At 43.6% G+C, this 72089-nt stretch overlaps 3 protein-coding genes across 13 annotated transcripts; 1 reads left to right on the top strand and 2 right to left on the bottom strand.

The window, feature by feature from the left end:
* Positions 1–17756: 17756 nt before the first annotated feature.
* On the bottom strand, positions 17757–49440 carry LOC110498094 (consortin). 11 transcript variants are annotated; one of them, XM_036955044.1, is made up of 14 exons: positions 49299–49440; positions 45033–45123; positions 41510–41782; positions 39267–39513; positions 37506–37630; positions 33676–33901; positions 33370–33400; positions 31777–31863; positions 31494–31596; positions 30087–30108; positions 29897–29949; positions 26474–27093; positions 20748–20898; positions 17757–20571 (listed from the first exon to the last, which is right to left on the bottom strand). In XM_036955044.1, the coding sequence occupies exons 12-14, from the start codon at positions 27074–27076 to the stop codon at positions 20363–20365; spliced, it is 963 nt and encodes a 320-aa protein (XP_036810939.1). In that variant the 5' UTR covers positions 27077–27093; positions 29897–29949; positions 30087–30108; positions 31494–31596; positions 31777–31863; positions 33370–33400; positions 33676–33901; positions 37506–37630; positions 39267–39513; positions 41510–41782; positions 45033–45123; positions 49299–49440; the 3' UTR covers positions 17757–20362. The 11 variants fall into 11 exon arrangements, with proteins under 11 accessions (XP_036810939.1, XP_036810943.1, XP_036810942.1 ...); XM_036955048.1 differs by having other exon boundaries at positions 33805–33901; XM_036955047.1 differs by having other exon boundaries at positions 31494–31863.
* Positions 49441–49736: 296 nt separating this feature from the next.
* tfb2m (transcription factor B2, mitochondrial) lies at positions 49737–60266 on the bottom strand. The gene is made up of 10 exons (XM_036955042.1): positions 60102–60266; positions 59082–59374; positions 57489–57678; positions 56517–56608; positions 56267–56420; positions 52266–52414; positions 52083–52172; positions 51823–51882; positions 51394–51542; positions 49737–51241 (listed from the first exon to the last, which is right to left on the bottom strand). The coding sequence occupies exons 2-10, from the start codon at positions 59334–59336 to the stop codon at positions 51052–51054; spliced, it is 1329 nt and encodes a 442-aa protein (XP_036810937.1). The 5' UTR covers positions 59337–59374; positions 60102–60266; the 3' UTR covers positions 49737–51051.
* A 116-nt stretch (positions 60267–60382) lies between these two features.
* On the top strand, positions 60383–68059 carry LOC110498093 (saccharopine dehydrogenase-like oxidoreductase). The gene is made up of 12 exons (XM_021574676.2): positions 60383–60871; positions 62517–62629; positions 63747–63827; positions 64090–64219; positions 64320–64369; positions 64510–64640; positions 64736–64853; positions 65863–65982; positions 66068–66124; positions 66297–66408; positions 66770–66851; positions 66960–68059. The coding sequence occupies exons 1-12, from the start codon at positions 60673–60675 to the stop codon at positions 67048–67050; spliced, it is 1284 nt and encodes a 427-aa protein (XP_021430351.2). The 5' UTR covers positions 60383–60672; the 3' UTR covers positions 67051–68059.
* Positions 68060–72089: the final 4030 nt, after the last annotated feature.

The raw sequence follows: 72089 nt of genomic DNA, 5'->3' as shown, positions 1-72089 counted from the left end.
GTATTTAGGTGCCTTTTGGCAAACTCCAAGTGGACTGTTATGTGCCTTGTACTGAGGTGTGGCTTCCATCTGGCCACTCTACCATAAATGCCTGATTGGTGGAGGGCTGCAGAGATGGTTGTCCTTCTGGAAGGTTCTCCCATCTCGACAGAGAAACTATGGAGCTCTGTCAGAGTGACCATCTGGTTCTTGGTCACCTCCCTGAACAAGGCCCTTCTCCCCCGATTGCTCAGTTTTGCTGGGCGGCCAGCTCTAGGAAGAGTCCATGGTTCCAAACTTCTTCCATTTAAGAATGATGGAGGCCTGTGTTCTTGGGGACCTTCAATGCTACATACAGTGGGGCAAAAAATAATTTAGTCAGCCACCAATTGTGCAATTTCTCCCACTTAAAAAGATGAGAGAGGCCTGTAATTTTCATCATAGATACACTTCAACTATGACAGACAAAATTAGAAGGAAAAAAATCCAGAAAATCACATTGTAGGATTTTTTATTAATTTATTTGCAAATTAGGGTGGAAAATAAGTATTTGGTCAATAACAAAAGTTTCTCAATACTTTGTTATATACCCTTTGTTGGCAATGACAGAGGTCAAACGTTTTCTGTAAGTCTTCACAAGGTTTTCACACACTGTGGCTGGTATTTTGACCCATTCCTCCATCTAAAGCAGTGATGTTTTGGGGCTGTTGCTGGGCAACACGGACATTCAACTCCCTCCAAAGATTTTCTATGGGGTTGAGATCTGGAGACTGGCTAGGCCACTCCAGGACCTTGAAATGCTTCTTACGAAGCCACTCCTTCGTTGCCCGGGCAGTGTGTTTGGGATCATTGTCATGCTGAAAGACCCAGCCACGTTTCATCTTCAATGCCCTTGCTGATGGAAGGAGGTTTTCACTCAAAATCTCACGATACATGGCCCCATTCATTCTTTCCTTTACACGGATCAGTCGTCCTGGTCCCTTTGCAGAAAAACAGCCCCAAAACATGATGTTTCCACCCCCATGCTTCACAGTAGGTATGGTGTTCTTTGAATGCAACTCAGTATTCTTTGTCCTCCAAACACAACGAGTTGAATTTTTACCAAAAAGTTATATTTTGGTTTGATCTGACCATATGACATTCTCCCAATCTTCTTCTGGATCATTCAAATGCTCTCTAGCAAACTTCAGGCGGGCCTGGACATGTACTGGCATAAGCAGGGGGACACGTCTGGCACTGCAGGATTTGAGTCCTTGGCAGCGTAGTGTGTTACTGATGGTCGGCTTTGTTACTTTGGTCCCAGCTCTCTGCAGGTCATTCACTAGGTCCCCCCGTGTGGTTCTGGGATTTTTGCTCACCGTTCTTGTGATTATTTTGACCCCACAGGGTGAGATCTTGCGTGGAGCCCCAGATCGAGGGAGATTATCAGTGGTCTTGTATGTCTTCCATTTCCTAATAATTGCTCCCACAGTTGATTTCTTCAAACCAAGCTGCTTACCTATTGCAGATTCAGTCTTCCCAGCCTGTTGCAGGCATACAATTTTGTTTCTGATGTCCTTTGGCAGCTCTTTGGTCTTGGCCATAGTGGAGTTTGGAGTGTGACTGTTTGAGGTTGTGGACAGGTGTCTTTTATTCTGATAACAAGTTCAAACAGGTGCCATTAATACAGGTAACGAGTGGAGGACAGAGGAGCCTCTTAAAGAAGAAGTTACAGGTCTGTGAGAGCCAGAAATGTTGCTTGTTTGTAGGTGACCAAATACTTATTTTCCACCATAATTTGCAAATAAATTCATTAAAAATCCTACAATGTGATTTTCTGGATTTTTTTTCTCTTATTTTGTCTGTCATAGTTGAAGTGTACCTATGATGAAAATTACAGGCCTCTCTCATCTTTTTAGGTGGAGAACTTGCACAATTGGTGGCTGACTAAATACTTTTTTGCCCCACTGTACATTTTTTAGTACCCTACCCCAAATTTGTGCCTCAACACAATCCTGTCTCGGAGCGCTACGAACAATTCCTTCAACCTCATGGCTTGGTTTTTGCTCTGACATGCACTGTCAACTGTGGGACCTTATATAGGCAGATGTGTGACTTTTCAAATCATGTCCAATCACTTGAATTTACCACAGGTGGACTCCAATCAAATTGTAGAAACATCTCAAAGATGATCAAATCAAATCCAATTGTATTGGTCACATTAACATGGTTAGCAGATGTTAATGCGAGTGTAGCGAAAGGCTTGTGCTTCTAGTTCTGACAGTGCTGTAATATCTAGCATGTAATATCTAACAATTTCACAACAACTACCTAATACACACAAATCTAAAGGGATGGAATAAGAATATATTACATTTAAATATATGGATGATCGACGACCGAGCGGCATAGGCTAAGATGCAGTAGATAGTATAGAATACAGTATTTACATATGAGATGAGTAATGCAAGATATTATTAAAGTGGCATTATTAAAGTGACTAGTGATCCATTTATTAAAGTGGCCAATGATTTCAAGTCTGTATGTAGACAGCAGCCTCTCCGTGTTGGTGATGGCTGTTAAACAGTCTGATGGCCTTGAGATAGAAGCTGTTGTTCAGTCTCTCAGTCCCAGCTTTGATGCACCTGTATGGAAAACAGGATGCATCTGAGCTCAATTTCAGGTTTCATGGCAAAGGGTCTGAATACTTATGCAAATAAGGTATTTCTATTTTAGTTTTTAATACATTTGCAAACATTTCTAAATACCAGTTTTGACTTTGTCATCATAGGGTATTGGGTGTAGCTTGATGAGGGAAAAAAATACTTTGATTTCAGAATACGGCTGAACGTAACAAAATGTGTTAAAAGGGAAGTGGTCTGACTGCTTTCCGAATGGGCTGTACATTCTCACTTTCTCCCTCTGCCACTCCCTCTCTCCAGGGTGATAACCAATCCTCGCTCTGCCACTCCCTCTCTCCAGGGTGAGAACCAATCCTCGCTCTGCAACTTTAATTAAACAAGTTGATACTCCTCTCTCCATCTCGCTCTCTCTTTCCCTCCATCAGAATGTAACAGGTCCCATCGGGTGATCTCTGTTTAAATCAGGATTTTCCTGTTTTTCACATCTCCACACACACACACACACACACACACACACAAACGCGTGCACACACACACACACACACACATAACCCAGTGCATAATGCACACACAGCACTTTTACGCTTCCATCCCATCCTAATTGGACATTCCTCCACACCAGTCGAGGATCATTTTGGCTTAATAACGAATAAATAAATACAATTACACATCCCACTCCTCCCTAAGGAGAGGCAAGTTATCCAAGGGACTAGCTGTGTGCACTGTGTATGTGTGTGTGCACGCGTTTGTGTGTGTGTGTGTGTGTGTGTGTGTGTGTGTGTGTGTGTGTGTGTGTGTGTGTGTGTGTGTGTGTGTGTGTGTGTGTGTGTGTGTGTGTATTAATGTTATGCCAGGGGCAGTGTGAATCCTGTCTGATATTAAACTAATCGTTTGGGGAAGAGACTTCACAAAGTGGAGAAACAGCCCACTCACTAATTTCTAACAGAGATTGATGACAGCTTTGCACAGTCTTGGCATTCTCTCAACCAGCTTCAAGAGGTAGTCACCTGGAATGCATTTCAATAAACAGGTGTACCTTGTTAAAAGTTTGTTTGCGTTTTAGCCAATCAGTTGTGTTGTGACAAGGTAGGGATGGTATACAGAAGCCATATTTGGAAAAAGACCACGCCCATTTTATGGCAAGAACAGCTCAAATAAGCAAAGAGAAATGACAATCCATCATTATTTTAAGACATGGTCAGTCAAATCGGGACGAAGTGGTACTCACTAAGCAAGCAACATGACGTCCTTTACAGTGGTACCGTGACACGGATGTACAGTTGCGCTCAGCTCAACGCTGGGGTCGCTGTTGAGTAGGTTTGAGGGTTGAATGTAGCACATGGGGATATGTGAAAAGTACACCTCAGTCTGAAGTATTCCCACTTGAGCCAGCAAACAGCTTGTTATTTGCGTTGCGCCCACTGGTAAGATACTTCAGGAGGACAATCACGTGTGCTTGCAAGGCAGAGGTCCTGAGTTAGGTGTGGGCTGAATCGGGAGGAAATGGTACTCACTAAGCAAGCAGCGCACTTTACACATGTACAGTACATGTATATGGCTTTTCTTTGCAACTCTGCCTAGAAGGCTAGCATCCCGGAGACGCCTCTTCACTGTTGACGTTGAGACTGGTATTTTGCGGGCACTATTTAATGAACCTGCCAGTTGGGACAGAGTTGGCAAGTGGCCACATAGGACTCTGATCCACAGTAGTACACTATAGGGAATAGGGCTCTGGTCCACAGTAGTACACTAAAGGGAATAGGGCTCTGATCCACAGTAGTACACTAAAGGGAATAGGGCTCTGATCCACAGTAGTACACTATAGGGAATAGGACTCTGGTCCACAGTAGTACACTATAGGGAATAGGGCTCTGATCCACAGTAGTACACTATAGGGAATAGGACTCTGGTCCACAGTAGTACACTATAGGGAATAGGGCTCTGATCCACAGTAGTACACTATAGGGAATAGGACTCTGGTCCACAGTAGTACACTAAAGGGAATAGGACTCTGGTCCACAGTAGTACACTAAAGGGAATAGGGCTCTGGTCCACAGTAGTACACTACAGGGAATAGGGCTCTGGTCCCCAGTAGTACACTAAAGGGAATAGGGCTCTGATCCACAGTAGTACACTACAGGGAATAGGGCTCTGGTCCACAGTAATACACTAAAGGGAATAGGGCTCTGGTCCACAGTAGTACACTACAGGGAATAGGGCTCTGGTCCACAGTAGTACACTACAGGGAATAGGGCTCTGGTCCACAGTAGTACACTAAAGGGAATAGGGCTCTGGTCCACAGTAGTACACTACAGGGAATAGGGCTCTGGTCAACAGTAGTACACTACAGGGAATAGGGCTCTGGTCCACAGTAGAACACTTAACGGAATAGGGCTCTGGTCCACAGTAGTACACTAAAGGGAATAGGGCTCTGATCCACAGTAGTACACTACAGGGAATAGGGCTCTGATCCACAGTAGTACACTAAAGGGAATAGGGCTCTGATCCACAGTAGTACACTATAGGGAATAGGGCTCTGTTCCACAGTAGTACACTACAGGGAATAGGGCTCTGTTCCACAGTAGTACACTACTGGGAATAGGGCTCTGTTCCACAGTAGTACACTAAAGGGAATAGGGTATCATTTGAGAGACAGGTTTTGCTTTTGAATCTGAAGAGGAACCACCGAAACCAGTCACTGTTGTACAGTATGCCCCCAAAACATAGGTTGATTGGCATGACTAACCACACTGTCATGAGCAGTGTAAAGGTACAATACACATTGTGTGTGTGTGTGTGTGTGTGTGTGTGTGTGTGTGTGTGTGTGTGTGTGTGTGTGTGTGTGTGTGTGTGTGTGTGTGTGTGTGTGTGTGTGTGTGTGTGTGTGTGTGTGTGTGTGTAGTGTAGTATTTTCTCTCTGTCAAATAATTCCAACAGCAGTATCCTGTATGAGAAGTCCTAATGCTTTTGTCACTGACTCACAGCCTGAACAGAGCTAGCATGAGAATGTGACATTGATGATGTCATCTCAGCTCACATTACTAGGTTGGATGGAACATAGGTACAGACCATACATACAAAATGCACACACACAGTGCTGGCAGTGGCCTGCTTCCTCTCAGCATGAAAGAGATTGAGTATTTCCTATCCATCCATTAGTCTGTGGTTAAAATACTTTCCAGTTGCTTTTGTCTCTCGTCCTCTGTGATCTTTGAGACATAGCCTCCACACTTACCTCCCTATTCTAACCTCCTAACACACACAGACACACAGACATAGACACAGACAGACACAGACACAGACACAGACACACACACACACACAATAAATCCCAGTGTTTGCCAGGTCCTTATACTGAGGAAGTCCAGTCCATGCTGGTTAGGGAAAAGCTCTGAGTGGTGTCATTACACAGAGTCTATATCCTGCCAAATATAAAGTTAAAAGCAGTACCAGTACAGAAAAAGTTGGGAAAAGCTTTCATGAGCAAACTCATAATAAGTCAGATTATTTGTATGATGTATCACCGATTCATTTTCCCAGTATACTGGAGAACTCTCTGGCTTATGTTTCAGCTCTTAGCTGAGCCAGTCAGAGAGAGATAGACATCTAGACTAACCATGGAGGTGCTGTCAAAACAAACACACAGTTATACACACACACAGACAGACACCCCAGTCAGTCAAACACAGACACACAGTCAGACAGACACACAGACAGACCCGTTATCTCAGTCCTGTCAGTACAGGGCCTGGTTACAGGGTGTGGAATAAACCAGAGCGCACACAGGGAATGCTGGGATTTAAATTTGAAACCATCAGATTAAGTGTGTCCATAATCCTGTCTGTTCTACTGACCTCATATGCCTTCACACACACAGACACACAGTCAGACACAAACACACAATCAAACACAGACACACAGACACTCCAGTCAGTCAAATACACAATCAAACACAGACACACAGACACACAGTCAGACACAAACACACAATCAAACACAGACACACAGTCAGTCAGTCAGACACACAGTCAGTCAAACACAGACACACAGACACAGACACACAGTCAGTCAAACACACATACAACTCTTATATTTACCCCCATCAGTCTTCAGATATTTAATGATTTTCTCTGTAAATATCAATATTACTGTACACAGGTTGACTACTGCTGTTATTGACCTGGCCGTGCCAATGTGTAGCTAGTTATTGAGTCTATGTGATCTCTGTTCTGCTCTCTCTCAGCAAATCAAGGTGAGGACACTACAAGAAGCATCCTTTCCTCATCATTTTAAGATTGTGCCTTTTATCTACTCTGGATTTCTCCATCTTCTGAGTCTTTACCCAGAATGTGCGTCTCCTCTCATCTAAATCACTCTTTTTCTTCCCCCCACGTCTCATGACTTTCATCTCTCTCGCTCAGCTGATTGATAGGGTGATGATATTTTTCTAGAGAGTCTGTATTCTGCCACAGTATCAATACATTCATGAATATATTGAATGGAGTTTAAATGTTTAAAATCAGTATAGAATTAAAGTAGCTGCTCTCTCTATTCCTCTCCCTCTCTGGATCTTTCATATGAATGTACATTTTCATTTTAGATGGAATACTGGTACTGTACGTGCTGAATGAAGATGGAAGTCTGCTTTGATGAAAGAGAGTGTGTGTGTGTGTGTGTGTGTGTGTACGCACGGTAATTCATTTCCCCAGTACGCTGTATAGTGGTGGTTCAATGTGAGGTAGAAATTGGTGGGTTCCTTTTCTCAGGGCAGCCCTGTCGTGGCTGACTGATTTTCTCATTTCCAGGCTTAGAGGCTAATACAGTTTAGTGGTGCTTTCTCCTGCCTCTGTACTCTGATCTGACAGGTCTGTCTGGCAGATTTAAGATGCTACACTCAGAAGAAAAGGTGCTATCTAGAACTTAAAAGGGTTATTTGGCTGTCCCCATAAGATAACCCTTTGAATTACCCTTTTGGGTTCCATAAAGGGTTCTACCTGGAACTAAAAATGGTTATCCTATGGGAGATAGCCAAAGAACCCTTTTGGAACTATTCTTTCTAATGAAGCAGTAAGACCCAAAGAGGTGTGGTATATGGCTACACCTAATGGCTGTTTTTATGTGCAGAGTGCTTGGATACAGCCCTTAGCGTGGTATATTTGACCATATACCACAAACCCCCGAGGTGCCTTATTGCTATTACAACCTAGTTACCAATGTAATTATACTGACCACAAATATAAACGCAACATGTAAAGTGTTGATTCCATGTTTCATAAGCTGAAATAAAAGATCCCAGAAATGTTCCATATGCACAAAAAGCTTATTTCTCTCAAATTTTGTGCACAAATGTGTTTACATCCCTGTGAGTGAGCATTTCTCCTTTGCCAACAAAAATCTATCCGCCTGACATATCAAGAAGCTGATTAAACAGCATGATCATCACAAGTTGAGGGAGAGTGCAATTGGCGTGCTGTTTACAGGTATGTCCACCAGGACTGTTGCCAGAGTATTGAATGTTCATTTCTCTACCATAAGCCTACCCCCACGTCATTTTAGAGAATTTGGCAGTACATCCAACCAGCCTCACAACCGCAGACCACGTGTAACCACGACAGCCAAGGACCTCCACATCTGGCTTCTTCATCTGTGGGATCGTCTGAGGCCAGCCACCTGGACAGCTGATGAAACTGAGGAGTATTTCTGTCTGTAATAAAGCCCTTTTGTGGAGAAAAACTCATTTGAATTGCCATGGCTGCGCCCCTGCCAGTCATGTGAAATCCATAGATTAGGACCTAATGAATATATTTACAAAAAATATAATCAAATGTTATTTGTCACATGCACCGAATATAACAGGTAGACCTTACAGTGAAATGCTTACTTACAATGACCTATTTGCATGCTTCATAAACGTTTACTACGGCATTGATCGCACAACACACACGCACAGGTGTGTCTTACTATACTTGTGAGGACTTTTTGGGGACCAACAATTGATTTCCATTCAAAATCTTATTTTCCTTAACCCCTAACCCTTACCTTAACCTTAAACCTAACCCGAATTCTAACCTTAAACCTAACCTAGCCTAAAATAGCATTTTACAAGTGAGGACCGGCAAAATGTCCTCACTTCCCTGCAGTTTGGTTTGTTGACTTTTCTTGTGAGAACTTCTGGTACTCACAAGAATAGTAAATGTGTACACACACTGTTCACAGAGCTGCACTCTGTTTGATCTCATCTGACCCACCAGATGCTTTAAAATCTAGATCATAAAAAATCCCCACCATTATAATGAATCAGCTGGCTATTGAGTCCATATATAGTTAAAACATCCTAAAACACACCCATTCACACGACACCATGAGCTTAGCACGATAGCATGTGTGTGTGTGTGACAGATGTTGCCGTTACGTGTGTATCCTCACATCCAGAGGTTTTGAGACCCCCTGACTGCAGTAGGAGAGAGGAGGATGGAGAAGAATGCTGACAAGGCGCTCAACAAACCCGTTCTCATCTCTGCTTTGCATTGGAGATTTTCTTTCCCCTTTTATCTAAAGTAGGCATTTGTATGCTTCATGACTGACTGCATACAGCCAGATCTTTTCATCCTATCATGGGGCTATTCAACTGTGAGTGAGTGAGTGAGTGAGTGAGTGAGTGAGTGAGTGGAGTCATTTGCTCTCTACAGGAGTAGTCTAGTAAACTTACTGTCTGTTGGCTGTGTGCAGGCTTTTGTTCTGGCCCAAACACACCTGATTAAAATGATCAACTAATCCCTCTCTTCATCCTGGACCATGATTGGCTGAATCAGGTGTGTTAGAACATGTTTACAACTAAATGTTAAATGTAACTATGATCAATATGACTCAATGTTAGAATTGAGTTCCAGAATAAACTATAAATCACAGGAACGCCTCCTGGCAGAGACGACGCCTGGCCTAACAACAACAACACACAGAAGAAGAAGAAGAAGGCGCCGACAGACATGGTAGCTATGCTTCTAGCTCCTAAACAACTTTGCAGTATTTCGGTTTTTGTGTGTGTTATTTCTTACATTATCAGCCCAGAATGTTTTTTCTGTTATTACATACAGCCGGGAATAACTTTTGGATATCAGAGCAGCTGTAACTCACCAGCATTACAACCAGAAATACGACTTTCCCGAATTGGATCCTTTGTTCGTACCTCCAAGGGAAATTGAACTTATCCCAGTGGCTGCTCCAAGACACCGCAGGCAGAGAAGAGGTATTCGGTTGGACTTCTAGTCTGACTTGGGAGGCGTGCACACCATCCACTGCTCCCAAGTATATTACTCGCTAATGTTCAGTCCCTGACAATAATGTAGACGAGCTCAGGGCGAGGATCTCCTTCCAGAGAGACATCAAGGACAGTATCATACTCTGTTTCACGGAATCATGGCTCTCCCCATCCATACAGCCAGTACATCGCGCAGACAAGAATAAAGAACTCTCCAGGAAGAAGAAATGTGGTGGGGTATGTTTCATGATTAACTACTACTATTAAAATACAGGAAATCAAGTCCTTTTGTTCACCTAACCTAGAATACCTAAAAAAATCAATTAATCAATTAATCAAGTATTACCTCCCAAGAGAATTCTCTTCTCTTCAAGTCACAGCCATCAATATTACCCCTCAAGCCGATACCGCGACGGCCCTCAAGGAACTGCACTGTACTTTGTGCAAACTGGAAACCACGTATCCTGCTGAAGCCACATTTATTGTAGCTGGGGATTTTAACAAAGCATATTTGAGGGAAACGCTATAGAAGTTCTATCACATTGACTATAGTACTCACGCATCAAAAACTCTTGACCACTGTTACTTCCCCTTCTGGGATCGATACAAGACTCAACCCCGCCCTTCCTTTCGCAAATCCGATCACAACTCCATCCTGCTCCTCCCTTCCTATAGCCAGAAACTCAATCAGGAAGTACCCGTGCTAAGGTCTTTTCAACACTGGTCTGACCAATCGGAATCCATGCTTCAAGGTTGTTTTGATCACGCGGACTGGGATATGTTCCAGGTTGCCTCTGAGAATAACACTGACGTATACATGGACACGGTGACTGAGTTCATCAGGAAGTGTATAGGGTATGTTGTTCCCACTGTGACTATAACAACCTAACCGTGGATAGATGGCAGCATATGCACAAAACTGAAAGTGCGTACGACCGCATTTAACCACGGCAAGGTGACTGGGAATATGGTTGAATATAAAGAATGTAGTTATTCCGTCCGTAAGGCAATCAAACTGGCAAAACATCAGTACAGAGACAAAGTGAAGTCGCAATTCAACGGCTCAGACACAAAACTTATGTGGCAGGGTCTACAGACAATCATGGATTACAAAGGAAAAAACAGCTTCTATCTCAAGGCCATTAGACTGTTAAAAAACCATCACTAGCTGGCTACCACCCGGTTACACAACCCTGCACCTTAGAGGCTGCTGCCCTGTGTACATAGACATGGAATCACTGATCACTTTAGTAATGAAACACTAGTCACTTTAATAATGTTTACATACTGCTTCACTCATTTCATATGTAAATACTGTATTCTAGTCAAAGTTTTTATTTCATTATTATACATTTAGATGTGTGTGTGTTGTTGTGAATTGTTAGATATTACTGCACTGTTGGAGCTTGGTACACAAGCATTTCGCTACACCCGAAATAACATCTGCTAAATATGTGTATGTGACCAATAAAATGTGATTTGATACACACATGTAACCACTGATAAGACACAGCTAAACACTCCCTTTGAACTGTCAGACATACCAATCCCTCTACGATCAAGGATAAAAATCCCTGTTTCCCACCACCTTACACAAACACTCTCTCTATCCTTCCCCCTCTTCTCTATGTGACTGGAAGAACTGCTAATGGTTTGTTGACCTGTGGCTAGCAAGCCCATGCTGGGCTGGGCTGGGCGTGTGTGTGTCCTCCACCCCCTAGCTCTCATTAAGAACAAACAGTGGAGAGATCACCTAGGCAGCATTTACTTCCTGCTTTAATGTGGCTTTAAGTCCTTTGATTTGCCCCTCTAGCTAGTTCATACCCTCACTCACCCCAGCGTGGGCTTGGTAGCCACAGGTCAACAAACAAACATCACTGGGGCCAAGTTTCCTAACATCCAGGACCAAAAGACTAGACGGTGTCAATTTACTTGTGTTCATTTTCGATTTTAATTATTTATTTTTTTACTTTAGTTTATTTAGTAAATATTTTCTTAACTCTATTCATGGAACGGCTCTGTTGGTTAAGGGCTTGTAAGTAAGCATTTCACTGTAAGGTCTACTACACCTGTTGTATTCAGCATTTCACTGTAAGGTCTACTACACCTGTTGTATTCAGCATTTCACTGTAAGGTCTACTACACCTGTTGTATTCAGCATTTCACTGTAAGGTCTACTACACCTGTTGTATTCAGCATTTCACTGTAAGGTCTACCTACACCTGTTGTATTCAGCATTTCACTGTAAGGTCTACTACACCTGTTGTATTCAGCATTTCACTGTAAGGTCTACTACACCTGTTGTATTCAGCATTTCACTGTAAGATCTACTACACCTGTTGTATTCAGCATTTCACTGTAAGGTCTACCTACACCTGTTGTATTTAGCATTTCACTGTAAGGTCTACTACACCTGTTGTATTCAGCATTTCACTGTAAGGTCTACCTACACCTGTTGTATTTAGCATTTCACTGTAAGGTCTACTACACCTGTTGTATTTGGCATTTCACTGTAAGGTCTACCTACACCTGTTGTATTCAGCATTTCACTGTAAGGTCTACCTACACCTGTTGTATTCAGCATTTCACTGTAAGGTCTACTACACCTGTTGTATTTGGCACATGTGACTAATAGCATTTGATTTTATGTAGGACAGAGGAGTGGTGGGGTCTGATGCAATGTGTAATGCACTGCAGATAGGCCTAACCTAGTCAACATAAATAATTGATAGAAAACAGCCTATGGGGAGGAAGAGAAAAGGGGGGAGAAAGAGTAGGGAGTCAAGCAGCACAGGTGCTTAATAGGCAACCCTAGGTACACGGTACATGTTGATCTCTCTGTGTAGAAGCTTAGACAGACAGGTAGTAAGTTGAGCTGTGTGCAAAGTGTGCTGTACGTTGCATTTAGAATGACATATTCAATCTGACACACAGCTGAAGTACATCTGCTGCCACACACACACACAGTCCCAAACAAACACACACACTGCCGCCTCACTACAAATAACAGCACCTATACCCAAAGCTTGCTACAAATCAGTCCACAAACATGTTCGCCCGCTTACCGATAGAAGATCGGAAGAACATATCTCAGAGTCAAGCTTTTGTTTCGTTCCCAAACACTTCCACCTGTTTTCTGCTGTGTGTGTGTTATTGTGAGCACAATAACCAATGTGTTCTCGGATCAGCGGGCTCATCATTCCAGACAAAAAAACACACACACACGCTCAATGGTTACAAGCAGATCTCAGAGTACACTGTGTGTGTGTAACTGAAAGCTGGGGTAAAGTCTCATACACCAGGCCCAAGACAAAAGCAGTAGCGTTGTTACATTGTGGGAGATAACAAGTCTGTCTAGGAAGACGAGGTAACGGCACCCTGTTCTAAAGAGACGAGTGTTCAGATGGATGCTGACGACATCACACATTCATAACACCACAAGCACATCAACAACAACACACACAGTCAGTCCATCTTCGCTCTCCCCTCAACCACTCTAAATCTCCCTTGGCTGGCTGTTCCTCTCTCTCTGTAGATTCAGAGTAGGCTGCCTAGAGCAAGGCGAAACAGAGGTGTTCTGTCGTCACCATTCTCCTCAGCTAACCTTGTCCTGGTGTGTCACAACACAATGCCACAGATGTCTCAGGAGCGTGCAATTGGCATGCTGACTGCAGGAATGTCCACCACAGCTATTGCTTAAAGAATTGAACGTCCATTTCTCTACCATAAACCACCTCCGTCGTTTTAGAGAATTTGGCGGTATGTGCAACCGTCCTCACAACCGCGGAAGTGTAACTATGCCAGCCCAGGACCTCAACATCCGGATTCTTCACCTGGGTGATCATCTGAGACCAGCCACCCAGACAGCTGATGAAACTGTGGGTTTGCATAATTGAAGAACTTCTGTACAAACTGTCAGAAACCATCTCAGGGAAGCTCATCTGTGTGCTCATCGTCCTCATCCTGCGTGCTCATCGTAAAGGGTCTTTACCTGACTGCAATTAGGCATTGTAGCCGACTTCAGTGGGAAAATGTTCACCTTCGATGGCTGGAGAAGTGTGCTCTTCATGGATGAATCCCGGTTTCAACTGTACTGGGCAGATGGCAGTTATGTGGGTGAATGTTTTGCTGATGTCAACATTGTGAACAGAGTGCCTCATTGTGGTGGTGGGGTTATGGTATGGGCAGGCATTAGCTATGGACAATGAACACAATTGCTTTTTATCGATGGCAATTTGAATGCACAGCGATACTGTGCCGAGATCCTGAGGCCCATTGTTGTGCCATTCATCCACCGCAATCAACTCATGTTTCAGCATGATAATACACGGCCCCATGTCGCAAGGATCTGTACACAAGTCCCAGTAGTTCCATGGCCTGCATACTCACCAGACATGTCACCATAGAGCATGTTTGGAATGATCTGGGCCAGTTCCTGCCAATATCCAGCAACTTCCCACAGCCATTGAAGAGGAGCGGAACAACATTCCACAGGCTACAATCAACATGCTGATCAACTCTATGTGAAGGTGATGTCGCGCTACATGAGGGAAATGGTGGTCACATCAGATACTGATTGGTTATCAATGACCAACAGATGCATATCTGTATTCCCAGTCATGTGAAATCCATAGATTAGAGCCTATTAATTTATTTAAATTGACTTTCCTTATATGAACTGTAACAGTACAATCTTAGAAATTGTTGCATGTTGCGTTTATATTTTTGTTCAGCGTTGAATACAGTCAGTTGCCCTTTGTGTCTGCTCCCATACCCTATAATTCAGAATGTCTTTGTGATTGTAATTTGTAAACAGGTAGACCAGAGAAGCCACGTCCCTGATTGGCAGATGAGTGGCAACCCTGATTTGAAGCACCTGCTGCTCATTGGTTGCTCACCTATGTTCCTTACAAATGCTGTTTTGGATGAAAAAGATTTGTACCTACACACTGAAGAAGGCTGCTAAGCCGAAACGTCTGTGATCCCTGAGGCAGTGAAAATAAAACATTGAAAAAACATAAAACATTGAAAAATGAAGAAAGAAAGCTTTATGCGAAAACTTTTCATTTATCTGAATTCGCGGGTTTTACACCAAAATTCTGGGATAGGTAGGCTTGCCCGACTTTCTAGCGCAGAAGAAAATGACAGCGCACCAACTCCATCTAGCGTTCAGTTTGAGTACAGTGGTTATGTGCCACAGTTTTTGTACTGTTGACTGTTGTCGATGATTCTCCACTCCGTTTCGGTGGGAAACAATAAATTGAGCAGGTACGGCTCTGTTGTAGTGATCTATTCAAGTAATTAGCTATCCATTGGCTAGCTATACAGCCTTATCTGATAACCTGATCAATTTGCAAGTTTAACTCCGAGGTTGCGCGTAGGCACAGGTCGGGGTTCAGTTTACCCTCTCCAAATCCTATTGTGCAAAACTGACTTTAGCTCAGTTTCTAGGTACAATTTAGGGGAAATTGTTATTGTAATTAATAGGTGTCTTTATGTGGATAGTTTAGTGAAAATGTAAACTGCCTTAATTTTGTTTCTGGAGAAAATTCTGAATAATTAAATTACTGGATGCAACATTTTAGTTTACTGTAGGCTAATTGGAATATGAAACAACTAAATGAGTTTGTTTCATATCTCCATCCCTGACCTAATTCCATCAAATTAGGTCTGATTACTAGGCTGCCATTCATTCAACATGTCGTGATGTCATTGGTGAACTGACTATCACATCATTATCAGCCTACATATCAAGAGGACAGATAAATAACTGATTAATTAACATAGGCCTTCTAATCTTTAACAGTTTAACAGAACTTTATGTGAAGGACAGAATTAGTGGAAAATGTCTCTGCCATGCCTGTTTCCATCTAAGCAGCGCCGCACACTAAACTACCGCACAAGTTTCCTTGCTCGTCAATGCGCTCCCGCATACTACTATTGCGGCGATCAAAGCATGTGCAGGCAAGGTGTTCTCGATTAGTTGGCTAAACGCTGTAGCTAATGCCACATTCAAAACAACTGGGAACTCAGAAAAGTACGAGGTCAAACAATGACCTCAGTAATCTTCTGGTCAGAACTCAAGAAAGAGGCCCGAGTTACCGAGTTGTTTTGAAAGCACTGAATACGGGAGATTTCCCGGGTACACAGTTCCGAGTTCCCAGCTGTTCTGAACGCAGCAAAAGTACCTTATTTGTAATGACACATTAGCTAAGGAGCTAACTACAAAATAATAGTGTAGGGACCTAGCAACTTGGTCAAAGGGTTCGAACCTCTTGGCAGAATGTTTAACGTGTTGGCTTGACAGTTGCTGGATCCAGGTTCAAGTCCTGGTCAGGGCTACCCGCTGAATTCGCTATATTGATGTCAGAAGTTGGGTGGAGGTGAGGGACTTGAAGCATGGGGACACGCTCTCCGGAAGGAAGGGGCCTGGTTAATAAGGGGTTCTGAGTTTTTTTTACGTCATTAAGTCCAGCTGTTTTTTTTATCGACAGAAGATAATTACATGGAACTGCGCCAGACAATGAAGCAGACAATTTGAACATTTATTTTCTATATGCAAACTTAAAATGTTTTAAAAAATATATAAAAAATGGACAAGTTTATAGAAACATAGCTAGACCATCTTTTTTGTTGCAAAAATAGCAAAAGTTGTAAATTAACATCGATTTCTTGCAGGAGTGTGATTCATCTACAATTATGTATTTCGTTGAAACACATGAAAGCCATTGGAGGGCATTACCAAAATGAAGAGTTTTCATCCAAAAATATATATTTTTAAATGGCTAAATAATTGAACAGTACACCAGGGGTACTTGCTACTATGGTTCCTGAAATGCAGAACCTGTTGGGAGTAATTTTCAAATACGAAGTTATACTTTTGTTACATTGTTTGCTAGCTCAGCTGATTAGCTAGCTAGCTTTCAGTATTGACCTCCCAACATTGCTAAAGCTAGTTAGCTAGCCAGTTAATATAACTTATTTCAAAATGTATATTAGATAGCTAAGTTAGCCATGTTATGAATACAATTCATCTGCTGTCGACATCAGGATACGATTTGGGAGAGCACTAGTTGGCTCCAAAAGTGGTTAGTAACTTTGTCTGCATGCTGACAGTGCATTCAGACACATCCAGTGGCTATCTACACTACAACCTTCATTTTACCAGGTTCCCCTGAAGAAATTGTAATGACAGTCCACCACACACACATGTTTTTTTAGGATAAAAAAAACAGGCAAAACCCTAGAGGAAAACTAGGTTCAGTCTGCTTTCCAACAGACATTGGGATACAAATTCACCGGGACAATTACCTACAACATCAGGCCAAATATAGGCTACACGGAAGTTGTTTACCAAGAGAACATGTTCCTGAGTGGTCCAGTTACAGTTTTGTCTTAAATGCACTTAATCTATGCAAGACTTGAAAATGGCTGTCTAGCAATGATCAACAACCAACTTGACAGAGCTTGAATATTTTTTTTAAATTATGGCCGAATATTCTACAATCATGGTGTGCAAAGCTCTTAAGAGACCCAGCTGTAATCACTGCCAAAGGTGATTCTAACATGCATTAACTCCGAGGGTTGAATACTTATCGAATCAAGATAAATTAGTGTTTATTTTCCATTAAAAATGTATAATAATCATGTATTTGAATTCCACTTTGTAAGAACAAAAAGTTAAGGGATGTGAATTCTTTCTGAAGGCACTGTGTGAGGGAGGCTCTCCAATGTGGTTCAAGGCTGCCCCATGCGACCTAAAAAGGTATCATTCAGAAGTGTTTCTTTAAAGAGTTTCTCTTTGCATTTGGTAACAGTCTTTATCAGACTATTGTGATGAACAACTGTCTAACAATTTACAAACTTAATAGCTGGAATAACAACAGAGTACAATTGTGTCAGATCAGTCCCCACAGTGAGGTTTATTAACCAATCAACAGAGAGAAACAGGTGTTTAAAAAGGTACTCACCACAGTCATCCCTCTAAATGGTGATTTGTTTTGCAAAGCCCGGTGCACTGGGTAGGTAGAGATTTCACTTAAGGACCAATGGAATGGTTTAAATGAACAAACTCCACCCATCCGGGGTACCAGGCCATGCAAAACAAACTTGCCCATTGTTTTCTTCACAGACTGCAAATAAAGATTTGATGCTGTGTTCATCACTAAGTGGGAAGGTGGTATTCAAATCAAATCCAATTTTATTGGTCACATACACATATTTAGCAGATGTTATTGCGGGTGTAGAAAAATGCTTACCATATACGACCGGGCCCTCCAACTTGTAATTACTAGTGAGAAACTATCATCCCTGAGCGCCGACTTCTCCCACATGCTGAACTCCGACGTCACCTACTAAGGAAATTATCATCTTGATAACAGCATTTGGTAGTTAAATGCAACAAAACATTATTTGTAAAAAGCAATCTATTAATATGATTTTTGAACTATAATTTGTTTACAAGCATGATAGCTATACTTTTAGTTTGTTTGACCCAGCTTGTTTGCCTTAAGCCAATCAGCGTTTCTCAACAAGTTCAAAGCAAGTGAATGCATCAAACTCACAATTACAAATTGGTAATTTCCACCTTCCCACTTGGTTCTGAACGAAGCATTGGCCACAATGACACACATTAGCTAATCGTCTTCACATGTCATCATACTCAGAGATTAAAAGTTGAAAATGGAGACTGTCCCGCTTCTGTTCTGACTTTTCCAACTGGCATTCTTTAACTGGTGAGCCTTGGAAAGAGACTCCTCTTTTTCAAAACATAGTCTTCAAGAACAAAACAAGGGAAAATAACAACCAACGATAACCACATCAAGCCAAAACAAGAAAAACAACAGAAGGTCGTTTTTTTTCTCTCCCCACGTGCAGATATGATATAAATACTTCAGATCCAAACAGCAAGACAGTCATCTGGACCAGCCAGACACGTGCAAATCATTTTAGAACCAAGGCTGCATCTCAATACTCTACTGTGGCATCCTCCCCTCGTCTCTTTTCCTTCATCCTCCCCCCTCTGAAAGAACCTTGAAAGACGAAAGCAAATTGCATATCTATATTGTCCATTTGAAAACAGTTCTGAATATTTGCAGTTTGTTTCACCTGTCTTGTGTTTTCAGATAAGAGGAGATGAAAGAGAGGAGACAAGAAGAGGAAAACACTTTAGACTGTTGGGATGCAGCCTAAGAGTCACTGCCCAGCCTACTACATCATCATTACATTATCATAGGAGCCACTGTGACACGTCTACTGAACGCCAGACGAAACTAAAACATACCGCCGACTGACACAAACAGTAAAACAGATTAAATAGACTAATAAAAAGCCTGAAATAAAAGAAATAACAATGAGCACAAAAATTATAATAAGTAAAAATCCATTGATCCATTGGATCCAAATCCATTGATCCAAATCCAAAGTCCATTGATCGCAGGAGGTAATGCACTCGGTGTAATACTGATCATGCCCATAATTATTTCACAATAAAGATAAATATACACATGCCTGAGCAAAGACGATTCTCAGCTAAACAGATATTCCTCTTCTAGTACCGACCTGACCCTTGGGGCGCTAAACATTCTTGAACACGATTACAGACGTATTGCTTTCTTGTCCATGTTGCATATATGGTCATTGAGGACCAACGCTACAATCTGTACCCCAAAACAACCCAAGACACCCTCAAACAGAAGTTGTAGAAGTTGGCCCTTACTACTGATACAGAGTCAGACATTTCCTCCCCCTTCTGGTTGAGGATGAGGTTAAGATTTGATCTCAGATCTGTGGTTAGGAGGAACTATCTTCAGCCCAAAGAAACACCCTGACACACTCCGTAAGAATCTTCAACAGTGAGGAACATAAAGAAAAGTCTAATCTGTTTCATTAAAACTAAACGTTCATTAATATAATATTTTTTAAAGACATTATTTCATGTTTCTGACCAGAGCACAATTGTTCACATTCAAAGTGCAGTTGAGATACAAAATGGAGTCCATAAACAAAGAGCCGAGGTGGTTTCTTAAAAAGGCTGACCGGCCGCTTCTTGTTTGCACATGTGAGCGGTGTTGTCCATGCCTGAAGGATCCAGATGTCTCCATATGGTAGTGAGCGGATGGTAATGAGTCTAGCCCAGTCTATCCCTTCCTCTGGGCTGACACAGAGTCACTCTATGTCCAGAAGTGTATAGTTAAAATCTATAGGTAGTCCAGTATTTTATAGGTCTTATGTCAGTCCTACTAGTTCTACTAGGCAGCGCTGCAGATGTCTTAGGCTGCTGTTAGTGTGGTTGCAGGCTACTAGTACCACATACACCTTCCATCACTCGCTCTCCCATCACACACATTAACTGGCCAGCCAGTGAAGAGAGAGAGAGAGGAAAACCGGAGGACACGGAGAGAAATCCTGTCCAAGTTGGAGAACGGAGAGTATCCACCTTGCAAAACAAGGGATTCTCCTTCCTCTCCTTCATCTCCTAACTTCTCTCCTCCTTGGGGGTCAGCTAAAACCCAGGGGTCAGCCAGTGTCGGAGCTGATCCATTCCACGATGCAGCTGTGCGAGGTAGAAGTCCGCGTTCCGAGAAAAGTCGATGCAGACGGTGGAGTGGGTGTTGCCCAGAGCACAGTAGAGGGCAGTGCCTCCCAGGCTGATCACCACGGTGACCAGGCAGAGCAGGAAGAGGAGCAGGCACGAGTCTCCGCCCACCTGGTCTGGAGGAGGGAAGAGCAACACGTTTAGATGTCTATTAACTGAGCTTTATTGAACCGTTTCTTGTCTGGAGAAGGGAGAAGACGGGGAGAGGGTGACATAGTAAGAATGCAGACACACATACACTTGATTATAGCCATTGTTGGGCATATGTACACTGACTCAAACACACCCTCACCCTGGTCAAAGCCGTCATCAGGTACTTTGAAGCGGACCCTGCGCTTAGCAGGATGTTTGTGCGGGACCGAGGAGGGAGCAACACACACATTCTCCACACACACACTCCTCCTCCTCTTCAGGATGGACACCAGGCTAGGGGCAGGGGTCATCTGGAGGTCAGAGGGTCAGTGTTAGGTCAACTGGTTAGCATACACATACGCCATAAATATTCTGTACACAATAAACACATACAGCTGACATATATGGATACACACATAAAACACAATAAGTTTTGTAGTGATTCATATGTTGATGTTTAGAATATTTGCTGGTCTGTGGTGTGTAATGAGGAGCAACCAGACGCTGCACTTGAAGCATTTATGAAACTACTTATTCCAGTTACTAATAAGCACGCATTCATTAATACAATTACTGTAAATCCCCTTGGATTGATGAGGAATTGAAAAATGGTACAGTTGAGAGGGATGAGACAAAAGGTGGCAATTAAGTCTGGCAGCCCAACTGATTGGCAAACGTACTGCAAATTAAGAAATCATGTGACCAAACTACATAAAAATAAACTACACTATGAAACAAAGATAAATTATATAAAGAATGATAGTAAAATGCATTGGGGCACCTTAAATTACATTTTGGGGAAAAAAAGCCAACTCGGCTACTTCATTTATTGAATCAGATGGCTCATTCACCACATAGCCCACTGATATTGCAAACTACTTTAATTACTTTTCCATTGGCAAGATAGGAAACTTAGGGATGACATGCCAGCAACAAACGCTGACACTACACATCCAAGTACATCTGACCAGATTATGACAGACAAGAATTGTACTTTTTAATTCCGTAAAGTCCGTGTGGAAGAGGTGAAAAAATGATTGTTGTCTATCAACAATCACAAGCCACCGGGGTCTGACAATCTGGATGGAAAATTACTGAGGATAATAGCAGATGATATTGCCACTCCTATTTGCCACATCTTCAATTTAAGCCTAAAAGTCATTCCACTACCTAAAGCCCGCTTTACTGGCTCAAATAACCGACCAATCAGACTGTTACCAACCAGTAAACTTCTGGGAAAAATTGTGTTTGACAAGATACAATGCTATTTTACAGTAAACCAATTGACAACAAACTTTCAACATGCTTATAGGGAAGGACACTCAACAAGCACAGCACTTACACAAATGACTGATGATTGGCTGAGAGAAAATGATGATAAAATGATTGTGGAGGCTGTTTTTACTAACGACATGCCACTGACTGAGTAAAGCCAGAGTTTCTATGTATGCGGATGACTCAACACTATACACGCCAGCTACTACAGCGACTGAAATGACTGCAACCCTTAAAGAGCTGCAGTTAGTTTCAGAGTGGGCGGCAAGGAATAAGTTAGCCCTAATTATTTCTAAAACTAAAACACTCACTAAACCTTAAACAACTAAATCTTGTAATAAATAATCTGGAAGTTGAGCAAGTTGAGGTGACTAAACTGCTTGGCGTAACCCTGGACTGTAAACTGTCATGGTCAAAACATATTGATACAACAGTAGCTAAGATGGGGAGAAGTCTGTCCATGATAAGGCGCTGCTCTACCTTGTTGACAGCACTATCAACAAGGCAGGTCCTACAGGCCCTAGTTTCTACCTTCTTGACAACACTGTCAACAAGGCAGGTCCTACAGGCCCTAGTTTCTACCTTCTTGACAACACTGTCAACAAGGCAGGTCCTACAGGCCCTAGTTTCTACCTTCTTGACAACACTGTCAACAAGGCAGGTCCTACAGGCCCTAGTTTCTACCTTCTTGACAACACTGTCAACAAGGCAGGTCCTACAGGCCCTAGTTTCTACCTTCTTGACAACACTGTCAACAAGGCAGGTCCTACAGGCCCTAGTTTCAACCTTCTTGACAGCACTGTCAACATGGCAGGTCCTACGGGCCCTAGTTTTGTTGCACCTAGACTACTGTTCAGTCGTGTGGTCAGGTGCCACAAAAAAAAGGACTTAGGAAAATTGTAATTGGCTCATTACAGGGCAGCGTGGCTGGCTCTTGGATGTACACAGAGAGCTAATATTAATAATATGAATGTCAATCTCTCCTGGCTGAAAGTGGAGGAGAGATTGACTTCATCACTACTTGTGAGAGGTATTGACATGTTGGAGTACTTCTCTGTAGTTTTGACACCGCCAGATCAACAGTCAGGGCAATAGCACACATATAGCACACATAATACTATCATCCACACTGAACAAAAATATAAACGCAACATGTAAAGTGTTGACCCCACGATAAAATATCCCAGAAGTTCCCCAAACACTCAAAAAGCAAACTCTACAAGGTGTCCAAAGCGTTCCACAGGGATGCTGGCCCATGTTAGTCAGTATGTGTTACACCTGTGCTGGTTGCCGTCTCGTTAGTCAGTATGTGTTACACCTGTGCTGGTTGCCGTCTCGTTAGTCAGTATGTGTTACACCTGTGCTGGTTGCCGTCTCGTTAGTCAGTATGTGTTACACCTGTGCTGGTTGCCGTCTCGTTAGTCAGTATGTGTTACACCTGTGCTGGTTGCCGTCTCGTTAGTCAGTATGTGTTACACCTGTGCTGTCTCGTTAGTCAGTATGTGTTACACCTGTGTTGTCTCGTTAGTCAGTATGTGTTACACCTGTGCTGGTTGCCGTCTCGTTAGTCAGTATGTGTTACACCTGTGTTGTCTCGTTAGTCAGTATGTGTTACACCTGTGCTGTCTCGTTAGTCAGTATGTGTTACACCTGTGTTGTCTCGTTAGTCAGTATGTGTTACACCTGTGCTGGTTGCCGTCTCGTTAGTCAGTATGTGTTACACCTGTGCTGGTTGCCGTCTCGTTAGTCAGTATGTGTTACACCTGTGTTGTCTCGTTAGTCAGTATGTGTTACACCTGTGCTGGTTGCCGTCTCGTTAGTCTGTATGTGTTACACCTGTGCTGTCTCGTTAGTCAGTATGTGTTACACCTGTGTTGTCTCGTTAGTCAGTATGTGTTACACCTGTGCTGGTTGCCGTCTCGTTAGTCAGTATGTGTTACACCTGTGCTGGTTGCCGTCTCGTTAGTCAGTATGTGTTACACCTGTGCTGGTTGCCGTCTCGTTAGTCAGTATGTGTTACACCTGTGCTGGTTGCCGTCTCGTTAGTCAGTATGTGTTACACCTGTGCTGGTTGCCGTCTCGTTAGTCAGTATGTGTTACACCTGTGCTGGTTGCCGTCTCGTTAGTCAGTATGTGTTACACCTGTGTTGTCTCGTTAGTCAGTATGTGTTACACCTGTGCTGGTTGCCGTCTCGTTAGTCAGTATGTGTTACACTTGTGCTGGTTGCCGTCTCGTTAGTCAGTATGTGTTACACCTGTGCTGGTTGCCGTCTCGTTAGTCAGTATGTGTTACACCTGTGTTGTCTCGTTAGTCAGTATGTGTTACACCTGTGCTGGTTGCCGTCTCGTTAGTCAGTATGTGTTACACCTGTGCTGGTTGCCGTCTCGTTAGTCAGTATGTGTTACACCTGTGCTGGTTGCCGTCTCGTTAGTCAGTATGTGTTACACCTGTGCTGGTTGCCGTCTCGTTAGTCAGTATGTGTTACACCTGTGCTGGTTGCCGTCTCGTTAGTCAGTATGTGTTACACCTGTGCTGGTTGCCGTCTCGTTAGTCAGTATGTGTTACACCTGTGCTGGTTGCCGTCTCGTTAGTCAGTATGTGTTACACCTGTGCTGGTTGCCGTCTCGTTAGTCAGTATGTGTTACACCTGTGCTGGTTGCCGTCTCGTTAGTCAGTATGTGTTACACCTGTGCTGGTTGCCGTCTCGTTAGTCAGTATGTGTTACACCTGTGCTGGTTGCCGTCTCGTTAGTCAGTATGTGTTACACCTGTGCTGGTTGCCGTCTCGTTAGTCAGTATGTGTTACACCTGTGCTGGTTGCCGTCTCGTTAGTCAGTATGTGTTACACCTGTGCTGGTTGCCGTCTCGTTAGTCAGTATGTGTTACACCTGTGTTGTCTCGTTAGTCAGTATGTGTTACACCTGTGCTGGTTGCCGTCTCGTTAGTCAGTATGTGTTACACCTGTGCTGGTTGCCGTCTCGTTAGTCAGTATGTGTTACACCTGTGCTGGTTGCCGTCTCGTTAGTCAGTATGTGTTACACCTGTGCTGGCCCAGTGCTCCAGTTGTCTTGATAGATGCGGAGGGTTAACACCTTTAGTTGGCGTCTTAGTTTGAGTTTTAGACAAATAATCCTTTATCTGATTTTCCTGATTTCACTTAGCGACATTTTTTTTTGTTTGCTGTCATTAAGTTTCTATTTTTTTTTATCTTGGGCAAATGTAGTTGGTGCTCCTGGTAGGTGTGTTAAGTTCCAGTTGTTGTTGTTGCTAGTCAACTTTCTGGGGACACCCCCATGAGTGTCTTTCAGAACCCCTCCTAAAACCACACTGGCTTTGGTTGTCAGTGACTGTTAGTTCTCCTTCTGTTTAAGCAACATTACTTGTTTTTTTGCTGGGCTACTTTACTCTTTTTACAAACAAGTGGAATCATGAACAATGGATTGTTCGTTATGTTTGTCTCCTGGATTTTCCTTCTGAGCAGCACATTCAAACGCTTCACTCTCTCAACACAGGCTGGTGGCGACACCGTCCTGCGACTCCCGCTGTGTCTAGACATTGGTGACATTGGTGAGGCAGGGGAAAACCAGAGGGAGGAAGCAAGCAGAGAGAATTTAAGTGGTTCCATGACAAAATCCGTACTAATCTTATCAAACAAGTTAGGAACTGTTTCAATATGATCATCTTCCCTGTACGCCTACATTAAAATGTCATACGTTTTCATCAATACTACGTGTCAGTGTGAATAACTGATCATATTTCCCCCCCCATTTCAGGGGTACAACATTACAATGGGGCGGCAGTGGTTAGAGTGGTTAGAGCCTAGTGGTTAGAGTGTTGGACTAGTAGCCGAAAGGTTGCAAGATCGAATCCCCCAGCTGACAAGGTACAAATCTGACGTTCTGCCCCTGAACAAGGCAGTTAACCCACTGTTCCTAGGCCGTCATTATAAATAAGAATTAGATTTTTAACTGACTTGCCTAGTTAAATAAAGATACAAATAAAATGGTATAGCTAATAGGATGTTTGAATGAACCTACAGCAGCCACGGTGATAATGGCTGGGGTCATCTTTATTGTTCTCCAAAACTGTTTTTAATTGTATAGAAAGGCAGTAAATGAGCGTCACTCGGAGAACCTAAAACTGTCTGCGTGCTAATTACTGACTCTTACCCTCTGTCTCCTCACACAGGAAGACACCTCATCCATAACACTCTTCACTCTGATATACTACCTCACAACAGGATGGGAGAGAGAGAGAGGGGGGGGGGGTTTGGGTAGCCAGATGGTCAGAAAACTCACATCTGTGTGTAAAAGTTTCTCTTAGTGTAACAGCCAGACTGGTTTATGGACCACTCCTCTGAGTAGCCATATTTCACTCCAACACACTGCCTAGGGAAACACTAATTTCCAACAAAATGGCTATATAATTCCATTAGGCTCTAGCTGCGTAGAGAAGTGATGAGTTGGCATTAAGACAGGTCACGTCAGACTTCTCAAACACACAATCATGCACAGAACAATAAAATCCCTTTGTTCAGATAATCAGCAACAGTGTGTGTCACTGGACAACAGTCCCAGGGAGGGTTACCCAGACAGTTTCTCTCCCACTCACCTCCACTGTGATGAGTTTGGCCAGGCCATCGAGAGACGCAGCTCCATCTCTGATAATCTCCACAACAAACATGTCTTCTTCCTGAACATACTCCTCGCACAGCTCCTCAATCTGGTCCTCCTCCTGCTGCACCTCCTCCAGTGTGAGCTGCTCCTTCACTGCCAAGACTGAGATCTCCTCTAGAGCTTTAAAACACACGTCACTATCCTTCTCCTCCTCTGCCACCTCCTCCTGTTCTTCCTCTCCTCTCAGCCGCTCCTCAGGCTTGGATCGGCTCATTTCCCCATCCGTAGGAGGGTCAGGCCCCGCGTATCCCTCCTGAGTGGTGTGTTCCATCTCTCTCTCCATCTGCTGTCGTGTTCCTTCGCTCCGAGAGTCTGTGAACTCAGCCCTGCCCTCCCTCTCCTCCCCTTTGGCGAGGGAGCTGTCAATAAGACGGTCTCTATGGAAACCCTCAATTCTCTGGGAGTCTCTGCTGTTCTGTGCCACGTCCAGAGCTGCAAAGTCATTAAAGCAAAGGCTGTTCATCAGGGCAGCAGCTGGTTTGATTGGGTAGATGCTCTGGGAGAGGGTGGAGTCTGTTACTCTATGGTCCTCCTCCATCACTGATGCACACCCAACTAACCGACCAATGATAGAGAGCAACATGGGAAAAGTGTTACAAGCCCCCCACCCCAACCTCTCCCTTTACAGTCCCCTAAACATCCACACCCTCTGCAGATTCATCTAGTCTCCAGAAGAGCCACTGTGTAACCTATATCAGTAACTGAGAGGGAATCACTGGTCCTCAGCATCAATACACCTCCTAAACATCTTCTTCACAACCCCTTCCTCTTTTAGCTGCTGTTTTATAGGGTACTTGATGTCATCGGAACACATCTCATTTCCTGTCTACTCCCTCCATCTCATGTCCACTATAGAGACACACACATACAGAGACACACTTACTCGTCCACTTCACTCAAATGGAAACAGAGCTAGGACAAGTTGTCCCTCAGATCCAAATATTTATTCAATGTGAAATTTTTTATCAGATCCGTAAAAAAGAGGGAGCCAGAGATATACTCTCCTCACTAATCCAGCCTCCGGAATAATGACATTGAGCGTTCTAACTTAAGTGTGTGTGTTTGTTTGTAGTCACGCTTGGGTTGTGGAAGTGAAACCAGGCCATGATAGAACAGGCAGGTAACACACCTGGGACTACATGTCTGTGTGTATAGGCAGGTAACACACCTGGGACTACATGTCTGTGTGTATAGGCAGGTAACACACCTGGGACTACATGTCTGTGTGTATAGGCAGGTAACACACCTGGGACTACATGTCTGTGTGTATAGGCAGGTAACACACCTGGGACTACATGTCTGTGTGTATAGGCAGGTAACACACCTGGGACTACATGTCTGTGTGTATAGACAGGTAACACACTTGGGACTACATGTCTGTGTGTATAGGCAGGTAACACACCTGGGACTACATGTCTGTGTGTATAGACAGGTAACACACCTGGGACTACATGTCTGTCTGTGTGTATAGACAGGTAACATACCTGGGACTACATGTCTGTGTGTATAGGCAGGTAACACACCTGGGACTACATGTCTGTGTGTATAGACAGGTAACACACCTGGGACTACATGTCTGTGTCTGTGTGTATAGACAGGTAACATACCTGGGACTACATGTCTGTGTGTATAGACAGGTAACACACCTGGGACTACATGTCTGTGTCTGTGTGTATAGACAGGTAACACACCTGGGACTACATGTCTGTGTGTACAGGCAGGTAACACACCTGGGACTACATGTCTGTGTCTGTGTGTAAAGGCAGGTAACACACCTGGGACTACATGTCTGTGTGTATAGACAGGTAACACACCTGGGACTACATGTCTGTGTGTATAGACAGGTAACACACCTGGGACTACATGTCTGTGTCTGTGTGTATAGACAGGTAACACACCTGGGACTACATGTCTGTGTGTATAGGCAGGTAACACACCTGGGACTACATGTCTGTGTGTATAGACAGGTAACACACCTGGGACTACATGTCTGTGTGTACAGGCAGGTAACACACCTGGGACTACATGCCTGTGTGTACAGGCAGGTAACACACCTGGGACTATATGTCTGTGTGTATAGACAGGTAACACACCTGGGACTACATGTCTGTGTCTGTGTGTAGAGGCAGGTAACACACCTGGGACTACATGTCTGTGTGTATAGACAGGTAACACACCTGGGACTACATGTCTGTGTCTGTGTGTATAGACAGGTAACACACCTGGGACTACATGTCTGTGTGTATAGGCAGGTAACACACCTGGGACTACATGTCTGTGTGTATAGACAGGTAACACACCTGGGACTACATGTCTGTGTCTGTGTGTATAGACAGGTAACACACCTGGGACTACATGTCTGTGTGTATAGGCAGGTAACACACCTGGGACTACATGTCTGTGTGTATAGGCAGGTAACACACCTGGGACTACATGTCTGTGTGTATAGGCAGGTAACACACCTGGGACTACATAGAGAGAGGGAGAGAAAGAGAAAGAGAGACAGAGAGAGGGAGAGAAAGAGAAAGAGAGAGGGAGAGAAAGAGAAAGAGAGACAGAGAGAAAGAAAGAGAGACAGAGAGAGGGAGAGAAAGAGAAAGAGAGACAGAGAGAGGGAGAGAAAGAGAGACAGCGAGAGGGAGAGAAACAGAAAGAGAGACCGAGAGAGGGAGAGAAACAGAAAGAGACACCGAGAGAGGGAGAGAAACAGAAAGAGACAGAGAGAGGGAGAGAAACAGAAAGAGAGACAGAGAGCGACAGAGAGAGGGAGAGAAACAGAAAGAGAGACAGAGAGAGACAGAGAGAGGGAGAGAAACAGAAAGAGAGACAGAGAGAGGGAGAGAAACAGAAAGAGAGACAGAGAGAGGGAGAGAAACATAAAGAGAGACAGAGAGAGAGAGACAGAGAGAGAGAGAGAGGGAGAGAAAGAGAGACAGAGAGAGGCAGAGAAACAGAAAGAGAGACAGAGAGATGGAGAGAAAGAGACAGAGAGGCAGAGAGAGGGAGAGAAAGAGACAGAGAGGCAGAGAGAGGCAGAAAGAGACAGAGGCAGAGAGAGGCAGAGAGAGGGAGAGAAACAGAAAGAGAGACAGACAGACAGAGGGAGAGAAAGAGACAGCGAGGCAGAGAGAGGAAGAGAGAGGGAGAGAAACAGAAAGAGAGACAGAGGTAGAGAAACAGAAAGAGAGACAGAGAGAGGCAGAGAGAGTTGAGGAAAAGGGTATAGTTGTAAATGTCCTGTTTAATAATTGACAGGTCAGCTGCCTCTTAAGAACCTCTCCAGCTTCCTCCACCAAACTTCAACGGTTCACTGACACCCAACTGGCTGATTGGACAGGTCAAACACACACACACTTACCTGAGCTGCGTGAAGGACATCTATCTTCAACATGCACAGAGACAGAGTCCACACTACACACACACAGAGAGAGAGACAGAAGGGAAAGCAGAGTGAACCTCCATGCATACATTCACATTGCACAATGAGGAGCCATATGAACAACCATTCAAATCAATACTGTGTCACTGCTAGACAGACGACTTCTTACCTTCTCTGTTCTAGGACTGGGTCTGTGAGAGAGAGATGGGGGAGAGAGAGAGAGATGGGGGAGAGAGAGAGAGATGGGGAGAGAGAGAGAGATGGGGAGAGAGAGAGATGGGGAGAGGGAGAGAGATGGGGGGAGAGAGAGATGGGGAGAGAGAGAGAGATGGGGAGAGAGAGAGAGAGATGGGGAGAGAGAGAGAGATGGGGGAGAGAGAGAGAGAGATGGGGAGAGAGAGAGATGGGTGGAGAGAGAGAGAGATGGGTGGAGAGAGAGAGAGATGGGTGGAGAGAGAGAGAGATGGGGAGAGAGAGAGAGAGATGGGTGGAGAGAGAGAGAGATGGGTGGAGAGAGAGATGGGGAGAGAGAGAGAGATGGGGAGAGAGAGAGAGATGGGGAGAGAGAGAGAGATGGGGAGAGAGAGAGATGGGGAGAGAGAGAGATGGAGAGAGACAGAGATGGGGAGAGAGAGAGAGAGATAGAGAGAGAGAGAGATGGGGAGAGAGAGAGAGAGATGGGGAGAGAGAGAGAGAGATGGGGAGAGAGAGAGATGGAGAGAGAGAGAGAGATGGGGAGAGAGAGAGATGGGGAGAGAGGGAGAGATGGGGAGAGAGGGAGAGATGGGGGAGAGAGAAAGATGGGGGGAGAGAGAAAGATGGGGAGAGAGAGAGAGAGATGGGGAGAGAGAGATGGATGGGGGAGAGAGAGAGATGGGGAGAGAGAGAGAGATGGGGAGAGAGAGAGAGATGGGGAGAGAGAGAGAGATGGGGAGAGAGAGAGATGGGGAGAGAGATGGGGAGAGAGAGAGAGATGGGGAGAGAGATAGGGAGAGAGATAGGGAGAGAGATGGGGAGAGAGATGGGGATAGAGAGAGAGATGGGGAGAGAGAGAGAGATGGGGAGAGAGAGAGATGGGGGGAGAGAGAGAGAGATGGGGAGAGAGAGAGAGAGATGGGGAGAGAGAGAGAGATGGGGAGAGAGATGGGGAGAGAGAGAGAGATGGGGAGAGAGATAGGGAGAGAGATGGGGAGAGAGATGGGGAGAGAGATGGGGAGAGAGAGAGAGATGGGGAGAGAGAGAGATGGGGGGAGAGAGAGAGATAAAGTCAGTTAGTACTGTGACTTTCCTCCTCTATGATTGAAGAAAGGTCTGAGTAGCCAAGGCCACCAGGGAATGCTCATTTCCCTATGTTTTTCAGTGTGTGTCAAACTCTAGCAGTGCTGCAACTCAAATGACTGAAAGTGCAGCAACACCAAAGAGCCATATGTTAAACCCATCACCACTGTAACTACCTGGGAGAGCACAGGTGTGTCGATGTACATCCCTTTACCTGCCTCTCAAGGTCTTCCTTGTTATAGGACATTTACCTGTACTGAGCTGTAAAGGACCACATCTAAAGACCCCCTTTACAAACCGTTGGTGTGTTTGGCAGATGTATGCGAGTCTGTCCAGTTGCTGTGCAGCCAGGTTGGTGTTATTGTTCCTCACTCCCTGACCGTCTGACCTACACCTCCTCTCTGGAAGAACAAAGGTCAGAGGTTAGAGGGAGGAAATAATCATGACACAGCATAAACACACCAAGAAAGTAAGGGGAGGGAGAGAAGGTGAGGTAATTATACATAATGAGACTTCAATTGGCTCTGTGAGTGAGTGAGTGAGTGAGTGAGTGAGTGAGTGAGTGAGTGAGTGAGAGATACCCCACTGTTCCTGCAGTGTTGTCAGGTTGTGTAGTCATCTCTGGTGGTAGAGTCTCTCCAGCTGAACACAGCACACTGCTCGCTCATCTGGTCAACACAGGGTTAAGGAAACACACACACACACACACACACACAATATGACTAATCTGCCTACATAATTCAGTCATTGTTTTGTAATACAAATGAGATGATGAGTGAATGAAGAGTAGGTGTATCTTGTGTGAGGGTGGAGGGGACCTACAAAATAACAATGAGACAAACAAACCACTTGAGTCAACCACACAAACCAGACAAGGCTTTTAAACGCTAGACAGGGGACCTCTACAAGGCTTTTAAATCCACGAAGGGGAGGGAACGAGTGCACACTTAGAATTAAGGGGAGGAAAAAGAGTTTGCCGAGCTAAAGAGATGGAAAGATAGAGGCAGGGTGGGGTTTTCAGGAGAGAGAGAGAGAGAGAGAGAGAGAGAGAGGGAGAGAGAGAGAGTAGATAGAGAATGTCCCCACAGAATATAAAGAGATTAGCAGCAACAAACACACAGCACTCACCAAGCACTAAGAGATATCAAGATAGGAGGCTAACAACAATGAATCACCTTAAAATGGTAGATATACTGAGTGTACAAAACATTAGGAACACAGGGATGCTGGCCCATTTGACTCCAATGCTTTCCACAGTTGTGTCAAGTTGGCTGGATGTCCTTTGGGTGGTGGACCATTCTTGATAGACGTGGGAAACTGTTGAACATGAAAAACCCAGCAGCGTTGCAGTTCTTGACACAAACTGGTGCTCCTGGCACCAACTACCATACCCCGTTCAAAGACACTTAAATATTTTGTCCTGCTGGTTCACCCTTTGAATGGCACACACACACAATACCTGTCTCAAGGCTTAAACATCTTTCTTTAACCTGTCTCCTCCCCTTCATCTACACTGACATCAATAAGGGATCATAGCTGTGTGTGAGCTTGAATGAGTGCGTTCCCCAGTTGCCCTACACTCCATGGGCTGCGTGTCGAGGAAGGGTACGGATTCCAAACTTGTAAACATATTTTCTTTCTCTCCTTCTGAACCAATAGCTTTGTATGGGTGATAGGAACATAACTATGTATGTCTACTGGGCTTTTCCCTGTGGTCCATCATGTCTCCAGTTGGTTCTGAATCTGTCCTACATAGAGCAGTGTACTGAGAGCTCCATATATTACACAGGAATGGTCTCTCTCTCTCTCTCTCTGTCTTTCTCTCTCTCTCTCTGTCTCTCTCTCTCTAGGCACTGAGGCGCTCTGTATAAGCCCACAGCTTTGCTGTAGAAAGCCCCTGCACAGAAAACATCTAGTGTTCCTGTCTGACCAAAAGAAAGAGCACAACGATAAGATGCTTGAACCCTGTGGTAGGTTTAAACTGGAACACAGCACAGCCTGAGAGTTGGAATGAACCAGAGAACCCTGTCATTTACTAGAGAGACAGAGATATGAGCTGACTGATAAGGATACACTCTTCATCGTCCTAGAGGGCATAACACACGTCATACACACACACACACATACGCTCTCACACACGGTCAAACAAGCACACACACAAGTGATAAGGATACAATCTTCCTGGAGGACAAAGGCCTCAGCTATCTGCAGAGAGGGAGACAGAGAGGGTTAAAGGTTAACAAGTATATTCATTTAGACACTGCTTTTACATTCTAGTCACCCAGAACAACTAACAAGTGTATTCCACCCAGGAATAGACAAATACATACTGTTTTACCATCAACTGTACTATCAAGAAGTTAAACAATGCATATAGCCTAATACGGAATAATGATTCAATTACATTTAGTATGACTTTAACCCTGAGACAAAAACACGTAAACAACCTCCCTAAGAGGCATTAAAGAAGGTAAACGCACACAAACACCGTCGGGTAAGCAAGAGAAACACTGCTAATCTCCATGGACACAGTGGAAAATGCAGGAAAGTCTTTAAAATCCTTCTTGATCACAGTTGCATTTGTAGTTTCTAAAGTTCCCCCTATCCACCTGTAGCTAGGAGATGAGGCGAGCTCCACAGCCTGATAAAGCAGCAGCGTTGTGTCAGACTCTACCTCTCTAGTGACTGTTATTGTTCTCCTGCTGACTGAAGTGGAGAGAGTGAGAGAGAGAGAGAGAGAGAGAGAGAGAGAGAGAGAGAGAGAGAGAGAGAGAGAGAGAGAGAGAGAGAGAGAAAGAGGGCATGAGCGCTCGCATTTCTAATCAAGTGAGAGGCGGTAACAACCCACTGACCTCTCTCACACTCACTCTTTCTCCCTCTTCTTTGTTGCAAGTAACAAAACATTTATATAAATATGAATTGCTCATTTTGCTTGCTTGTGGTGCGTAGGCCTACATTTGCGTGAGAGAGAGAGAAAGGGAGAGAGTGAGAGAGAGCTCAGGGGAGAGAGAGAATGAGGGAGCAGTGAGAGAGAAATAAGAGGCTTTGACAAAAAAAACAAGAGAAAAGACTTCCTCCTAATGTACTACATGTTTTTATAGGAAGTATAAAAGTATCAAATGTAATCTCCTTCGTAGAAAGCTCCATTAAAACTCAGGGAGACATAACACAAACAATCATTCTGCCCTTACAAGGGCTGGTCAGAACTCCCTGGGTTGCTAAAAGCTGTCTGGATCTCGACCAATCAGATTGGAGACAGGGGAAGAAGGTCAGAGGTGAACAGATGTGAGTTGGTTAGAATAGGGCTGTGTTCAGAGCATTGCAGAAAGAAAATGAATAAAGCTGACGTGATTCCCTGTTCTATCCAACAGATGTCATGTCCCAATCCCAAATTGACCCCTTGACCCTACAGGGCTTCCCAAACCTTTTTGACCCAATTTTGATATCTGAAAATTCTTGCAACCCCAACCATGTGAAAATTATGTAATTAACAGCCAATGTTTACTTTCTTTACTTTTTACTTTTTTTTTATTAGAAACTATGACAGTCAATTGCAAAACATTCTAACAGTATTTCTGGTTGTCTTGAACGCACTGAAGTCAGAGATTTCCGAGTTTGATTTCACTAACCGGAATGTCAACTGAGCTAGGATCACAGTCAAATGGATTGGAAAGTAGGTCCCAAAGTGCTCTTCCAAGCGTTGGATGTGAGCAGTCATCACTCGTGTGGGACACTTCCTGATGCTGTTTTCTGTTACAAACATGCTTTCCTCTGGATCGGTCACTGATCTGGAGAATGTTTTTGTATTTCCCCTGCATGCCCCTGTATTTCCCCTGCATTTCCCCTGCATTTCCCCTGCATTTCCCTGTATTCCCCTGCATTCCCCTGCATTCCCCTGTATTTCCCTGTATTCCCCTGCATTTCCCCTGCATTCCCCCTGCATTTCCCCTGCATTCCCCTGTATTTCCCTGTATTCCCCTGCATTTCCCCTGCATGCCACTGTATTCCCCTGCATTTCCCCTGTATTTCCCCTGTATTCCCCTTGTATTTCCCCTGCATGCTTGCATTCAGTTTGTTCAGTTTCTAAAATGTGTCTGATAAATAGGCAAGGAGACTCGTTTTCTTTTCATTACACAGAAAGTCAACCAAGTTTTTTTTTTAACCTCCATTGTGAACTACAAGAGTTCCTCTCTTAATGAAAAACATCTTTCCACCACTCCCCATCGATAACCACCAAGCTTCGCTGTGAAATACAACATTGTCATGTTCTGATCCCATATCTCCACAAGGTTTTGTGAACAGGCGTGCGCAGTGGATGTGGTTTGATGTAGTCAGAGTTCTCTGCTCAGCTCGTTTGGCGCCAGTTGCTCTCGTTGTGCCATACAATGCTTCCATATGGCAGTTTGAGTCATTAAGAGTTTCCTGTTGATTGCTAGCAATAGCATGAATTCTTCATTAAAACACTGTTATTTGACAAATGTATTGATGTGAGTTTCTGTGCCTCTTCCCTCCCCACACATTGCTTTCACTATATAAATTGCGGCTGGTAATATCAAAGTCTCTGCAATATTGTGTGGTTTCATAGTGTAGCGGGTCCAACCGATTCACCGGTACAGTGTAGCCTCTTTCCATGATCTGGTTGAATATTACCCTTTAGATTTTAATCATTTTCATTTAGATTTTTAAGGTTAACCACATGATTTTGAGATACAAAGACGATATTATAATATACAGTAACATGATTTTAAGATACAAAGACGATATTATAATATACAGTAACATGATTTTGAGATACAAAGACGATATTATAATATACAGTAACATGATTTTAAGATACAAAGACGATATTATAATATACAGTAACATGATTTTGAGATACAAAGACGATATTATAATATACAGTAACATGATTTTGAGATACAAAGACGATATTATAATATACAGTAACATGATTTTGAGATACAAAGACGATATTATAATATACAGTAACATGATTTTGAGATACAAAGACGATATTATAATATACAGAAACATGATTTTAAGATACAAAGACGATATTATAATATACAGTAACATGATTTTGAGATACAAAGACGATATTATAATATACAGTAACATGATTTTGAGATACAAAGACGATATTATAATATACAGTAACATGATTTTGAGATACAAAGACGATATTATAATATACAGTAACATGATTTTGAGATACAAAGACGATATTATAATATACAGTAACATGATTTTGAGATACAAAGACGATATTATAATATACAGTAACATGATTTTGAGATACAAAGACGATATTATAATATACAGTAACATGATTTTGAGATACAAAGACGATATTATAATATACAGTAACATGATTTTGAGATACAAAGACGATATTATAATATACAGTAACATGATTTTGAGATACAAAGACAATATTATAATATACAGTAACATGATTTTGAGATACAAAGACGATATTATAATATACAGTAACATGATTTTGAGATACAAAGACGATATTATAATATACAGTAACATGATTTTGAGATACAAAGACGATATTATAATATACAGTAACATGATTTTGAGATACAAAGACGATATTATAATATACAGTAACATGATTTTGAGATACAAAGACGATATTATAATATACAGTAACATGATTTTGAGATACAAAGACGATATTATAATATACAGTAACATGATTTTGAGATACAAAGACGATATTATAATATACAGTAACATGATTTTGAGATACAAAGACGATATTATAATTTACAGTAACATGATTGAGATACAAAGACGATATTATAATTTACAGTAACATGATTTTGAGATACAAAGACGATATTATAATATACAGTAACATGATTGAGATACAAAGACGATATTATAATTTACAGTAACATGATTGAGATACAAAGACGATATTATAATTTACAGTAACATGATTTTGAGATACAAAGACGATATTATAATATACAGTAAATCATTTGTTTTGTATTTTCTTTTTGTCAGGATTTTTGAAATTCTCCCGTGACACCATTTTCATATTAGGCACATGGGGTTGCGACCCCTAGTTTAGGAACCGCTGCTCTATGCGAATGTGAAGATCTGAGAGGATTTGATTGCCATAATAAATATGGTGAAACTTTCACCTAACCTATCAGAGGGCAAGGTGGAGCGATTACCATATTGACTGCACCGGTCAAATCCTCCCAGTCTGTGCTAGGGTCCAGGGTTCCATTTGGGCCATGTCTGTTCTCAACAATACATTTATATCTGAACACTCTAACGCTGAACCCACCTGAACGCGCCCCCAGGAGACAGTTGAAAGTGTTGGGAGGAGGGAGGGAGTAGACCAATGATGTATTTACATCATTGGAGTAGACAGATGCAGAGAGGTGCTGATCAGAAATGACAGCAGTGCCCCTAATGGTGGAGGAGGGAATAGACAACACATTTTCACTTCACCCAGAGCTCTTTGTATCATAATGACAGGGATTATACCACACTCACACACACTGTAGTGGCTGTCTGTGTGTGTGTGTGTGTGTGTGTGTGTGTGTTCAGTCAGTCTGGTAAATACACTACATGACCAAAAGTATGTGGACACCTGCTTGTCAAACATCTCATTCCAACATCATGGGCATTAATATGGAGTTGGTCCCTCCTTTGCTGCTATAACAGCCTCCACTCTTTTGAGAAGGTTTTCCATTAGATGTTGGAACATTGCTGCAGGGTCTTCCATTCAGTCACAAGAGCATTAGTGAGGTCGGGGCTCTGATGTTGGGTGATGTTGGCTAATTAATATTGCCTGCTAACATGAATTTCTTTTAACTAGGTAAATAAATTGTGTCACTTCTCTTGCATTCTGTGCAACAGAGTCAGGGTATATGCAGCAGTTTGGGCCGCCTGGCTCATGGCGAACTGTGAAGACTATTTCTTCCTAACAAAGACAGTCTACTTCGCCAAACGGGGGATTTTCAAAAGCGCATAATCGTTGCACAAATGTACCTAACCATAAACATCAATGCCTTTCTTAAAATCAATACACAAGTATATATTTTTAAACCTGCATATTTAGTTAAAAGAAATTCATGTTAGCGGGCAATATTAAACTTTGCTCGCTGCAAACTAATTTGCCAGAATTTTACATAATTATTACAAAACATTGAAGGATGTACAATGTAACAGGAATATTTAGACTTATGGATGCCACCCGTTAGATAAAATACAGAACGGTTCCGTATTTCACTGAAAGAATAAACGTTTTATTTTCGAAATTATAGTTTCCGGATTTGACCACATTAATGACCTAAGGCTCGTGTTTCTGTGTGTTATTATGTTATAATTAAGTCTATGATTTGATAGAGCAGTCTGACTGAGCGATGGTAGGCAGCAGCAAGCTCGTAAGCATTCATTCAAACAGCACTTTCGTGCGTTTGCCAGCAGCTCTTCGCAATGCTTCAAACATTGCGCTGTTTATGACTTGAAGTCTATCAGCTCCCGAGATTAGGCTGGTGTAACCGATGTGAAATGGCTAGCTAGTTAGCGGGGTGCGCGCTAATAGAGTTTCAAACGTCACTCGCTCTGAGACCTGGAGTAGTTGTTCCCCTTGCTCTGCAAGGGCCGCGGCTTTTGTGGAGCGATGGGTAATGAATCTTCGAGGATGGCTGTTGTCGATGTGTTCCTGGTTCGAGCCCAGGTAGGGGTGAGGAGAGGGACGGAAGCTATACTGTTACACTGGCAATACTAAAGTGCCTATAAGAACATCCAATAGTCAAAGGTTAATGAAATACAAATGGTATAGAGGTAAATAGTCCATAATAACTACAACCTAAAACTTATTTCCTGGGAATATTGAAGACTCATGTTAAAAGGAACCACCAGCTTTCATATGTTCTCATGTTCTGGGGTGTCCACATACTTTTGCTTAATAGTGAGGAATTACAGCTAATCACAGAGGGAATCACACCTACACCAGGCTGTCAGATAAATGTTGACTTGAGAACAGCGCAGGCAGGTAGAAATACAATATATAGAATGGAGAGGGACGGGCACACACCTGATGGAGGGACTGAGGAAGGTGGGAGTGATCTTTACGTTCCCCTAGCTCCTCTAGGGAGGCTAGGAGGGCAGTGCTAGGGTCTGTGGTGGAGGTGGTAGGTTCTGTGGTGGAGGTAGGTCCTGTAGGCTTTGTGGTGGAACCCCTTCAGGGTTACTGTAGGAGGGTTCGTCTGGACAACCTGCTACGGGGCTGATGGGACATGTAGTCTCTGGAGACACAGAAGGGTGGAGCTCTACCAAACTGCCTAAAGAGAGAATGTGAGAGGGAGAGAATTGAGGATGGGGACAAGACAAAAAGGAGAGAGTGCATCAAACATCAAAGCAACCCTGTTATAAAAGTCAGACAGTGAGAGCCAGTGAAAACTGAGCAGAATCTCTACCTACTGAGTGATTACACACACTCTCGCTATGTACTTTTCTCTTTGTGATTCTGTTCTGTGGAAACCATACAGCCCGTTTGAACAATCCCAAGACCTAACAAGTCAATAAAGCCTTTTTATCACATGGTGGGAAATGAATTTGGTTGGTAGCGACATAACATTCATAGTATAATGCACCATTGAGCACTTAAACCGACATGCACACACACACAACAGTGAGCCTTGTTGTTAGCCAGACTAAAGGCTAAAACAAGGGATGGACAAAGGCTAGCACAATGACACACAGAGCTCACATCACAGGCTAGCACATTTGGCTACAATGACATCACAATGGAAAAACAACACAATAGGCAACACCCAGTGGCAACTGGTAGTTACTCACGTCTTGCCCAGACATTGTGTGTTATGGGACAGGCACCACAGATCCTCAGGCTCCTCTCAATCACTTTACCTCTCCACTGACTCCCTACGTCTTCCCTTCTTCTCCCTGACTTCTATTAAAATCTCTCCCTATCGATCTACCTCCTCTTCTCCTTATGTCCTGCTCCTTGCTGTACCACTCTCCTTTACCTCTCCATCTCTCTGACTGTAGCTGATGTGATTGCTCTGACATCACTGTGTGACCCGGGCTGTATGCCACAAATCTGATCTGCTGACCGATTAACAGGGTTAGTGTACAGTGGCTTGCGAAAGTATTCACCCCCCTTGGCATTTCTCCTATTTTGTTGCCATGCAACCTGGAATTACAATTTTTTTTTTGGGGGGGGGGGGGGGGGGGGGGGGGTTGTATCATTTGATTTACACAACATGCCTACCACTTTGAAGATGCAAAATATTTTTTATTGTGAAACAAACAAGAAATAAGACAAAAAACAGAAAACTTGAGCGTGCATAACTATTTAACCCCCCCAAAGTCAAAACTAAGTTTGATGGTTCCGCTGGTGTACAGCAATCTTTAAGTCATACCACAGATTCTCAAATTGGATTGAGGTTTGGGCTTTGACTAGGCCATTCCAACACATTTAAATGTTTTCCCTTAAACCACTTGAGTGTTGCTTTAGCAGTATGCTTAGGGTCGTCCTGCTGGAAGGTGAACCTCCGTCCCAGTCTCAAATCTCTGGAAGACAAACAGGTGTACCTCAAGAATTCCCCTGTATTTAGCGCCATCCATCATTCCTTCAATTCTGTCTAGTGTCTCAGTCCCTGAAAAACATCCCACATTTTTTCTGGCCACTCTTCTGTAAAGCCCAGCTCTGTGGAGTGTACGGCTTAAAGTGGTCCTATGGACAGATACTCCAATCTCCGCTGTGGAGCTTTGCAGCTCCTTCAGGGTTATCTTTGGTCTCTTTGTTGCCTCTCTGATTAATGCCCTCCTTGCCTGGTCTGTGAGTTTTGGTGGGAGGCCTTCTCTTGGCAGGTTTGTTGTGGTGCCATACTCTTTCCATTTTTTAATAATGGAATTAATGGTGCTCCGTTTGAAACACGTTATGTTTTTAATTTCACTTCGCCAATTTGGACTATTTTGTGTATGTCCATTACATGAAATCCCCCAAAAAATACATTTAAATTACACGTTGAAATTAAACAAAATTGGAAAAACGCCAGGGGGATGAATACTTTTGCAAGGCCCTGTAAGTGCACACATACAAAGACACATACGCACACACAGACATACACAGACACACACGCACACTCGTAAGCCCAGACGATTGAGTAACCCAGACCTTCAACCATGGCCACAAACACACAGTTTACTCAATAGAATTGACTAGTCTCCGCCTCCTCCTGATCAATGGTACCCAATAAAACTGATCCAAGGTGATAGATTTCCTGTGTGTGTGTGTGTGTGTGTGTGCGTTACCTGTGTCTGAGAAGGAGGAGTCATCATCATCATCGCCCTTCAACTTTCTATCACCATCTTCCTCCTCCTCTTCATCCCTATTAGCATTTAAAGAGTCTTGTTCGATGGAGTCACATCCAACCCTCTGACCATCATCGAGTTGAGTTTGTGTCAAGTTCTGGTTTTGGTGGGCGGAGACCTGAATTGGTTCCGAGGGGTCCGATTGGTTGTAGTGGAGGTCCACTACGCCCTCCTGACCCTCTGACACCACTGGTCCCGCCCTCTCGCACTGACCTGGAAGCAGAAAAAGAGACAGGTTCTGTTGTTGTCATAACACACAGAAGGAGATTCCAATCGACTCTGGAGGCACTCATGTAGATCTAATACAGGGTCTTCCACCTTTTCTTGCCCAGGGACCCCCGTCCAGGCAAATTAGCAACCCAGAAACCCCCTCCCAGGCAAATCAGAGACCCAGGGACCCCCGCCCAGGCAAATTAGCAACCCAGAAACCCCCTCCCAGGCAAATCAGAGACCCAGGGACCCCCGCCCAGGCAAATTAGCAACCCAGAAACCCCCTCCAAACACATTTTCCAAAAGCAGCTGTTTAGCTGGTTAAACAAAAGGTCATCCACGTGTCAGCAAAAATGCATGTCCAGGTCAAGAAGGCTTTCCAACACTTTCTGCGACTGGTATTCACCGGGTGCCTTTTCAAAGACTATGTCAGATACTCCAGTCAGTGTAATTAGCTACAATGAATGTAATTAGCTACAATGAATGTAATTAGCTACAATGAATGTAATTAGCTCCAATGAATGTAATTAGCTCCAATGAAGTAATTAGCTACAATGAATGTAATTAGTTACAATGAATGTAATTAGCTCCATTCAGTGTCATTATCTCAATATTAGGAGTTGAGATACAGTGCCTATAAAAACAAAATCTACACCTCCATTGATTTCTTAATTTTATTGTGTTACAAAAAGTGGGATTCAAAGGAATTTCATGTATTTTTTGTCAACAATCTACACAAAATACTCTTGTCAAAAAAAAAAACTTAAATTAAGATTCATTAAAAAGAAAACACCAATAATAATTATTCACCCCCAGAGTCAATTCATGTTAGAAACGCCTTATTGAGAGCCTCCTTGGGTAAGACTCTAAGAGCTTTGGGTAAGACTAAGAGCTTTGGGTAAGACTCTAAGAGCTTTGGGTAAGACTAAGAGCTTTGGGTAAGACTCTAAGAGCTTTGGGTAAGACTCTAAGAGCTTTGGGTAAGACTCTAAGAGCTTTGGGTAAGACTCTAAGAGCTTTGGGTAGGACTCTAAGAGCTTTGGGTAAGACTCTAAGAGCTTTGGGTAAGACTCTAAGAGCTTTGGGTAAGACTCTAAGAGCTTTGGGTAAGACTCTAAGAGCTTTGGGTAAGACTAAGAGCTTTGGGTAAGACTAAGAGCATATATATATATATATATATATATATATATATATATATATATATATATATATATACAGTTGAAGTCATAAGTTTACATACACAGTCATTAAAACAAATTTCTCAACCACTCCACAAATGTCTTGATAACACAGTTTTGTGTTGTGTTGGCCCCAAATATAAGGTTTACTTTGCTGTGTTTTTTGTAGCATTAGTTTAAGTGCCTTCTGTATATTTGTATTCTTCTTTTCACTCATTTTGTCCATTTTAAAGTCACTACTGGCCTGATCCCTGACCAGTTCCATTCCTATTCTGCAGCTCAGTTCAGAAGGATGACTGCATCTTTGACATCATCCACAGAATAATTACTAACTTGTTTTTATTTTCTATAACTAGGTAAGTCAGTTAAGAACAAATTCTTATTTACAATGGCGGCCTAGGAACAGTGGGTTAACTGCCTTGTTCAGGGGCAGAACGACAGATTTTTACCTTGTCAGCTCGGGGATTTGATCTAGCAACCTTTCGGTTACTGGCCCAACGCTCTAACCACCTGCCACCCCTGTCTGATTTGCTTTTGTTACCCATCTACCAATCACTGCCCTTCTTTATGAGGCTTTCGTAAAGCTCCCTGGTCTTTGTAGCTGAATTTGTGCTTTAAATTCAATACATGACTGAGGGATCTTACAGATGTATGTATGGGGGACAGAGGAAGGGGAAGTCATTCAAAAATCATGTTAACCTCTATGTGATTTATTAAGCCACATTTTACTTCTCAACTAATGTAGGCTTGTCTAAACAAAGGAGGTGAAAACTAACAACTATATTTTAGTTATTCATTTGTAAAAAGTTGTAGCATTTTCTTTTCACTTGGATATTATGGCGATCAATGACAAAAAGAGTACAATTCAATCTATTTCAATCCCACTTGGTAAAGCAACACATTCTGAATGAAATGGACCTTCTATATGTAATCCCAAAATGTTTATTCTGTTGTTGCTAGTGATATTTGCACACTTTCTCAAATGCATTTTACACCGGTGGAAACTCCCTCCAGCCAATGTTCACACTAACTCAATGTTCACACTAACCCAATGCTCACACTAACCCAATGTTCACACTAACCCAATGCTCACACTAACCCAATGCTCACACTAACCCAATGTTCACACTAACCCAATGTTCACCCAATGTTCACACTAACCCAATGTTCACACTAACCCAATGTTCACACTAACCCAATGTTCACACTAACCCAATGCTCACACTAACCCAATGCTCACACTAACCCAATGCTTTTAAATCAATGACCAGGAGAAAAGGGTGAAGAATCGGGACATAAGACAACATTTCAGCTCTCTCTCTCTCTCTGCCTCTCCTCTCCTAGATCTTATGCAGAGCTCCTCTCTCTCCCTCTCCTCTCCTAGACCTTATCCAGAGAGCTCCTCTCTCCTTCTGCCTCTCCTCTCCTCTCCTAGACCTTATGCAGAGAGCTCCTCTCTCTCTGCCTCTCCTCTCCTGGACCTTATCCAGAGAGCTCCCCTCTCTCTGCCTCTCCTCTCCTAGACCTTATCCAGAGAGCTCCTATCTCCTTCTGCCTCTCCTCTCCAAGACCTTATCCAGAGAGCTCCTCTCCTCTCCTAGACCTTATCCAGAGAGCTCCTCTCTCTCCCTCTCCTCTCCTAGACCTTATGCAGAGAGCTCCTCTCTCCTTCTGCCTCTCCTCTCCTAGACATTATTCAGAGAGCTCCTCTCTCTCCCTCTCCTCTCCTAGACCTTATCCAGAGAGCTCCTCTCTCTCCCCCTGCCTCCCGCACTCACCCATGGGCTCGGCAGGTGGCCTAGTGGTTAGATCGTTGGGCCAGTAACCGAAAGGTTGCTGGATTTAATCCCCGAGCTGACAAGGTAAAAAATCTGTTGTTCAGCCCCTGAGCAAGGCAGTTAACCCACTGTTCCCTATGTGCCGATGACATGGATGTCAATTAAGGGAGCCCCTCCGCACCTCTCTGATTCAGAGGTGTTGGGTTAAATGCGGAAGACTCATTTCAATTGAAGGCATTCAGTTGTACAACTGACTAGGTTCCCCCCTTCCTCTCCCTGTCACCTTCTCATCCTTACCCTCATCCATGGGGCTCCTCCTCCGTGACCTCTCAGCATGAAGGTCGGCCACTCCCCTTGCCACGCCTACAATAAACAGCCCTCCTACTGACTAGAGAGAGAGAGAGAGAGTTTATTTCCCTTTTGTTTGTCTATTCCACTTGCTTTGGCAATGTAAACATGTGTTTCCAATTCCCTTTGAGAGAGGGGGGAAGAGAGAAAGAACGAGGGATTAGTGAGAGAAAGAATAGAGGCTTTCACTGTTCCACTGCCTTGCCTGTCCTGAGATACTGGGCTGTTTATAAGCCTTCCTCTAATCAGTTCAATTCTGTTTAAAGTTTCACCACATTACAGCAGTAAAACAAGCTAAAATCCTAAAATCTGATCTTTTGACCCCTAAAACAAGAGAAAAGACTTCCTCCTAATGTACTACATGTTTTTATAGGAAGTATAAAAGTATCAAATGTAATCTCCTTCGTAGAAAGCTCCATTAAAACTCAGGGAGACATAACACAAACAATCATTCTGCCCTTACAAGGGCTGGTCAGAACTCCCTGGGTTGCTAAAAGCTGTCTGGATCTCGACCAATCAGATTGGAGACAGGGGAAGAAGGTCAGAGGTGAACAGATGTGAGTTGGTTAGAATAGGGGTGTGTTCAGAGCATTGCAGAAAGAAAATGAATAAAGCTGACATGATTCCCTGTTCTATCCAACAGATAGTCATGTCCCAATCCCAAATGGACCCCTACGCACATATGACAATCTGAGAGGATTCGATTGGCATAATCAATATGGTGTAACTTTCACTTAGCCTATCAGAAGGCAAGGCGTTATTACCAGTGTAAGTAAGGGAATAGAAAAGAGAAAACATGTCTAACGCAATTCCTGAGTAAACAAACACATTCTTCCAGATCTCAAAACACTGAATTAGAGGTCGACAGATTAGGATTTTTCAGCGGTGATACCGATTAATCTGACATTTTTATTTATTTATGTTTATATATAAAATAATGACAATTACAACAATACTGAATGAACAACGAACACTTTTATTTTAACTTAATATAATACATAAATTAAATCAATTTAGTCTGAAATAATGAAACATGTTCTGTTTGATTTAAATAATTAAAAAACAAAGTGTTAGAGAAGTTAAAGTGCAATATGTGCCATGTAAAAAAGCTAACATTTGAATTCCTAGCTCAGAACATGAGAACATATGAAAGCTGGTGGTTCCTTTTAACACAAGTCTTCAATATTCCCAGGTAAGAAGTTTTAGGTTGAGGTTATTATAGGAATTATAGGACTGTTTTCTCTATACCTTTTGTATTTCATAGACCTTTAACTATTGGATGTTCTTATAGACACTATAGTATTGCCCGCCTCATCTCGGGAGTTGATAGGCTTGAAGTCATAAACAGCGCTGTGCTTGCGAAGAGCTGCTGGCAAAACGCACGAAAGTGCTGTTTGAATGAATGCTTACGAGCCTGCTGCTGCCTACCATCGCTCAGTCAGACTGCTCTATCAAATCATAGACTTAATTATAACATAACAACACACAGAAACACGAGCCTTTGGTCATTAATATGGTCGAATCCGGAAACTATCATTTCGAAAACAAAACGTTTATTCTTTCAGTGAAATATGGAACCGTTATATATTTTATCGAACAGATGGCATCCATAAGTCTAAATATTTCTGTTATATTGCACAACCTTCAATGTTATGTCAAATTAATTACTGTCTTTGTTAGGAAGAAATGGTCTTCACACAGTTCGCAACGAGCCAGGCGGCCCAAACTGTTGCATATACCCTGACTCCTTGCAACCACAAAGTCCTTTTGATGCTGCACTTGCATAGCAGGTGGTCAGCCTGCCACGCAGTCTCCTCGTAGATTACAATGTAATCGGCGTCCAAAAAGGTCATGCCAATTAATCGGTCAACCTCTACTTAGAATACACTTCAGCATTAAAACGGCAGTTCGGAATAGTTTGTGCATATATTATGTCAACATTTTGTGCCGTTTTGTTCATTTTGGACTTTGGCTGTTCGGGCACACAACCTTTTTATCGAGGTAAATTGAAGTCGGTAGCCGAAGTCTACGCCCCTCGTAAATGCCTGTTGTCATTCCCCAAGAGACGACTCATCCTCATGCAAATTTTCTGATGTGAGAAATGTCAAAATGTATGTTTTGTAACGACCCAGGGAAATCGACCCTGCCGCACGAGCATGCTTTTGCGGCACAGTCGATAGCGCGCCGGACCTCGGGCTCGAGACCTGCCCCTCGCTGTTTCATTACATTGGTGTCAGAAGTGGGATCGGACCTTGCATCCACGACAGTGCGTGTGCTTGGCCGGTGAGCGCATTCCTGTAAGACGTAGAGTCGCAAGCTAGCGCGAGGACGCGCTCTTTGAAAGGAGGGAGTAGTGTAACGACCCTGGGTTTATAAACGCGGAAATCGGCCCTGCTAATTTCCTACAATTCGAAACAGTTTGCCTTCAGGTGGAGAGAAAGGTTAGCATGTTTTTATATGATATCTGAGTGAGACTAATAAAATAATGCGCCCCCCCCGGCCGGTAATTCAACCATGATAAGTTTAGATTACTAAATTAGTTTAACTGCCAACTATCTACGAAAATGTAGCTGACATGGGCTAATTGACTGACAGAGAAACTGCTGAGGCACAACTACATTTCTATATTGCACCTTGTGTATTCTACTATTCTAACTCGCAACAGTAAATTGAGACCCAATTTAGCGCCGAAAAAATTTATCTGAGGGCATTCAAAAGGGTTAGGCCCGAATTGCCCATCCATGTTCTAGAGGGTTAGGCCCGAAGAAATAGACTTCATAGAATGGACATATCCCAGGAGTATTGTATGGAACATGCAGAATAACCTGAAGAGCAAGGCAGGTGGCTTTATGCAACGCCTACCTCTGAATTAATGGTGTTATTCACAATGCATCTCTAAGGGGAGTGTGTGTGTCTCAGCAGGGCATGTTGGCGCCAGCTGAACTTGACCACTGTTAATGTTAACCCTCCTTGCTATCTCTCGTCCTCCCTATCCATCTACCCTTCTCTGTTACTCTTGGCTCTCGGTCTACCGCTTATTCTCTCCCTCTATCACCACATCATCCTTCGTCTCTGTTCTCTTGCAGGGGGCCCATAAATAATGAAGTACACACACACACAGTTACACACAGGTGGAAAGTAGGTCAGCCCATCTCACGTGAGAGAAGGGTTAAAAACAATGTTTGGAACACACACACACACACACACACACAATCGATCCAAAGCCAACTCAACTGACAAAAACACCCAAGTGGGAACATGCACAGGCTAGAACTTGCAATTAATTCACACACACAGGGAGTATAATCAATATTAACTAGCCTAACCGGAGTGGATTCTATGACTCATCAACCTGAAGATACAAGGCATTACACAACACACAGAAGCTACATAGAGGACTGTTCAGGTGACTCATCTGAATGTAATAAGATGCACTTCCATGTTCCCTCTACACAGATGCTGTATGTGTATCTGGGGGTCTACGTGGTGAACATCAGACAGTTATGTATTCCTCTCACAAAATGAACATACTCTGGTCCTCACCCAGAGGACAGTAACAAGGGTCTTCTCTCTGACACATTCAAATCACTTAGCTAATGTTATGTACTAAACTGCCAGTTGTGGATGGTGACCGACAAAATAATATCATGATGCATCATGTTTCTTGTAGTCAGAACGGTCATCAGACTGGCGCACAATGTTCTGGAGTAGACAACCTAACAGTCAGTCATAAGACTTGCTACAATACACAACTATTGGAAAAAACCTGCTTCACGGCAAGGGCTACAATGCGGACATTTTTTTCTCCGTGCAGACAATTGTCCTGACAATGCTAGCAAATAATAGGTAATGTCGTGATTAGTTATCTTCACTGGCTTGTCAACGGGTTTACTTGGCTAGCTAGCATAACAAGCTAACCTTAGTTAGCCTACCTATAGCGGTCTGCGTTGCTTGAAGCTAACGCTACTGTACCTACTACTATACACATTGCTAGCTATTAAGGTCCCGTGTTATTGCAAAATTCAATATGAATTAATATATAGAATACATGAGTACGTATATGTTTAACACACGGTTGGATCATGTTAGCTGTGACCTAGCTAACTTGGCTACATAAACATGTCTGGCTGTCAAGCTAGCGCTTGTCAGGTTTTTTACGGTGCTTTTTGATACAAATCGTTGTCTCCTAAAACACGGCCGTAGCTAGCTACTTACAATTGAATGGGTCTTGTATCCAGTATGCAGGGTGCTGAACCAAACATTGACACTGATATTTGTTTTCCGGTATCTTCCTTACACCTATCCGGAAGATTCACAATCTGACGCTTTCCCATCGGTGGACAGCTTTTGCAGTGGTTTGGCGCCATCAGGCGGTCATATAGCGTAGCTACAAATACGACGAGGTCAAGCGTCAGATGTAAGTGCAGGTCAAATTTAATTCCCTAATTTTTTAGATGGTTAGGTTTTTCTAGAGGGAAACATATGCTTTATTGCGGGGATAAACAGTTTGTCAAAAATAGTGGCAATACTAGTTGAATACTAAGTTTCTAAACAGCATTGTCGACCAACAATGCACACAGACTCCCACAGTCATGATTTGCAACACACCAATTATGCATAAATTTTAAATAAATTACCTTTGAAACAGTCCACCAGTATTAATCAAAACATTTATTTTGATAATTACATTTCCTCCAATGGATATAGCATGAAAGATGCAATATGCTTTTTGATGTACTCTAATCACAAAATCATTTATCCAGGTGGAATGCTAAGGCATATGATGACAATCAGCGAATACAGAATGGCAGACTGACTGACCATGATCAGACATTTTAGTACTTACCATTTAGAATTAGTCCTAATAGCCCAAAACTGTACATATAACTGAATGAACTGTCAATACATGTAGACATGGTATGCATGTACACTAAAAAGTTACCTATACACAAAACAATTCAAGCGGTAGAAACCAATCACATATGATTGCCTGGAAACCTGACGTTGAATTGCATGTCGGGCAGAAACGAGCGTTTGAATCAGGAACGTTTCCTCTCACGACCTCTACAAGCCAGAATGTTGAATAAAATGTTATTTGAATGTACTTTTCTGGTTGTCCATGTGGTTGGTCCTTTTGCAGGTAGGAATGTAAGACAGTATGTCCACAGGAAAGTATAATTCCATCAACTTTTCAAAGTTCTGCTATTGCTTTCAGATTTAGATCATCTGAAGCATGCATACTTGCCAAGCTCATGCACGGCTTCACATGGTTCTGCGCATGCTTCAGGTGATAGAAATCTGAACGCTCTACCAGTGCTTTGAAAAGTTGATGTAATTTCACTTTCCTGTGGATATATTGTCTCACATTCCCACCTCCAAAAGGACTGACCAGTAAAGTACTTAAAAATATTTTATTCAACATTCTGACTTATAGATGTCATGCGAGGAAACTTTCGTGATTCAAAACGCTCATTTCTGCCCGATGAAGTATTCAATGCAATTCAACATCAGGTTTTCAGGAAACGCATACTAGTATGACCCAGTTAGTTTCATGTGCTGTGTTAGCAAAAAGCCTATAGTATTAAAAACCCATGAATAACAGTGACAAAATGTGATTGAATGGTTTAAATACATATTGACTCATTATAACCTTGCTTTGCCAATAAAGTAACCATTCTGCTGCTACCCGTAACCAACCGCAGAGAAAACGTCCTGTGAGGGTAGGAGCGGCAGCCTTTCACCAGTACACTCTTCGGCTCGACAGCACTTCGCATAGAGCTCAGGACAAACACCGTAGCCCCTTTTAAGAAGATAAAATACCAAACTCATCAGCTCAGGACCACCCTAAACTATGACGTTGGGAGTGGTTCAACAGTCCAACAACTTGGGGGTTTAGGGTTATCTAGAATTGTAGCCTCGGACAGCCTGGCTGCACTACCCCTCCAATCCTAGTGGTGGCGCTGTGTGTCTATATCCATCCCTCCTTCTGGGTGTTCTCCAGTACCTCCTCATACAGCCAGCTCTGGGTGAACTCCTGGGACTTATCCACCAGTTCAAACAGCTGCTTGTACTCCTCTGGGTAGACATGGCCCGTCAGTACATCCTCCTGCATCCCCATCTCCTTCAGCAGCTTAGGACCACTGTCTGGACTCCACATACTGGGAGAGAGAATGAGGGTGAGAGGCAGAGATGGAGAAAGAGAGCAAACTAAATTATCAATGTGGCCAACAAGGATCATATTTAAATTTGTACAGCACTCACTTGAAACGGTCTGTGCAAGATTGTGTGCGCGCGCGCGAGTTCCACTCACTTGAGCCGGTCTACTAGCCGGGCCTTCCTCTTGGCCAAACATTGTTTGACCATCATAACCAGGGTGGCTGCATTGGAGGGGGTCAGCGAGGCGGAGAACAGGTCCTTGCGAGGTGTCATTCGCACCAGACACAGGTTGTCATTAGGAAGCTGGAGGACGGAGGAAGAAAACGACAGGCTTCAGACCTTGTCTGTTTTTTAATGGTTGTAGCTACGCCGGTACAGTGCGCTTTATAGAAGAGACAAACTCAATAGCAACGATCATAAAATGTAAAAACACACAGAAGAGCAGAATTAGCAGTTATCCAATATTTGTAACAAGTCTCCAATATGTAGTACATGACATTGTCTTTCACTGTATATTCAAACACAGGAGGATCTGACGAAGTGAATGTTCCATTATGATGCTGGTAGAACAGTGCATCCTTACTCTGCTCTTTGGAATGGCCAGCTTGTACTTAGAAGAAGTCACAAACGATGCCCACGGCTCCTGAAAGAGAACACACAGAGAAGAGCATCTGTTAGAAGAGACACTGTCAAAGCTCTGACATCTGCTCTCACCACTTTTCATTTTCCATTCCTCCAGTTCTACCTTAACTCACACACCCCCTAATCTTCCCACCAGGTATATCAACTTCTCTCCCCCTCCTGCTTATTTCCAGTCCTCCAGTTATAGCCCTTCCCTCTCACCTTGTGTAGCAGTTCGATGTGGCATGCCATCTGCCATAAAGCGCCAAACGCTCTGTAGTTCAACATGTCCCCTGGCTTAGCCATTAGTTTCTATGGGAGAAAAAGAACAAAACCATCCACACCATTGTTAAAACACCACTGCATTTGCGCTCATTGAGTCTCTGTGTGCGTGTGTGCACTCACCAGGTATTCCTTCTCGCTGATGAACATGTTGAGCTCTACTCGTCCGTAACGGTAGATAGAGAGCCGATCAAACAGAACATACAGCAGCTTCCACAGCTGACTCCTCTCAATGCGCTGGGGTAATATACCAACCACCTTCACTGGAACCTCTACACACACACACACAGTTAACAAACACAGAAAAACAGGACAGTTTGTTATATCTATTGTAGTCAGCACCTTTTCACCAGGGTCAAATTCCTGGTATAGATGAGGGATGCAACGGTACAGTATGTTATGGAACCGTTCAGTACGCCCCCTACAGTTCAATACGCACACGTGCACCGCGGAATTATGGTATGCCTGTCCTTTTCCAAAACTTGATAATTGCGCTGCAGACTACACACACATTGTACATTCAGATCCACACGTGCCGCTTGGGGCCGTTAGGGAGCTCCTGAGGGCTGACAAACTTTACTCCACAACAATGTCTCAATGTCTCAATCGCAGTAACCGCAACCCCCTTAAACAAACAATGACGATTTGCAATGACGCCTCAGTAGGAAATATCCCTAAAGGGTCCCCACGAGGAGGGGAAACTAATAACAAGTATTCTCTCAGCTCCAACGTGACAATGGCGAGCGCTAGCAAGACCGAGAGAAGCACATTTTAAGAGGCACCGCCGTCTTTCAAATCCGCTGTGTGGGAACATTTTGGATTCAGCGTTCAATACTGTAATGAAACAGCAGGGAGCAGGTCTCGAACCCTCGACCTTCTAGCCCAATGTCCAGCGCACCATCGTCTGTGCCGCAAAAATACGCTCCAACGGCAGAGTCGATTTCCGCGCTTATAAACCGAGGGACGTTACAATACGATGACGAGGGTAAGAAGGCCGTAAAACAAAGTACAGTCTGCACACACAATTGACAGACACCCAATCTAGCTCTCTCCACTGATAGTTGGACATCCAGAGCAACGCAAAGCTACCTCTCTCTGACGGTTCACTGTGTACTGGAAGCTACCTCTGACGGTTCACTGTGTACTGGAAGCTACCTCTCTCTGACGGTTCACTGTGTACTGGAAGTGACCCCTCTCTGACGGTTCACTGTGTACTGGAAGCTACCTCTCTCTGACGGTTCACTGTGTACTGGAAGTGACCCCTCTCTGACGGTTCACTGTGTACTGGAAGTGACCCCTCTCTGACGGTTCACTGTGTACTGGAAGCTACCCCTCTCTGATGGTTCACTGTGTACTGGAAGCTACCCCTCTCTCTGACGGTTCACTGTGTACTGGAAGCTACCCCCCTCTCTGACGGTTCACTGTGTACTGGAAGCTACCCCCCTCTCTGACGGCTCACTGTGTACTGGAAGCTACCCCCCTCTCTGACGGTTCACTGTGTACTGGAAGCTACCCCCCTCTCTGACGGTTCACTGTGTACTGGAAGCTACCCCCCTCTCTGACGGCTCACTGTGTACTGGAAGCTACCCCCCTCTCTGACGGTTCACTGTGTACTGGAAGCTACCCCCCTCTCTGACGGTTCACTGTGTACTGGAAGCTACCCCCCTCTCTGACGGTTCACTGTGTACTGGAAGCTACCCCCCTCTCTGACGGTTCACTGTGTACTGGAAGCTACCCCCCTCTCTGACGGTTCACTGTGTACTGGAAGTGACCCCTCTCTGACGGTTCACTGTGTACTGGAAGCTACCCCCCTCTCTGACGGTTCACTGTGTACTGGAAGCTACCCCCCTCTCTGACGGTTCACTGTGTACTGGAAGCTACCCCCCTCTCTGACGGTTCACTGTGTACTGGAAGCTACCCCCCTCTCTGACGGTTCACTGTGTACTGGAAGCTACCCCTCTCTCTGACGGTTCACTGTGTACTGGAAGCTACCCCCCTCTCTGACGGTTCACTGTGTACTGGAAGCTACCCCCCTCTGACGGTTCACTGTGTACTGGAAGCTACCTCTCTCTGACGGTTCACTGTGTACTGGAAGCTACCCCTCTGACGGTTCACTGTGTACTGGAAGCTACCCCTCTGACGGTTCACTGTGTACTGGAAGCTACCTCTCTCTGACGGTTCACTGTGTACTGGAAGCTACCTCTCTCTGACGGTTCACTGTGTACTGGAAGCTACCCCTCTGACGGTTCACTGTGTACTGGAAGCTACCTCTCTCTGACGGTTCACTGTGTACTGGAAGCTACCTTTCTCTGACGGTTCACTGTGTACTGGAAGCTACCTCTCTCTGACGGTTCACTGTGTACTGGAAGCTACCTCTCTCTGACGGTTCACTGTGTACTGGAAGCTACCTCTCTCTGACGGTTCACTGTGTACTGGAAGCTACCTCTCTCTGACGGTTCACTGTGTACTGGAAGCTACCTTTCTCTGACGGTTCACTGTGTACTGGAAGCTACCTCTCTCTGACGGTTCACTGTGTACTGGAAGCTACCTCTCTCTGACGGTTCACTGTGTACTGGAAGCTACCTCCCTCTGACGGTTCACTGTGTACTGGAAGCTACCTCTCTCTGACGGTTCACTGTGTACTGGAAGCTACCTCTCTCTGACGGTTCACTGTGTACTGGAAGCTACCTCTCTCTGACGGTTCACTGTGTACTGGAAGCTACCTTTCTCTGACGGTTCACTGTGTACTGGAAGCTACCTCTCTCTGACGGTTCACTGTGTACTGGAAGCTACCTCTCTCTGACGGTTCACTGTGTACTGGAAGCTACCTCCCTCTGACGGTTCACTGTGTACTGGAAGCTACCTCTCTCTGACGGTTCACTGTGTACTGGAAGCTACCTCCCTCTGACGGTTCACTGTGTACTGGAAGCTACCTCTCTCTGACGGTTCACTGTGTACTGGATTGGGAGATGAAGAGCTACAGGTTGTCAAAGCTAAGAAGCACCTTTAATTTGAACGTTTTTCTCCCCTTGATTTCATACAGTAGAGACAGAAACCAGGCCTAGTCAGTCATGCTGCCATTTTTCTGAATGAAATGTTTGATTTGTTTTTAGGAAAAATAAATAGTTAATTGTTTAAAGGGTGATGTGTTTGAATTTGTTTCTTAAATATAAAGATATCGAAACCGTACCGTTGCCCACAAAGCGTGATACATACCAAACCGTGGGCCCACTGTACCGTTGCCCACAAAGCGTGATACATACCAAACCGTGGGCCCACTGTACCGTTGCCCACAAAGCGTGATACATACCGAACCGTGGGCCCACTGTACCGTTGCCCACAAAGCGTGATACATACCGAACCGTGGGCCCACTGTACCGTTGCCCACAAAGCGTGATACATACCAAACCGTGGGCCCACTGTACCGTTGCCCACAAAGCGTGATACATACCGAACCGTGGGCCCACTGTACCGTTGCCCACAAAGCGTGATACATACCGAACCGTGGGCCCACTGTACCGTTGCCCACAAAGCGTGATACATACCGAACCGTGGGCCCACTGTACCGTTGCCCACAAAGCGTGATACATACCGAACCGTGGGCCCACTGTACCGTTGCCCACAAAGCGTGATACATACCGAACCGTGGGCCCACTGTACCGTTGCCCACAAAGCGTGATACATACCGAACCGTGGGCCCACTGTACCGTTGCCCACAAAGCGTGATACATACCGAACCGTGGGCCCACTGTACCGTTGCCCACAAAGCGTGATACATACCGAACCGTGGGCCCACTGTACCGTTGCCCACAAAGCGTGATACATACCGAACCGTGGGCCCACTGTACCGTTGCCCACAAAGCGTGATACATACCGAACCGTGGGCCCACTGTACCGTTGCCCACAAAGCGTGATACATACCGAACCGTGGGCCCACTGTACCGTTGCCCACAAAGCGTGATACATACCGAACCGTGGGCCCACTGTACCATTGCCCACAAAGCGTGATACATACCGAACCGTGGGCCCACTATACCGTTGTATCCCTAGTATAGATGTACTTGGTGAATAAAGGGGAGTCTGATAATGTGTCTTTGTATGTCTTTTTCCTGTGTGTGTCTCACCATCGGTCCAGTTTGCCTCTGATATGCCCAGGTCAGTGAACAGTTTGTCAGTGTACATGGCCGGAGGTCTCATGCTGCCTCTGCCCATAGGGTCCAGCTTGAAGAAATCACAGTGGACCACCTCCAGCTGACCATCCAGAAGACACTCCAAAGCCTACACACACACGCCAGAATGTTGGTACAATGAAGATGTGTAGACATGTAACTCTCCTACTGAAAACGACCCTGGCCAGAGGCTGGGTAGACTCACCTGCAGGTCAGGTAGGAAGGACTTCTCTCCCTCCAGCGTCACCACTCTCTGAGCTCCAGAATTCAGCAGAGTCCTAGTCAACACCCCTGGGCCTGAGACACACACACATTCTAATGAACACTCCCATTGTTACTGACCACACACACAAACCTCTCCCATTGTTACTGACCACACACACAAACCTCTCCCATTGTTACAAACCACACTACCATTCCAGTGTTTTACTTGCTATATTGTATTTACTTTGCCACCATGGCCTTTTTTTTGCCTTTACCTCCCTTATCTCACCTCATTTGCTCACATCGTATATAGACTTGTTTCTACTGTATTATTGACTGTATGTTTGTTTTACACTATGTGTAACTCTGTTGTTGTATGTGTTGAACTGCTTTGCTTTATCTTGGCCAGGTCGCAATTGTAAATGAGAACTGGTTCTCAACTTGCCTACCTGGTTAAATAAAGGTGTTCTCAACTGGCCTACCTGGTTAAATAAAGGTGTTCTCAACTAGCCTACCTGGTTAAATAAAGGTGTTCTCAACTGGCCTACCTGGTTAAATAAAGGTGTTCTCAACTTGCCTACCTGGTTAAATAAAGGTGTTCTCAACTTGCCTACCTGGTTAAATAAAGGTGTTCTCAACTTGCCTACCTGGTTAAATAAAGGTGAAATAAATCAAATTTTAAAAAGTCTGCTGCTGCTCTGTGTTATTATCTATGAATATAGTCACTTTAATAACTCTACCTACATGTACATATTACCGCGACTAACCGGTACCCCACCCCTGTATGTAGCCTCAATATTATTATTTTACTGCTGCTCTTTAATTTTGTTACTTTTAGGTATTTTTCTTAAAACTGCATTGTCGGTTAAGGGCTTATAAGTAAGCGTTTCACTGTAAGGTTGTATTCGGCGAGGTGACAACTAAAATTAGATTTTAAGTCCCAAATGACATAGAGCACAGACGCAGCACGTACCTGGATTACATTCAAATATAACAGCTTTGCTTTCCTCCAGGTCAGGTCCTAGGTGGTGAGTGACCAGTTTGGCCAGGGCAGGGTCTATGATGAACCTTTTGATGGTTCTACAGAGCTGAGCCCTCTGAGTGTTCTCCTCTACCTCCCCTAGGTCCAGGAAGTCATACCTGCCCAGCGGGCGACTCTGTTCCTAAACACACACGAGACAGACACGTTAACAAACATTCTCCTTTCATCTTCCCTACTTCAATGAACACTCCCCTCTTCCTTCATCGCTCCATCCTGCCTCAACCCAGGACTGGCCACCACTGGCGTAATGCAGTTTCTCTGGAAGGTTGCAGTTTGCCCCCACCCCCCAGAAAGGGAACGTCAGCCACTCACAACGTATTAACTATACTGCTGACTGTCCGTGGTGCCCAAATTGTGACATGTCTATGCGGCTGCATGTCTATTGAATTAATGATAGGCTTTCTGTGGTGCCAGGGTATGTCTAGCCTTGCTTTAGCTAACAGATAAATGTATCTTGGTAGGCCTATTTGGTTGCCATGTTCTCAAGTTAAGCGCAACATTTCACAAATCTATACATAGGTGTCGCAATGCTGTCATTTTTTGACTGCTGGTAATAATGTATTTCCTTGTGCAGTAATTAAAAAGTTGGAAATTCAAACATTGCAGATTGTTCCTGAACCTGCATGACATGAGCGGTCCTCGTGCGCTCTCCCAGCTTGGATAGAAAGCCGTTTGTAAAACCAGTCTATTAATGCCAAATAATACAGCCAGTCCACCCTCAGATCTCTAGTTTACTAGGGATTGTTTTGTTATGCAGTGTATCCTACCATCTATTGTGTTATACAGTATTTAGTAACTTTTCATAAAAATGTAATATCATAGCCTAACGAGGGGGAAAAAAGGAGTTGGCTCATGGATTAATTCAGCCACTATTTGTTGTTGAATTCAGCGGGTCTTGTATGACTAATCGCCTACACAAATGGGCTGCAATATTCAAGATACATTTAATTAAATCCAATTCGAGACACCGCCTGAAGTCCTTTGTGTGCTAATGTTTTTGCCACAACCTGTAGGTCGAGGTTGCTGGCCCAACTGTTTTCTATACTGAGTACTGTAAACTCTGGCACTTATGTCCATTGTGCTGCACACCATTTCAACTCAGTCTTGAATGATGCATGCCAAGATATACCAGAGATAAGGCACTGTTGATATTGCAACCACACAACTCAAACCGAGAATTGTTATCCACTGAAGATTATAATCAGTTTGCATCTGCCAATTTATTGTCTGTCCAGTATCCAGATGACCTGTCCCCAGAGCATCCTATACAGTTAATCTTGTTCAATAATGCACTTTTTCAGTCACATTCCTGTAAGCCCAAGAAACACGTAGCTTCCTAGTAGATACGGCGAATAAAAAGGTTTACATGGGCCCCCAGAGCTCGAGCATAACTGTTGTGCAAAACCAATAAGACATTGTTAACAAACACAAACCCAGTAGCTTTCCCACAGTTTTGGAGCAACTGGTTTGCTGTTGTTATGGATACATTGTTACTTGTCCATAAAACACCACCGGTATCTCTACCTGGACAGAGACAGCCACAGCTGACAGGTTCCTGTGGGTTGGGGCTAAAGAGGGGGATGCCCGGTCTGTTCTAGCCTGTTGGGGCTGTGGCCGGCCGGGGCCAGAGGAAAGCGAGTCCAGGCTGAAGGTCCGTCTCTGGAGCAGGACCCTGGGGCTACAGGGAGAGGCAGACTGCTTCAGGGTGGGCCTAGCCCTGGGGTGGCAACATGCAGACCGCACCGCTACCACAAACAGTTTACTTGCCTGAGTGGACATGGCAGACAGATGACAAGAGGAGGGATGATGCTCACAACCTGTGAATGATGAAGAAGAGGCCGAGGTTAGGAAGAGCTCTGAATAAGTCTATGTCTAAGTCTATGGTTAACACTACATATTATTCTGGATGCAATAGTTTGGTTAGACACCACTCAATTAGAGCTTAGTTTACGAGTAGTGTCTATAGTTTACTAGAAAAATATTCATGATAGCCACAGTTGATGGGGACCAGCGTACTGTCAACAAAAACATGTCCTTGAAATACGACACTTTACAGAATGTAACTAACGTTAACTAGTTTACACTCATGCCCGACACCACGTGTCTTGACATTATTTCTCAACGTTAAATTATGTTTATATACTTGGTGATGTTGAGTGAATAATTTGACTTATCGTCGAATCGGATCAATAACTTTGGACTCAAGTAAGCTAGCTAAGTTACTAACGTTATATCAAAAGCTGAGGTAGCCAGCTAGCTAACGTTAGCTAGGTAGTTAGCTACCTATATAAAATGTTAGGTAGCTAGCTACATTAGATACCAACCTAAACGTTTATTTTAAATTTCTTCTGCCAAACAATTTTGGATATGGCTATCGGTCTGGATAGATATCTAGCTTGCATGCCTTGTACTATGGAAAATGCTCTGCAACGTTACGTTTAGCAAGTAAGCTAGCTACAATACTAGCTGGCTAACGTTAGAGATATATCTGGCAAGCTGATCATCAACAGCAAGTATGATACATTGCGTCAAAACTGGGCTTACTTTATCTCAGATATATCGTCGTTTGTCCTGATGTTGCTCTTATTTTAATCTAAAGACAGCTTACATCTCCCAGAATGTTGTAAAAATGCAGTGACATTGAACATGTTGACCCTCGTTGATTTCACAACGCACATCTTACAGTGATGGTTTTACGTCACTAGCAAGCGACGAAATAAGAGATTGACAGGACAGAGAGCCAATCTTAATCAAAAATGTGTATAACCACGCCTACTTTTTTGATCTCACCGTTTCAATTGGTTATTTAATTTGTATTCTAATCGTGTTTGTATTCTAATCGGGTGGGTAATGAGATCAAATAACATGTTATAACAAATACAAAAATATATATTTAAACTAGCATAAATAAAAAGCTTAGTTTGTGCATGTAGACTATTTGCATCACCGGTGTTTTGGTGATTAGATCATTGCGTCGACCGAGCAGCATCATCATCAGACTACGGAAGTCACAGCTTTGCTATATGACTTGTACGAGCCCATTTCTTGTAAGCTTATTCCCGGTTTCGCCCCTTGTGCTGTGTGTTTCCTTGAGTATAACTAGCTATTTGTAACTATGGCGAAGGTGGATACCTCCTCTAGCAGACCTTATCACATTGTTATTTTCGGAGCTTCGGGTTTCACCGGGCAGTTCGTGGTTGAAGAGGTGGCCAGGATCGTGTCGGAGGGCCCGAATGGGACGCTGAAATGGGCTGTGGCTGGGAGAAGCAGACAGAAACTGGACAAAGTTCTAGAGCAGGCCGCCGGAGCCCTCGGTACGTAACGTTACTGGTCTCATTGACATGTAACCTTAGCAAACTAGCTAATACAGTTTGTTACACATTGAATTAGTTAAATCTGGATATATGTCAAGCCAGAGAGGATATTTGGTCTAGTTAGCTGACTGACACCATTGTGCATTGTCATTGGATTTCACAGAGGGATTCAAGGAAGTTTGCTAGCTGGGTGTCACACAGTGTGTCTACTGTGTCGTGCCAGCCAGCAAACTCACCTGATTTAACTTGGAACAAGGAGTCACTGTATCATTTAACCAAGTGTTTTGACCAAGGATGTTCTGCACTCAGTATGCCATAGGCTTAGAAAAATATATAACTCAAGTGCACAGACAAATGTATATTTTAATTCCATTACTTTACTTTAGATGTGTGTGTTGTTGTGAAATTGTTAGATATAACTGCACTGTTAGAGCTAGAAACAAGCGTTTCCCTACACTCACAATAACATCTGCTAAACATGTGTATGTGACCAATACAATTTGATTTAGTCACTTATGTGTTTCAGTAGTTGTGGTAGCTGGAAAGATATGTTGTTAGACCAGATAGCTTACACTCTACAAAGTTGCTCTATGCAGCACTTAATACATTTTAATGGTTAGTGAGTGGCTGGCTACAGTTTTTGGTTAGTGAGTGGCTGGCTTTCCAGGAAAGGGATGGGTTCTAATAGGGTTGAGATTAGGAGAATGGAGCCGTTCTTGCTGCCCTCCTGGGATAGCCCTCGACAACAGCTGATGAAAAATACCCCAATTGGGATATAGCCTCAACCTTCCCACCCCTGGCCTCAATGTTGACTCTGTCTCCTGCTCTATAGCCGTGGCCAGCTTGCCATTCTAGACACAGTTGTAATGGGTTATATGGCAAAATAATACACATTCTCAGGTACTTCAGAGAGTTTGTTTGGAATATGCAACAGACCCATAGCCTAGTTTGGCATTTGTGTACATTGTGACTGCAATGTTTTATAATCGTTCATCCATCTACTGACCCCTTGTTTTTCCTCCATCGTTGAGATTTCAATCGGGCAGTATTTTTCTATCTGTTATGGCTATGTCAAGTATATGGCACAGCATTCGGTGTGTGCATTCAGTGTGTACATAACTTACAGCAGTTCATGTTTGGTAATTACAGTAGGCTAGTAGTATAACTTATACTGGGGGCAAATGCAAAACTGCACAGGAAAGATACCTGACGGTGTACTGTTCATGATGCTCTTCAAAGGTACTTTATTGAACCAGAATAAAAAAGGCTGATTTTATTTTATTAGGTTCTCTTTTAGTCCTCATTCTGACTCATTTTCCAAGAGGTGACACACTTTAACACTTAGAAATGTATCTGAACTAGATTGAAGGAAACAGTGACACAGGGGCTTGGGGGTAAAAACAGATAGCAATGTTGTACTTTGAAGGATAGGCTACACATTCAGAATTCAATTCAGGGGTCTGCCAAACAAAGAGTCAGCCACACTGGCCCACCCAATTACTTTTTGGTCACTGAGCTATTTTAAACCAGATCATTGTTGTACAATATATTGTAGTTTGTTCAACACATAATGAAGTGTGTTGTATTTGTAAATGTGTTAATAATATAATGGTGAAATGACTGACTCCTCTGCTGTGTGTTTCAGGTAAGTCAGAGCTGAGGACTGCGGTGGAGATCATTGTGGCTGATGTGGGAGAGCCTGATTCTCTGGCCGCCATGTGCAAACAGGCTGTTATTGTTCTCAACTGTGTGGGGCCAGTAAGTACTGACTGTGGAGATGCCACACACCACAGCACACACACACACACACACACACAGACAGACACATACTGTAAGTGCTGCAGAGACACAATGAGTGTGATTGTCAGAAATGAAGAGGGAAATCAATGCTGCCTCTTCCATTTTTAGAATTCAGATATTAGTATGGAAGAGTGTTTTGATGTCAGTCCTGATCACCACTCTGCCCTCCTGTTGTGCCATGGAGCTGCAGAATGTGGTCTGATAGCAGTGAGGACATGACTTTGCAGAATGAGGTCTGATAGCAGTGAGGACATGACTTTGCAGAATGAGGTCTGATAGCAGTGAGGACATGACTTTGCAGAATGAGGTCTGATAGCAGTGAGGACATGACTTTGCAGAATGAGGTCTGATAGCAGTGAGGACATGACTTTGCAGAATGCGGTCTGATAGCAGTGAGGACATGACTTTGCAGAATGAGGTCTAATAGCAGTGAGGACATGACTTTGCAGAATGAGGTCTAATAACAGTGAGGACATAACTTTGCAGAATGAGGTCTGATAGCAGTGAGGACATGACTTTGCAGAATGAGGTCTAATAGCAGTGAGGACATGACTTTGCAGAATGAGGTCTGATAGCAGTGAGGACATGACTTTGCAGAATGAGGTCTGATAGCAGTGAGGACATGACTTTGCAGAATGAGGTCTGATAGCAGTGAGGACATGACTTTGCAGAATGAGGTCTGATAGCAGTGAGGACATGACTTTGCAGAATGAGGTCTGATAGCAGTGAGGACATGACTTTGCAGAATGAGGTCTGATAGCAGTGAGGACATGACTTTGCAGAATGAGGTCTGATAGCAGTGAGGACATGACTTTGCAGAATGAGGTCTGATAGCAGTGAGGACATGACTTTGCAACTTGTGAAACGGCAGCAATGATGACGGTGGCTATCACTAGTGCACCTTGTACTGTATGTCAGCACGCATACGCACACGATTAGCCAGTCCAGAGAAAAAGGATGTGTGTGTGTGTGTGTGTGTGTGTGTGTGTGTGTGTGTAATGATTGAGTTTTTGCTGTTGTAACATAAACACCTTAGTGAGGTGTCATATTTTAGATGATAATGCTGTTTGTGTAGTACAGGTTCTGGGGTGAGCCTGTGGTGAAGGCATGCGTGGAGAACAGCGCACACTGCATTGACATCTGTGGAGAACCCCAGGTAAGACAATGTAACAACAAAGTCACCAGGCCTCAACCCCTAATCAACCCTCTACACCCTATCACTCCCGTAGACTGGACAGGACTTGATAGGTAGAAGCAATATCTCACACACACCACTAAGTTAAATGGGAAGGCTGCTGGACACCATGCTGTCCTCTTAAATATTTCAGCATACCCTGCCTGTTTTCTCCACAACATCAATAAAATCACATGCTCTACCACCACAACAGTCCTGTGTGTGTGTGTGTGTGTGTGTGTAGTTCCTAGAGAGTATGCAGTTGAATTACAACAGCCAGGCAGCTGATAAGGGAGTGTACATCGTGGGGGCTTGTGGCTTTGACTCCATACCTGCAGACATGGGAGTCCTTTACACCAGGGAACAATTCAAAGGTGTGTTTGTGTCCCTGATAGTTTACTTTATCTGTTTGTTTATGTGTGTGTGTGCTCTCCATTGGGTGGTTGTGTCACATTTGTGTGTCTCTCGCTACAGGGACACTTACAGCTGTGGAGAGCTTCCTGACAGCCAGCACAGGACCTGAGGTTAGACTCCATTACCCATAAACCCTCACACTGCCCCGTCCTCATCCTTGTAATCCCTGCTTCATCCTTGTGTAACATTATTAGGTACAATCTTGATTAAAGAATGTTTGTTGATATTCGGTTGTCTCTCTCTGTCTCAGGGTGGATCTATCAATGACGGGACATGGAAGTCGGCCATCTATGGTTTTGCTGACAGCGGGAAGCTGCGGAGCCTCAGGAAGAAGTTTGGACACAAACCTCTCCCTGTGGTGGGCTCAAAGATCAAACGCAGGTACAGGGGCCTGTGTGTGTTTGTGTGTTTGCGCGTGCATGTGTGTGTGTGTATGTTGGATAACGTTACTTTCTATTGTTTGTTTGTGTGAATAGGAGTGCCCTGTTCTATAGTAATGAGGTTCAGCAGTATGCAGTCCCGTTCATGGGAGCCGACCCCTCGGTGGTGAAGAGATCTCAACGCTTTCTACTGGAGGAACACCAGGAAACACCTGTAGGTCACACAAATACATTACATACACGCAGACACCGATCAATGTGTATTCTCGTTGTCATGAGCCCAGTGCCATTTTGTGTTGTGGCTCTAATGTTCAAATTTAGTTTTGAAATGGAATGTATCCTAATAAATGCTTTTGTGGATAGGATATCAGAGTAATGACCTGAATACGGTGTGCTACAAACTTTGTTACAAGGGATAATTGAGTACATTTTTTTTATGTAAGCCTTATTTATGTGTAAGATTTGTAAGGATGAGCCATGGGGCCTGTTGAGGAAAAGTCCATGTTTAAGAACCTCACCTAAATACCAAATCACCCCCTTCCCCTCGCCCATCCATTTGCACGTTCCCGCGAGCCTCCGTACTATGCACAACCATGCCAAAGCTTAGGGAGTGAAAATTGAGGGTGTAGAGCACGTGTCAAACTCATTCCACAGAGGGCTGAGTGTCTGCGTGTTTTCTCCTCCCCTCTACTTGATTGATGAATTAAGGTCACTAATTAGTAAGGAACTCCCCTCACCTGGTTGTCTAGGTCTTAATTGAAAGGAAAAACTAAAAGACACACTCAACCCTCTGTGAAATGAGTTTGACACATGGTGTGTAGAGGCTAATTTAACCTTCCGATAGTCACTTCAGCCAGCCATCAAGGTTGTCGTCTCAAGAGGAAAGTGCCCCGCGATATGTTTGGAGTTTGTGCAACTCAATACAAAAGAATGGAGAGGTGTGCCTAATTATTTCACGTTCGTTTGTCTGATTTCAAGGGTTGACACAAGTAACAAATCAAATGCCTCCCAAATGAAATGTTTAACTGTTTTATATCTTATAAAACAACAGGGAATTTCATGCTGTTTTATTTTTTAAATAAAGGATTGTGTCCAGTCGTTGGTTTATTGATCCCCTCGCCACTCTGGATGGCACCCTCTGAGTATCCTTAGCAACATGATACAATGGAGGGCAAGTGGTTGGTTTGGGAGAGACTTCTGTTTGACCTTTTGTCTGACCCCAGGTCCAGTATGGTGCATATGCAGGAGTAGGAGGTGTGGCCAACATCGCCAAGATGCTGTTTGCCGGGATGATGTTCTGGTTCCTGGTCAAATTCGACTTTGGACGAAACCTGCTGATTAAGGTGAACTAGGACACACTGACAGACACGTTGTTATAGACACACACGAAAGGAAAACCTAAAACCTTCCATCCTCTCCTGTATTTAGTTTCCAGAGTTTTTCTCCTTTGGTTTCTTCTCCAAGGATGGACCAACCAGAAAGCAGGTACAGTTTTATCCATCTCTTGAGAGATGTTACTCATACATTTTAACAATACACATCTACTGGTATGTTGAACTTTAATTTGTTTGTGAAATTGACATTGATTGGTGTGTTTGTCACTCAACTGGAGGCTGGTGCTCCTAGTCAGTGATTGGTGTGTTTGTGTGTGTCTCAGATGGAGGGTTCATCCTTCCAGTTTGCGTTCTATGGAGAGGGCTACACTGAGGGACAGGACCCCAGCCAGGGACGACCCAACGCTAAGATCCGCACACTAGTCCAAGGACCAGGTACTTAAACACACTAGTCCAAGGACCTGGTACTTAAACACAAACACACTAGTCCAAGGACCAGGTACTTAAATACACAAACACACTAGTCCAAGGACCTGGTACTTCAACACAAACACACTAGTCCAAGGACCTGGTACTTAAACACAAACATACTAGTCCGAGGACCAGGTACTTAAATACACAAACACACTAGTCCGAGGACCAGGTACTTAAATACACAAACACACTAGTCCAAGGACCTGGTACTTAAATACACATCCACACAAACACACACACCCAAGGACTATTTTTTAACCCCTACTCCACCTAACCTGCGGCCGCTGCTGGGTATAACACAATGCTTCTCTCCCTGTTTCAGAGGCAGGCTACGTGGCCACGCCCATCGCCATGGTACAGGCTGCCATCACCATCCTGAACGAACCCACAGCCCTCCCCAAGAAGTGAGTTACACACACACACACACACACACACACAACCAGGGTACTGTATTACATCTGATGCATTTTCTTTCCCTCTCTCCTGTTCTGTCTCTCTGTCTCTCTCTTTAGGGGTGGTGTGTACACCCCAGGAGCAGCTTTTTCCAGAACCACGCTGGTGGAGCGCCTCAACAAACATGGCATCCAGTTCTCTGTCATATAATGTGTGACCTCCTCTGACCCGACCCCTTACCCCAGGTCATCAGTATTGGCACTCCACTGGTGTTCTCACTAATGGTCATGCTGCAAAGAGAAAATTGGCTATATCAGCAACATCTTAATTAGGCTGAAGATTAGATTTGTCCTTCCTTCTACCTTTGCAGCATGGCCCGATAATGACCACCCTCTGTCTGACTGGGACTGTAGAGTCTTTTAAGAGACCGTTACTTTATTGTCAAATAATGTCGCCTCGGCTTTAATAAACTCGCCAGCGGTTGTGCAGTTTGTGTAGAGTAGGATACAAATGCCTCTTCTCCCCTGTGTGTGTGGTGGGTGTTCCATGCCTGTGTGTATGTGGTGGGTGTTGTATTTTTCATGCCCGTGTGTGTGCGTTTCATGCCCGTGTGTGTGCGTTTCATGCCCGTGTGTGTGCGTTTCATGCCCGTGCGTGTGCGTTTCATGCCCGTGCCGGTGCGTTTCATGCCCGTGTGTGTGCGTTTCATGCCCGTGTGTGTGCGTTTCATGCCCGTGTGTGTGTTACATGCCCGTATGCGTGCTGGTGTGTGCCTGTGTTTTTCTTTCTTAATAAAAAGCCTGACTGCATTGTTATGGATGTTCCGGTAAGTTCAATGTCCTTTCTCTGTTTAGTTTTCAAGCACATCGTCAGAAACCTTGTTTCAAGAGAATCAGCACTTATGAACGGTTTCAGAAATTCTTCATTTGTGAACCGTAATGTGCAGTATTCCAGTAATCCAGCCGTTTTGCTGGATCTGTTTTTAAGGAATGTGCAGCAACATTACTTACCTGAGATTGACAAAGCAGTGCTTGCTGCTTGTAAGAAATAGGTGTTTGAGTTCAAAACACACAGAAAGATGGAGTGACGTGGCTTCTCTGTGTTTCACTGATTTATGCGTGTGTGTTGGGGCAGGTTTTGTCCTTGTTCTGTTTGCCTGCTAGGGCTATAGTTCTTCTCTACCTGACCGAATAAAACCAAGACTACTGAAGTCAACCAACCTTGTGGCTGAGTCCTCACTTTACCAGTAAGCGTTTAGTTACACAGAAAATATCAGAAGGCCTGGTCTGACAGCGACTCTTGTCCAGGAGGAGGGGCAGTATACCTACCTATTCTGTCTACAATATCTACAATTGTTTCACGTCTACTGTGCATGTAGTACCTTGGCACTAAGGGCAAAACGTTGTTTTCAGACCTGTCTGTCCAGTTGTAACCGTCTCCCATGTATTATTAATTTAGCTGGTTTTCTGATGAGTCAGCCAAATAAACATGTGCTTCCTGTGCAAACTTAGACGGCTGAATGATACTGTTTTCCAGATGTTTTATTGAGCCCGTCTTAACATTTAGTGAAGTTGCCTGGTTTGGCTCCCTTGTGGGTAAGTCAGAATACCCTAGCCTATAGAGTTGTGTAGGTCAGTGGTATGATTGTAGGGAAGGCCTCGGAGACATTTACAAAGACTGCACACGTTAGAGAGTTAAAAACAATCATTTTTGATCAAACACACTGGACAATGAATATGCAGTACTGCCATCAGGGTGCAGACTCTAAACACTGGAGTGTTTACGTCTCAACCAAGAGAGCCACTAACAGTATGGCTTTTATATGAAAATGTACTTGTGACTTATATGTATGTTGTCTATACTATGCAGTGGAGTAAAGTAACTAAGTAAAAATACTTTGAAGTAGTTTGAGGGTTGTAGGTCACATGACCAGGGAACTATTGAAATGAAAAAATTTCATTTGTGTAAAACTACGTGAGCTGAAAATGGACAAACTAAAGGGTGTGGAATATAGAGGGGTAGTCAGTGGACATTGTGAACCTTGTTTGAGTCCAGTAGGTCACATGACCAAGGAACTATTGAAATGTGAAAGTTTGAAAAATATGTAAAATCGTGTGAGCTGAAAATGGACAAACAAGTGTGCAATATATAAGGCTTGTGAGTGGATATTCTGACAGCAGGTTGAAGGTCACATGACCAGAGAGCTATTGAAATTAAACATTGAAAACTAATGTGAAATAACATGATGAAAATGAACAAACAGAAGTTTGTGCTACATATAAGGCTATTCAGTGGATATACTGAAAGTAGTTTGAGTGTAAGGACAGATGCTGGGAGACGAGAAGCAAGTACAGGGAGTGAACATTTAATAAATAATGGACATGAAACAAAACACAGACAGCGTTTGGACAGGGGAAACAAAACAACGTTAATGCTGACACCGGGATCAAACTGAAGAACAGACAGATATTTTGGGGGCAATCAACAAAGTGAAGGAGTCCATTTTTTTAAACCTTTATTTAACTAGGCAAGTCAGTTAAGAACAAATTCTTATTTACAATGACAGCCTACACCAGCCAAACTTGGACGACGCTGGGCCAATTTTGTTCCGCACATTGATTATAGTTGAGGAGAGTCCCTGTAATCCTAGATTCAGATCATTCAGGTGAGAAAAAACATCACCCAGATATGCCAGTCGTGTGAGAAATGCATGCAAGCGGTCAGACAAGTGAAAATTATGGTCAGTAAAGAAAACTTTAAGCTCATCTCTCAATTCAAAATAACTTGTCAATACTTTGCCCCTTGATAACCAGCGCACTTCTGTATGTTGTAAAAGCGTTACAAGGTCGCTACCCAGATCATTGCATAGTGAGGAAAATACATGAGAGTTCAGGGGCCTTGCTCTAACAAAGTTAACCATTTTCACTGTAATGTCCAAAACTTCTTTCAAGCTCTCAGGCATTCCCTTGGCAGCAAGAGCCTCTCGGTGGATGCTGCAGTGTACCCAAGTGGCGTCGGGAGCAACTGCTTGCACTCGCATTACCTCTCCACTATGTCTCCCTGTCATGGCTTTTGCGCCATCAGAACAGATATCAACATGAGCAGCAGCTACGTTTGGCTACATACCGTTAGAGACTAACGGTTAATGTGATTGGATGTTAGTTGTTTGACTAGGCTACCTGTATTTGACATTGTGGTGTTATTTCGCTGAACACTAGATGGTTTCATTTTATTTTTGGCAGTGAAACGGGGCTACTCAGGCGAGAGATAAACCTCACCCAAATGTATAGCCCCGTTGGAAAATATAAATTGACTGTTTGAAAAAGTAAATCAGATTTTTATTTGCCGTACCCCCGATGGCATTGCGTGTTCCCCAGTTTGGGAATACCTGGTGTAGAGAATCATTGTACCATCTAAACTGCTATGAAATCGCTTTTCAATAACAACAAATATTCTACTTTCAACTTGTTTGAAGTTGGTTTACAAAACCTAGAGTTAAGACGCAAAAACAAACTTAAGCATAGGGAAGCATAGAAATGTACATAGAACAGATCTACCGTATCTTATACTTGCTTTCAATGAGAAAGATAGACCTTTAAATACCATTTCTACGTGAATTTGGTCAGCTGCACCTGAAAAAAATAACGCACATAGAACAGATTAATGTGGTCAGGTCACCCAAAAAGTTACATAATTTTAAATCAAAATTCTGACTTGTAGAGCTTGTGACATGAAATGTACCAAACAAATGTATGGCATTAATCTCAGATGGTGAACCAGAGGTGTCATAGTCTGATTGCCTGACAATCAGCTTGGGGTGTAGTCAGTAGGTCTTGCAATGGAAACGGTTTATCAGAACGAAACGGGGAGGGATTATCTCACATTAACTCAGCACTAGGATTAAAAACTATCATTTAATACCTACAGAGGGATCTGTTAACAAAAAATGGTAAACACATTTGTTTGCTATACAGAACACATTTTTTGGCTGCGGTTTTACAGCCATTTTCTTTCACTTCTACACATTTTGCCATGACTTATGCCATGTTAATATGATATCTGAGTGAGAGTGACTAACAAAATCAATGGGGAACCTTGGAGGTCAGTGCCTCTGGACATGTGCCCTGCATGCCTGGTCAGTAATTCGGCCATGATTACTACACATTTAGATAGCTGGTGTCGTAGAAATATTAGTTCAATAATATCTCTCAGATACCGGAGCTTGTGAGTTCAGTATAGACTTTATTACAAAGTAACAAGCCGAGCTGGTCTATGGAGCAACTGCCTTCCCAAGTCTCGGCACACTCCTTTTATACAGTTTCATCCTTACATCATATACATAGTCACTCCTCTTTATGTAAATGATCCACACCCTTTGGTATTCAGCCACCTTTACCTCTTTGTCTTACCTCTAACTTGTTTATGCCCATCTTTACTTGGTTTCCCCTCCTCTTATTGGCACAGACTTCAGGGCATAGATTCTGTTGGTGGTGTAACCATAGCAACGATTTAAAAAAATGTATAGACATACACTCCTAATGCAGGTGCATGTCTAAGGGTACTTATAGGATCATGTAATGGCTTTCCTTAAGCCTATAATGACACATACATACATGTATAATGCAAATGAAAATGCATGTCTTATTAATGTGCTTCTTCTTGAGCCACTCCTTTGTTACCATGGCTGTGTGTTTTGGGTCATTGTCATGCTGGAATACCCATTCACGACCAATTTTCAATGCCCTGGCTGAGGGAAGGAGGTTCTCACCCAAGATTTGACGGTACATGGCCCCGTCCATCGTCCCTTTGATGCGGTGAAGTTGTCCTGTCCCCTTAGCAGAAAAACACCCACAATGTTTCCACCTCCATGTTTGATGGGGGGGGGGGGGGTGTTCTTGGGGTCATAGGCAGCATTCCTCCTCCTCCAAACACAGCGAGTTGAGTTGATGCCAAAGAGCTCCATTTTGGTCTCATCTGACCACAACACTTCCACCCAGTTGTCCTCTGAATCATTCAGATGTTCATTGGCAAACTTCAGACGGGCATGTATATGTGCTTTCTTGAGCAGGGGGACCTTGCGGGCACTGCAGGATTTCAGTCCTTCACGGCGTAGTGTGTTACCAATTGTTTTCTTGGTGACTTTGGTTCCAGCTTCCTTGAGATCATTGACAAGATCCTCCCGTGTAGTTCTGGGCTGACTCCTCACCATTCTCATGATCATTGCAACTCCACGAGATGAGATCTTGCAG

Source organism: Oncorhynchus mykiss, chromosome 19 (assembly GCF_013265735.2).
Source record: "Oncorhynchus mykiss isolate Arlee chromosome 19, USDA_OmykA_1.1, whole genome shotgun sequence".
NCBI lineage: Eukaryota > Metazoa > Chordata > Actinopteri > Salmoniformes > Salmonidae > Oncorhynchus > Oncorhynchus mykiss.
This window is presented reverse-complemented; position numbering and strand designations above follow the sequence as displayed.

What these genes read in the sequence shown, in the direction of transcription:
- LOC110498094 (XM_021574677.2), bottom strand. Translation starts at nt 27,121, where the DNA reads ATGTTGCTCTCTATCATTGGTCGGTTAGTTGGGTGTGCATCAGTGATG. An exon ending in CCAAACTCATCACAGTGGAG is followed by an intron (nt 20,899 to 26,473) that starts GTGAGTGGGAGA and finishes TCTGACCTCCAG; the next exon opens with ATGACCCCTGCCCCTAGCCT. An exon ending in TGATGACGGCTTTGACCAGG is followed by an intron (nt 20,572 to 20,747) that starts GTGAGGGTGTGT and finishes TCCCTCCTCCAG; the next exon opens with ACCAGGTGGGCGGAGACTCG.
- tfb2m (XM_036955042.1), bottom strand. Translation starts at nt 59,336, where the DNA reads ATGTCCACTCAGGCAAGTAAACTGTTTGTGGTAGCGGTGCGGTCTGCA. An exon ending in AGAGGCAAACTGGACCGATG is followed by an intron (nt 52,415 to 56,266) that starts GTGAGACACACA and finishes GTGTGTGTGTAG; the next exon opens with AGGTTCCAGTGAAGGTGGTT. An exon ending in TGGCCATTCCAAAGAGCAGA is followed by an intron (nt 51,543 to 51,822) that starts GTAAGGATGCAC and finishes TCCGTCCTCCAG; the next exon opens with CTTCCTAATGACAACCTGTG.
- LOC110498093 (XM_021574676.2), top strand. Translation starts at nt 60,673, where the DNA reads ATGGCGAAGGTGGATACCTCCTCTAGCAGACCTTATCACATTGTTATT. An exon ending in ATGGACCAACCAGAAAGCAG is followed by an intron (nt 66,125 to 66,296) that starts GTACAGTTTTAT and finishes TGTGTGTCTCAG; the next exon opens with ATGGAGGGTTCATCCTTCCA. An exon ending in CCCACAGCCCTCCCCAAGAA is followed by an intron (nt 66,852 to 66,959) that starts GTGAGTTACACA and finishes CTCTCTCTTTAG; the next exon opens with GGGTGGTGTGTACACCCCAG.